Source organism: Bufo bufo, chromosome 8, assembly GCF_905171765.1.
Source record: "Bufo bufo chromosome 8, aBufBuf1.1, whole genome shotgun sequence".
NCBI lineage: Eukaryota > Metazoa > Chordata > Amphibia > Anura > Bufonidae > Bufo > Bufo bufo.
The window spans coordinates 14941835-15013923 of NC_053396.1; the positions used below are offsets into that span (position 1 = coordinate 14941835).

At 45.5% G+C, this 72089-nt stretch overlaps 1 protein-coding gene across 1 annotated transcript; it reads left to right on the forward strand.

Annotated features, from left to right (window-relative positions):
* Positions 1 to 5340: 5340 nt before the first annotated feature.
* Positions 5341 to 51405, forward strand: LOC120977662. Its single transcript, XM_040405691.1, has 2 exons — positions 5341 to 5509; positions 49621 to 51405. Exon 2 carries the CDS (start codon positions 49634 to 49636, stop codon positions 50933 to 50935), a length of 1302 nt encoding a protein of 433 aa, XP_040261625.1. The 5' UTR covers positions 5341 to 5509; positions 49621 to 49633; the 3' UTR covers positions 50936 to 51405.
* The last annotated feature ends 20684 nt before the right edge of the window (positions 51406 to 72089 follow it).

Here is a 72089-nt window from a genome sequence, read left to right on the forward strand (position 1 = left end):
TCAATATTTTCAGGTATCATACTATAAGGTAAATGAAAGTAAATCGAAATTAATAATAAATAAATAACAGAATTTTCCCTCCAAAAACCATACAGCGCTCCTTTCTTTCTGAGCCCTGCCGTGTCTCCATACAGCAGTTTACAACTATATGTGGGGTGTCTCTGCAAACTGCAGAATCATCATAATAAATACTGAGATTAGTTTTTTTGTTAACCCTTGATGTGCTACAGGAAAAAAATGGATTAAAATTGAAAATTGGAAAAAAGTGACATTTTGAAATGTCATCTCCATTTTGCTTTAATTCCTGTGGAATACTTAAAGGGTTAACAACATTTCTAAAACCAGTTTTTAATAGTTTGAGGGTGTAGTTTCTAAAATGGGGTAATTTATGGGTGGTTTCTATTATGGCAGCTCCTCAAAGAACTAAACTGGTCCTTAAAAAAGTTGATTTTGGAAATTGCTTCTAAAATTCTAAACCTTCTAACGTCCTAAACAAAATAAATTACATTACCAAAATGATGCCAACATAAAGTAGACATATGGTGAACGTATTTTATGAGGTATCACTTTGTCTTAAAAGCAGAGAGATTCAAATTTAGAAAATGGTAAATTTTTCAAAATTTTCTGTAACTTTTCGATTTTTTTTTATAAACAAAAGGTAAAACATATTGACTCAAATTTACCATTAACATGATGAACAATGTGTCACGAGAAAACAGTCTCAGAATGGCTGGGATAAGTAAAAGCATTCCAAAATTATTATCACATAAAGTGACATGTCCGATTTGCAAAATTAGGCCTGGTCAGGAAGGGGGCAAATGACCTGGTCCAGAAGTGGTTAAAAAAAATAAATAATAATAATTGGAATCTTATGTACCTCATCCATTTGATCATGAAGAGACACACCGCAGACATTTTGCTTGAAGATCCAGCGCAAAATCTCACTCGGCGCATGGTGACATCGTACCTTACAATGCACAAGATTTTGAGTGGCATCTTCAAGCAAGATGGCCGTGGCGGCCACTTCGCAATCAAAGTATGATTTATTTTTATTTTTTTAACAACATTTCAGGGAAAATCGATTTGTTACCATGAAGCACAAGGAAATTCGGCTTCACAGTGAATTTCACTTCATCAGCTTTGATTCGCTCATCACTAGAGATAATGTTTTTATGCTGCTATACCCAGGGGCGAATAGGCCATAGACCTTACAGAGAAATTTCCCAGGGGGCCGTCTGAGCCCTCCTCGCGGCGGCCAGTGGAAGATTTGGGGGATGTATTTTGTCCTGGTGGCAGTATTTTGTGATGCAATGTGGTACTTGGCTCTGTTGGGTTGGTATAATGTACCACAATATGGTATTGCTGGCCCTGCTTTCCATCAATTTGGACCCGACTACAGGACGGGGCAACTTTTAATATACACTGCTCAAAAAAATAAAGGGAACACAAAAATAACATCCTAGATCTGAATTAATTAAATATTCTTCTGAAATACTTTGTTCTTTACATAGTTGAATGTGCTGACAACAAAAATCACACAAAAATTAAAAAATGGAAATCAAATTTTTCAACCCATGGAGGTCTGGATTTGGAGTCACCCTCAAAATTAAAGTGGAAAAACACACTACAGGCTGATCCAACTTTGATCTAATGTCCTTAAAACAAGTCAAAATGAGGCTCAGTAGTGTGTGTGGCCTCCACGTGCCTGTATGACCTCCCTACAACGCCTGTGCATGCTCCTGATGAGGTGGCGGACGGTCTCCTGAGGGATCTCTTCCCAGACCTGGACTAAAGCATCTGCCAACTCCTGGACAGTCTGTGGTGCAACGTGACGTTGGTGGATAGAGCGAGACATGATGTCCCAGATGTGCTCAATTAGATTCAGGTCTGGGGAGCGGGCGGGCCAGTCCATAGCATCAATGCCTTCGTCTTGCAGGAACTGCTGACACACTGCAGCCACATGAGGTCTAGCATTGTCTTGCATTAGGAGGAACCCAGGGCCAACCACACCAGCATATGGTCTCACAAGGGGTCTGAGGATCTCATCTCGGTACCTAATGGCAGTCAGGCTACCTCTGGCGAGCACATGGAGGGCTGTGTGGCCCTGCAAAGAAATGCCACCCCACACCATTACTGACCCAATGCCAAACCGGTCATGCTGGAGGATGTTGCAGGCAGCAGAACGTTCTCCACGGCGTCTCAAGACTCTGTCATGTCTGTCACATGTGCTCAGTGTGAACCTGCTTTCATCTGTGAAGAGCACAGCGCGCCAGTGGCTAATTTGCCAATATTGGTGTTCTCTCAAAAATGACAAACGTCCTGCACGGTGTTGGGCTGTAAGCACAACCCCCACCTGTGGACGTCGGGCCCTCATATCACCCTCATGGAGTCTGTTTCTGACCGTTTGAGCAGACACATGCACATCTGTGGCCTGCTGGAGGTCATTTTGCAGGGCTCTGGCAGTGCTCCTCCTGTTCCTCCTTGCACAAAGGCGAAGGTAGCGGTCCTGCTGCTGGGTTGTTGCCCTCCTACGGCCTCCTCCACGTTTCCTGATGTACTGGCCTGTCTCCTGGTAGCGCCTCCATGCTCTGGACACTACGCTGACAGACACAGCAAACCTTCTTGCCACAGCTCACATTGATGTGCCATCCTGGATAAGCTGCACTACCTGAGCCACTTGTGTGGGTTGTAGACTCCGTTTCATGCTACCACTTGAGTGAAAGCACCGCCAGCATTCAAAAGTGACCAAAACATCAGCCAGGAAGCATAGGAACTGAGAAGTGATCTGTGGTCACCACCTGCAGAACCACTCCTTTTATTGGGGGTGTCTTGCTAATTGCCTATAATTTCCACCTGTTGTCTATCCCATTTGCACAACAGCATGTGAAATTGATTGTCACTCAGTGTTGCTTCCTAAGTGGACAGTTTGATTTCACAGAAGTGTGATTGACTTGGAGTTACATTGTGTTGTTTAAGTGTTCCCTTTATTTTTTTGAGCAGTGTATTTTCCAGGGCCACTTTAAGTTCCTAGTCCACCCCTGGCTATACTGTTGTATGGAGAATCTAAAAGAGGTTTTCTGGTTGTTGATGTCGTCACGATAGGTCATCACTATCAGATCGGAGGGGGTTCAACTCTCAGCCACCTCGCCAGTCACCTGTTTGAGGAGGTTGCGGCTCTCCGGTGAGTACAATGGCCTCCTCACAGCTTTACCAAGCACAGTGCCAACTATTGGATGGCAGCTGTGTTTGTTATTATAGCTCAGCCCAATTCATTTGAATGGGACAGATCTACGCCTAGACCATGTGCCCAAAAAAGTGACACCACAGGCCTAGAAAGAGGCCGCAGGAGGTGCGTCATATCATGAGGATAGGCTATCAATATTAAACACTTGGACAACTCCTTTAACCCCTTAGTGACCCATACGTGTTTTTACGGCAGTCACTAAGGCTGGTTGCTCCTTTTTTACTGCTTTTTCACATGAGAGCCGCGGCCCTACTCTAAGGCCTCTTTCACACGGGCATTGCGGGAAAATGTGCGGGTGCGTTGCGGAAAAATCGCGCATGTTTGGTACCCAAACCCGAACTTCTTCACAGAAGTTCAGGTTTGGGTTAGGTGTTCTGTAGATTATAAGGGAAAATAATAGCATTCTGAATACAGAATGCATAGTAAAATAGCGCTGGAGGGGTTAATAAAAAATAATTTAACTTACCTTAGTCCACTTGATCGCGCTGCCGGCATCTCCTTCTGTCTCCTTCTTTGCTGATTGTAGGAACAGGACCTGTGGTGACGTCCCTCCGGTCATCACATGATCCATCACCATGGTAAAAAATCATGTGATGGATCATGTGATGACCGGAGTGATGTCACCACAGGTCCTGTTCCTACAATCAGCAAAGAAGGAGACAGAAGGAGATGCCGGCAGCGCGATCAAGTGGACTAAGGTGAGTTAAATTATTTTTTTTAACCCCTCCAGCGCTATTTTACTATGCATTCTGTATTCAGAATGCTATTATTTTCCCTTATAACCATGTTATAAGGGGAAATAATAATGATCGGGTCTCCATCCCGATGGTCTCCTAGCAACCGCGCGTGAAAATCGCACCGCATCCGCACTTGCTTGCGGATGCTTTTGATTTTCACGCAACCCCATTCACTTCTATGGGGCCTGCGTTGCGTGAAAAACGCAGAATATAGAGCATGCTGCGATTTTCACGCAACGCACAAGTGATGCGTGAAAATCACCGCTCATGTGAACAGCCCCATAAAAATTAATGGGTCGGTATTCAGTGCGGGTGCAATGCGTTCAACTCACGCATCGCATCCGCGCGGAATACTCGCCCGTGTGAAAGGGGCCTAACAGGCCGGACAGGCAGGAGTGCCGATCCGGGCTGTTCAACACTTTACATGCTGCGGGCAATGGTGCCCGCTGCATGTAAAGTGCTGACAGAGGGAGCGGTCTCCCATCGACACCCCAAAAATGCGATTGCGGGCTGCTGATGTGTGCGAAGGCTGGCTGGGGTCTTGTGTAGGCCTCAGACCAGCTTTGAGTAATTTGCATGTCAGAAAACCATTGCCATTAAAATGTAATGAACTATAGGGATAGTGGTTTGCATTTTAAAAGCAATCAAAATACTGTCTGTTATAGAAAAAACAACAAAACAAAAACACATTCATTAAATAAAAAAAATACGCTTTTCAATGAAAAATAAAAATAAAAAATCTCCCCCATATGTTTGGTATTGCCGCGTCTAACAACCTGGACTACATAAATATCACGTAAATTAACCCCTATGGAAAACGCCGTAAAATAAAAATTAAAAAAAAAATTACAGAATTGCTAATTTATTCTTATTTACCACCAAAAAACTTAAGTGATCAAAAAGCATAATTTACTCCAAAATGAAACCAATAAAAAAATACAAGTCGTCCCGCAAAAATCAAGCCTCTATAGAAAGAAAAAAAAAAAAAAAAAAAAGTTATGGGTCTTGGGAAGCAGCGATGCAAAAAAAATTTTTTCCCCTTTTAAAAATAAAAAAGGGGTTTTTATTGCAAAAAAGTTGTAAAACATAAAAAAAAAAAAATATATATATATTTGGTATCACTATAATCATACTGACCCAGAGAATAAAGATATTATGTTATTTATACAGAAAGTTGTGTACCCCAAAATGGCGCCATTAAAAACTACAACTTTTCCCGCAAAAAAACATGCTCTCATACAGCTGTACAGACTCTCTAAGAACAAAAAGAAAAAAAAGAAAGTAAAACGCTTGGTCAGAAAGGCCAAAAACAGGCTGGTCACTAAGAGGTTAGAAAACAATAGATTCACTGGAGCTGATTAACATGACAACTCACACACCCTCTACCATCGGCTCGGTAAACAAGAAATACCAGAAGTTACTGTGAAGCTGTGACTTGCGGTGCAAGTAAGATCACCCCGGGAGCTATGGTGGTCTGAATAACTTACCTGCAATAAAGAGACAACTTGGAGAGCGGTCGTCTGAGAAGGTAACAGTCTATGGAATCTATATTATTTTTATACGTACTAATGCATGGGATTTGTTGTTCCTATAGTATATGGTTTTTGCTTTTTTTATAGACTGAACACTTATTCCCTCTACGTCTGCTTCCTTTTAACTAGTTTTTTGAGTGATTATAGTGTCATTGCTTTCTACGCTAAAGACCATGTGGGTGCCATCATATAAACAGAGGAATTTTGGAAAGATTAGAATAGGAATAAGCCATATTCCTAAATTACAGCAATAAGACGATGTTGGGATGGATAAGGCATAGTTTGGCTCCAAAAGTGTGCAAATTGTGCCCGACTGGGCTGTACCTGAGCTTTTTTTAAAAATGGTACAAGCAAATTTTTATTTTATCTCCTGCCATAGATTTCATTCTCTCCAACATGAATTATATTCTCAGATGAGACACAAGCACAAGATGACTAAAGGTTGCATTGCGAGGGCAGACCAATTTATTTTATTTTTTAAATCCTGACCTACAGCAGTTACTTACAACATATGGTTGCTCCTATGCGAGGCTGAAAAGTAGATTAAGATTGAAATCTACGATATACTTTTACGGTACAATCACATGTGGCGGAACTACCGGCCTGGATTTTCGTACGGCAGATTTGCAGCTTTGAACAGTACTGGCAGCAAAGTGGATGAGATTTTAAGCACTGTGTAAAAAATCCGTACCAAAAAAAGAAGAAAAAAAAACCTGCGGTGCGGATTTTAACTCCGCAAATCAGTACGAAGCGGAATTTTCTGCTGTATTTTACGTGTCTTGTGGACATGCAAAACACAGGATTTCTTAAAAGAAGTTTTACCTTTACATAGCCATACACATACATGTAAATTGTGTGAACACTTCAATAGGAACATAGCATCTGTCTTTTATGAAAGGGAAGGTGTCCGAATCTCACCGTCCTTAAAGGGATTGGGCACTTTCTGGCTACTTGTGCCCAATGTGTATGTAACATGACTATATGGCAATTGCTAATGTAGATACTCTGTGCTATTTGCTATATTTCATAAGCATGCCCCCTTGTTATGCAAATCTTCTGTACTTTCCACATAGAGGTTACGTCCATAAGATGGCGGCTGATGGAGGGTCATGTGACCAGGCAAATCACCTCCATGTGATGTCCCTTGCATTCAAATACACTGCACCTACAATAAATGCTCAAAAGTACTGGTGCAGAAGGCAGGTACAGTGTATCTGACCAGAGGAGACATCACATGGAGGTAATTTGCCTGGTCACATGACCCTCCATCAGCCGCCATTTTATAGACAGGACCTCTGTGTGGACAGCACAAAAGACTTGGCAATCAAGGGAGAACACCTTATGAAATATAGAAAATGGTGCAGAATTTCAACAAAGACTATATCAGTAAGTGCCAGATAATCATCTCACAAACGCATTGGTCAACAGTAACCAGAAAGTTGCCAACCCCTTAAAATAATTTAACCCCTTAGGGACGCAGCGGGCTTTGGACTTCAGGACATGGCTTCTTCATCTCTACATTTTAAAAGCCATAACTTTTCCAAAAGCCATTTATGTGTATGTTTGTTTTTTACTATGGGACAAGTTGTATTTTGTAAGAACACCATTTTGGAAATAAAAAATAAAAAAAATACAAAAAAGCAACAGCTCTCACCTGTGTTCTTATGGAGGCACGGACTCAGCCCAGACTCAGCTGTAAAATCCAAAAAAGCATAGGGTCCAGCTTCCAATATAAAAAAAAAAAACTTTATTTGTATTGCGGTAAAATGTGTGTATTGCGGTAAACACATACAGTCCATGCGTTTCGGACCATTCTATTCCGGTCCTTACTCATGACATATGTCGTGAGTAAGGATCGGAATAGAATGGTTCGAAACGCGTGGACTGTATGTGTTTACCGCAATACAAATAAAGTTACAGGTTTTTTTTTATTGGAAGCTGGACCCTATGCCTTTTTTGAACACCATTTTAGAGTACAGTTAGGGTCCATTCACACGTCCGCAAAACACAGACACCGGCCATGTACGTTCCGCATTTTTCAGACCCCACATGGCCAGCACTATAATAGAAATGCCTTTTCTTGCCCGTATCTGCGGACAAGAATAGGACATGTTCTATTTTTTTGAGGGGCTGCGGAATTTCGGAAACACCCCCCCCCCCCCGGTAATATGCTTACCCCGCTCCCAACACCTCCTAGTCCCCGCACTGCCGCTGCTACTTCTTCCTGCACACCAATGAAAACATCCGGTGTCGGGTGGGGGCGAGCAGTCAAAGGCAGGCGGGGACAAGCCTCCCTAGCGTCACCTGCGATACTAGGGAGGTTCGTCCCCGTCCCTGCCCGCTTCACCCACCCAGATGTTTTCATCGGTGTGCAGGGAGAAGCAGCAGCGACGGTGCTGGGACCAGGAGCGCTGCAGGGAGCCGGGTAAGTATATTACCTGTGAGGGGCCCGGCACATGGGGGGGTTCTGAAATCGGATAACCCCTTTAAAGCGAACCTTTCACCTGGATTTCACTTAATAAACTATCACCAGTACCTTATAGATTATCCTCATTGTGTTCCCATACATTCTTGTGTCCCATTCCTGGGATGTATATTCATGAAAAAAACGACTTATAAAGTACTCCTCTCCAGCTCCTGAAGTCACGGTAGAAGTCAAGGGGGTAGCCCTTCCCTCACTCCAGGCTGTAACGCCCCTGCCCTAACCCCGCCTCTAAGCAGTGTAACTGACACCCGGCTGAGTCGCCGGGACCGCGCTTGTACAGGCGGCGCATGCGCCGTCGGCTTCAAGCACGATCCTGTAACTGAATCACGCATGCGCCGTCCCCGATGCCTGCCTGCTCTCCCTCACGCGCGATTCAGTTACAGGATCGCGCTTGAGTCGGTCGGTGCATGCGCCGCCTGTACAAGCGCGGTCCCGGCGACTGAGCCGGGTGTCAGTTACACTGCTTAGAGGCGGGGTTAGGGCAGGGGAGTTACAGCCTGGAGTGAGGGAAGGGCTACCCCCTTGACTTCTACCGTGACTTCAGGAGCTGGAGAGGAGGACTTTATAAGTCGTTTTTTTCATGAATATACATCCCAGGAATGGGACACAAGAATGTATGGGAACACAATGAGGATAATCTATAAGGTACTGGTGATAGTTTATTAAGTGAAATCCAGGTGAAAGGTTCGCTTTAAGTGTCTGATTGGTGGGGGTCCGACTGTGTTCCCTTGTTAGAATGGAGCAACAGACACTCCATTCAACTCTCTTGGACTGTCACTGATAGCCTAGCACTGGCACTCAGCTGTCTCCAGCACTCCAATACAGCTGAATGGTGTGACAGACATGCATGCGGGTCTGCTGCTCCAAACAGGGGAAGACAACCCCCGTTCTTGTGATTGGTTGAGGACTCAGCATTTGGACCCCCACTTATCAGACACTAATTTCCTACACAGGTTATAGGGGATAAGTCGTTGTATTGGGATAACCCTTTTAACATGAGATTCATGCAAAGATGTAATTAAAAAACGCACATGCTCTATGGAAGACTTCGAAACATTATGGCCTATTTATACATGACATTCTTGAATGCCCGATCATTGCAGCCTGTAAATATGGTCAGCAAATCAGTCAATAACAGAGTAAGTTGTTCATAGTCTTTGATCATCTCTTTTTTATGGGCATAAATATCATCGTCTGGAATGTGCTGCTGAAGAGAATGAACCAACGCACTGATGATCAGTCATATTCTGTACCAATGATTGCGCTATGTAAATGGAGGTAAATAAGTTTAGATAAAGCTGCTGTGCCGATAATCAGCGCTTTTATATACGACAAATAAATCTGCCAGTGTAAACAGTCCCTTAATCTGACCGCACAAGAAGCTAATGTTTGATGATGACGGGCTACAAGGTAACTACTGTATTAAAATCATTTGCAAACACCACTTATCCTGCAGCCTTAGTCCTTGTTCTTGCAGATAAAGCCGCCCCTAAACCTCAGATTAGAAGAAAACGATAAAAGATTTAACAGACCTCGTGCAAGCCAAAAGCAGCGCTGTCACCTGTAGAAACCTGTTTCCAGCGCTCATTTTTGAGGTTCCTTTTGAAAAATAAAGTTTTTCTCTTAAACTAGTTTTGATAAATGCCCTCCTGATTCAGCAAGACGGGGGCAGAGTTATCCAAACTGGTGTAAAGGAAAACTGGTGTTGTTGCCCATAGCAATCAATCGGCTTCTACATTTCATTTTTCAGAGCTCCTTTGGAAAATGAAAAGTGAAATCTGATTGGTTTCTATAGGCAATTAAGCCAGTTTTCCTGTGCAACAGTTTTGATAAATCGGACCCTCGTTCTTTGTTTCTTTCCTAAATGGTTTATTGCCACGTAAGGGCGGGTTCACACTTGCATTAGGGAATTCCATTATAACAGAATATAATGGAATTCTCGGAGGGAATGCATAGCGAAAGCCTTTAGGAGACATTCCGTTTTGATCCATCATAATAGAAGTCTAAAAAAATAATAGAAGTCTAAAAAAAAAAAAACACATCATAGGTGTCGCGATGTGCGAAAACACCCATAGTATAAAAATATATTCCCCATACGGCAAACAGCAAAACAGAAAAAAGCGTCCAAATGGCCTATTCGCCATTTATGGTCGCTTCATTTTCTATAAAAAAAATTTTTTAAAAGTGATCAAAAGGTCATACACACCCCAGAATGGTATCAATGAAAAGTTCAGATCGCTCCGCAAAAAATAAGCCCCTATACAGCTCCGTACACATAATTACAAAAAGGTTATAGGAGTCAAAATATGGCGACCAAAAAAGTTCCCACTTTAATTTTTTTTTAATTTAAAACGCAAGAAAAACCATACATTAAAAAAGGTATCGCCGGATTCGTACTGACCTGTAGAATAAAAGTAAGGCCTCTTTCACACTTGCGTTGTCCGGATCCGGCGTGTACTCCACTTGCCGGAATTACACGCCGGATCCGGAAAAACGCAAGTGTACTGAAAGCATTTGAAGACGGAACAGTCTTCCAAATGCGTTCAGTGTTACTATGGCACCCAGGACGCTATTAAAGTCCTGGTTGCCATAGTAGGAGCGGGGAGCGGGGGAGCGGTATACTTACAGTCCGTGCGGCTCCCGGGGCGCTCCAGAGTGACGTCAGAGCGCCCCATGCGCATGGATGACGTGATCCATGTGATCACATGATCCATGCGCTTGGGGCGCCCTGACATCACTCTGAAGCGCCCGGGGAACCGCACGGACGGTAAGTACACTGCTCCCCCGCTCCCCGCTACACTTTACCATTGCTGCCAGGACTTTAGCGTCCCGGCAGCCATGGTAACCACTCTGAAAAAGCTAAATGTCGGCTCCGGCAATGCGCCGAAACGACGTTTAGCTTAAGGCCGGATCCGGATCAATGCCTTTCAATGGGCATTAATTCCGGATCCGGCCTTGCGGCAAGTGTTCCGGATTTTTGGCCGGAGCAAAAAGCGCAGCATGCTGCGGTATTTTCTCCGGCCAAAAAACGTTCCGTTCCGGAACTGAAGACATCCTGATGCATCCTGAACGGATTTCTCTCCATTCAGAATGCATTAGGATAATCCTGATCAGGATTCTTCCGGCATAGAGCCCCGACGACGGAACTCTATGCCGGAAGACAATAACGCAGGTGTGAAAGAGCCCTAACTAGTCAGTTTTATAGCACATCGAATGTCGTAAATAAAAAACCCGTAATACTGTGGTGGAATTGCTTTTTTTTTTTTTTTTTGCAATTTCACCCCATTTGGATTTTTTTTCGCGCTTCCCACTACATCATTAGTGATGAGCAGCATAGGCAATATTAGAATTTGTGATATTTTGCGAGTTTTTGGCCGAATATTCGCCATAAATTCGCTAATTCGTGCTCAACACTATACATCATATGCAATATTAAATGGTGGCGTTGGAAAGTACAACTTGTTCTGCAGAAATCAAGCCCTCATATGACTATGTGAACAGAAAAAAAAGTTATGGCTCTGGGAAGGCAGGGAGCGCAAAACGAAAATGCAAAAAAAAACCAAAAAAAAAACACCTGTATGACAATAATTTGTTGCATGGTCATTTTTTCACCATGTTCGACACTTAGGCGTGTCGGGCCAAGCAAATTTACCAACATTTATGCATGTAAACAGGGGCCCAGGGGCTGAAGTATTTTTTTTGCCAGGTGCACCAACTGCTGAAGGTGCACCTAATTAAAAACAAGGTGCACGCACCCCTCATGAATTATTTGCATGTTCCAGAAGGAAAGTCAGCACAAAAGGGGAGTAAAAGACAGTCGAAAAACACTGTCCCTAGTAAGTGATCCCCGTAGGCCTCTTTCACATGAGCGATATGAATTGGCTCAGGAAGCGTTCAGGGTGCGTTCAGTGAAACTTGCACCATTTCGCAAGCAAGTTCAGTCAGTTTTGTCTGCATTTGCGTTCAGTGTTTCAGTTGTTTCTGCGCAGATGCAATGTGTTCTTCACTGAAGCCCCATTCACTTCTATGGGGCCAGGGCTACATGAAAAACACTGAATATAGAACATGCAGAACTGATGTGTGAAAAAATAAAAAATAAAATAATCCACTCATGTACACAGACCTATTGAAATGAATGGGTCATGATTCAGTGCAGGTGCTGTGCATTCACATCACGCATGGCACCTGCGCGGAAAACGCACTTGTGTGAAAGGGGCCTTAATTTTGGTAATTTCTGGCAAAACCTTATGTACCTTTTATTTCATTATAATGTGCAGGGTAAAACACAAGCATCTATAATACTAAGGCGACGTGTCCTGAAAAGTTGTGCAAAGTTTTTGTAACAATAATCAGTTGTGTTGCACTGTGCCGTGCTGTGAAAAACAAAAAAAACAAAAACATCCAAGTTGGATTTTTGTACGACTAGTTGCAGCAGAACTATAATTGCAAGAAATGTAAAAAAAATGTGTAGCCTTAGGTTACAAAGGTAACGCCCATCACATGGTAAGGCCTCATGCACACGACCGTTGTTTTATTCCGTGTCCGTTGTTCCGTTTTTCTGCGGACCCATTGACTTTCAATGGGTCCGTTGAAAACTCGGCTAATGCACCGTTTGTCATCCGTGTCCGTGGTTCCAGTCCGTCAAAAAAATATAACCTGTCCTTTTTTTTTCACGGAAAACGGTTCGCGGACCCATTCAAGTGAATGGGACCGTGAAAAAAACGCAGAGGCACACAAGATTGTCATCCGCGTCTGTTTTTTTTTTCCTATCACTTGCATGGCAAACTTGACTTAGTTTTTTTTTTTTACTTTCCTTCATGTCTGGTGATCCTCCAAAAATAAAGGAAGACACACGGAAACGGAACACAACAACGGTCGTGTGCATGAGGCCTAAGGATGCTACAACATAACAAACTCCATTTATGTAATAAAATACTGAGGATTTGCAGATATGAGAGGATTAATACCTGGTCAGTGCAGAGCTCCATCCAGCAGTCAGGGAGGTTTTGCAGGACAACGTCATGTGATCCTTACCCCTCCCAGGTGCAGCAATATCTGCAATTACAACCAGGAGACACATTACAAGGGTGGACCTTCTGAATGTAGACTTTTTTCTGAAGCCTGGTTCTGGTAAAGCAAATGGTAATGACAATACTACTGCTCTCTGCATTGTATCTTATGCTGCATGTAAGAGATGTGCAGTGTGTGAGCCAGGCATGGTCCTGACATCACATTGCAGCACTGGTAGGAGATTTTTCTATATATACCTTTCTAAAGATCGGGCTTTTGTATGCTGATACAGTTCTTTGTATGCAGCTTTTTCTAAGCGGCACCAGAAATGGATAAAAAAAAAAAAAAACTGGTGGAAAAGATGCACCTCACTTTCAAACTGGGGCCCTAGTAATGTTGTAAAAAATGGGGGAGATTTATCAAAACTGGTGTAAAGGAAAACTGGCTTAGTTTTCCCTAACAACCAATCAGATCACACCTTTTATTTTCCAAAGGAGCTCTGAAGAGTGAAAGGCGGAATCTGATTGGTGACTATTAGGCCTGGGCTACACTGTGACATTTTGTAGCGCGACTGATTGATTTTAACTATTGAATTACAGCTGAAGTCCAAATGAATGTATTCAGTTCAATGCAATCCTGATCACTGCAGCTGTAGTTCAATAGTTAAAATCAATCAGTCGCGCTAGAAAATGTCGCAGTCTAGCCCTGGCCTTAGGGATGAGCGAATCGACTTGGAACCGAACCCGAGTTTTGTAAAAGGTTTTTTTTTACAGTAGAAATTAATTAATGAAGTTATTACCCGAATTCTCGCAAGACTTCGCAAAGTAATAACTTCGGCTCATAGGAGCCAATACATTTTAATACTGTACGGAGCGCTCGCTCCGTACAGTATTCTACCGAAGTTTTATGTGAATCGCTCATCCCTAGTGACTATGATAAATGTGTCTGTAGAAAATGACACACTGGTGTTCTGCGGTTAGATGTGAGTTTATCATTGCATTTGAAAAACAATGGGCCACGTTTACTATAGTGTTTGAACCTGTTTTTAGTCTAAAAAATGCTGTTGTAAACGGTCTTTATTTTCTACTGTCGCATTTACTACTGAAATTGCTTTGGAGGCTTTTGCGCTTCATTTATCTACTGTATTTTTAGTTCTTAGACTCATTCAGAGGTTTATTAACTTTTGCAACTTTTTTCTGACCTATTTATGTAGATGCAAATTTGTCACGAAACAGTCTGATTTCTACATCACTTCAGAGCTGGTGTATTTTCTTTGTCTGTTTTCAGTGGTGAAGTCCAAGTTTTTTTTGCATTAAAAGTCGCACTTTCCTGGAGACATGCGACTTTTCTCCACAGAGACGAGACTTTTTTTAATGTGCAAATAAATTAGACCATTCTAAGTGAATATGAACCAATCGCTGATTGGGGGTCTGATCTGAGGCTGAGTGGGGCTGGGGGTACGATCTGAGACTGATAGGGTCTGATTGGGGGTCTGATCTGAGGCTGATTGGTCCGATCTGAGTGGGGTTGGGGGTTACGATCTGAGACTGATGGGGTCTGATTGGGTGTCTGATCTGAGGCTGATGGTGCTGGGGGTCCGATCTGAGGCTGAGTGGGGCTGGGGATCTGGTCTGAGGCTGAGTGGGTCTGGGGGTGTGATCTGGGGCTGGGGAGCCCGATCTGAGGCTGATAGGGTCTAATTTGGGGTCTGATCTGAGATTGGGGGGGTGATTGATACTAATGGAGGCTGGGCAGTCTGATGGGGATCTGATTTGAGGCTGATGGAGGCTGGGAGGGTCTGATGGGGGGTCTGATTTTGCGGTCTGATCTGAGATCTGATTTGGGGGTCTGCTCTGAGGTCTGATGGAAAATATTTTTTCCTTATTTTCTTCCTCCAAATCCTAGGTGTGTCTTAGGCCTCATGCACACGACTGTTGTGTGCATCCGTGGCCGTTGTGCCGTTTTTTTTCGTGGACCCATTGACTTTCAATGGGTCCGTGGAAAAATCGGAAAATGCACCGTTTTGCAGCCGCATCAGTGATCCGTGTTTCCTGTCCGTCAAAATAATATGACCTGTCCTATTTTTTTGATGGACAACGGTTCACGGACCCATTCAAGTCAATGGGTCCGTGAAAGAACACGGATGCACACAAGATTGGCATCCGCGTCCGTGATCCGTGGCCGTAGGTTACTTTCATACAGACGGATCCGAAGATCCGTCTGCATAAAAGCTTTTTCAGAGATGAGTTTTCACTTCGTGAAAACTCAGATCCGACAGTATATTCTAACACAGAGGCGTTCCCATAGTGATGGGGACGCTTCTAGTTAGAATATACTACGAACTGTGTACATGACTGCCCCCTGCTCCCTGGCAGCACCCGATCTCTTACAGGGGGCTGTGATCCGCACAATTAACCCCTCAGGTGCTGCACCGGAGGGGTTAATTGTGCATATCATAGCCCCCTAAAAGAGATCAGGGGCTGCCAGGCAGCAGGGGGCATACCCCCCTCCCTCCCCAGTTTGAATATCATTGGTGGCCAGTGTGCGGCCCCCCCCGCCCCCCCTATTGTAATATCATTGGTGGCCAGTGTGCGGCCTCCCCCGGCCACCCCCCCTCCCCCTATTGTAATATCATTGGTGGCCAGTGTGCGGCCTCCCCCGGCCCCCCCTCCCTCTATTGTAATATCATTGGTGGCCAGTGTGCGCCCCCCCCCCCCCCCCCCCCGATCATTGGTGGCAGCGGAGATTCCGATCGGAGTCCCAGTTTAATCGCTCTGGGGCTCCGATCGGTAACCATAGCAACCAGGACGCTACTGCAGGCCTGGTTGCCATGGTTACTTGGCAATATTACAATATTAGAAGCATCATACTTACCTGCTGGCTGCTGCGCTGTCTGTGTCCGGCCGGGAGCTCCTCCTACTGGTAAGTGACAGGTCTGTGCGGCGCATTGCTTAATGATCTGTCACAGACAGAGCAGCAGCCAGCAGGTAAGTATGATGCTTCTAATATTGTAATATTGCTAAGTAACCATGGCAACCAGGCCTGCAGCAGCGTCCTGGTTGCCATGGTTACCGATCGGAACCCCAGACCGATTAAACTGGGACTCCGATCGGAATCTCCGCTGCCACCAATGATCGGGCAGGGGGGGGGGGAGAGGGGAGGCCGCACACTGGCCACCAATGAAATTACAATAGAGGGGGGGCCGGGGGGGGGGCCGCACACTGGCCACCAATGATATTCAAACTGGGGAGGGAGGGGGGTCTGCCCCTTGCTGCCTGGCAGCCCCTGATTTCTTACAGGGGGCTATGATACGCACAATTAACCCCTTCAGGTGCGGCACCTGAAGGGTTAATTGTGCTGATCACAGCCCCCTATAAAAGATCGGGTGCTGCCAGGCAGCAGGGGGCAGTCATGTACACAGTTCGTAGTATATTCTAACTAGAAGCGTCCCCATCACTATGGGAACGCCTCTGTGTTAGAATATACTGTCGGATCTGAGTTTCACGATGTAACTCAAATCCGATGGTATATTCTAACATAGAGGCGTTCCCATGGTGATGGGGATGCTTCAAGTTAAAATATACCATCAGATTGGAGAAAACTCAGATCCTATGGTATATTAACTCCTGACTTTACATTGAAAGTCAATGGGTGACGGATCCGTTTGAAATTGCACCATATTGTGTCAACGTCAAACGGATCCGTCCCTATTGACTTGCATTGTAATTCAGGACAGATCTGTTTGGCTCCGCACGGCCAGGCGGACACCAAAACGACTTTTTTTTCATGTCCGTGGATCCTCCAAAAATCAAGGAAGACCCACGGACGAAAAAACTGTCACGGAAAAACGGAACCCGTTTTTGCGGACCGCAAAAAAAAACGGTCGTATGCATGAGGCCTTATAGTCCGAAAAAAATATTGTATACAAGTTTATGACCAAAACTGATAGTTTCTTACTCTACAGGTTGACATTAATTAATTTATCAATTGTACCATGGATTCTGTTATATACGTCATATCTTGCGCTGTAAGATCAGGCCTCTCAAGAAATGTGTAGCTGAACACGTTACACATATTGCTAACCCATCCAACCGCACTCTTTCTGTAGTTTCTACCCATTTCCATCACTTACATCACGGGAATACTTATACCTTGCAGGTTATGGACTTGGAAAAGGTTGAACGGGTTTTCCAGGATTTTATTTTACTGATGACCTATCCTCTAGATAGGTCATCAGCATGGGTGGATTGGCTATAGACCTTGCAGAGAAACTGGCTGATGGCCAAGGAGCCGCCCAAGCCCTCTTCTGTGCCACAGGCCAGGTAGATATTGAGCTCTCAGTGGTAATTAGCACTGTAAGAATCAGGTACTCAAGGTAGCCACTTGTTAGGTAGTTAGCGCCCACCACACCGCAGTCGCTGATTAGCGTCATCGCTGTCGCTAATCAGCACTAGTACTATATAGTATCTGTAAGTGATCAAGACTGATCGCAATCAGATCTATATCATTACCTTAGGCTCTACAAAAAACACAGTGTTCGCCCGATCAGGCCTCATCTTGTGCGCACACTTGCGTTCAGTCCACCCCACCGCAGTGACAGAAATGTTTTTTTTCTGATCACTGCAAAAACACTGTAAAATCGCTTCGGCGCTATAAAGATCACTTTTGAGCTTTTTGGATCTTTATTAGCGATCGCAGCTTTTTTTTTTTTTGCACATTTTTGGCAGAGATTTTTTCATCCACATTGATCGATGCGAATGAAGAAATCTGTGCTGTTCATTTTTTCTTTCAGCCCAGAGGCTGAACGAAAAAAAAAACCTCATTACCCGTATGCTCAATATAAGACCTCATGCATACGACCGTGCAGTTTTTTGCGGTCCGCAAACCGCGGATGCCAGCAATATAAATGCCTATTCTTGTCCGCAAAGCGCGGACAAGAATAGGACATGTTATATTTTTTTAGCGGGGCCGCGGAACGGAGCCACGGATGCGGACAGCATACAGAGTGCTGTCCGCATTTTTTGCGGCCCTATTGAAATGAATGGGTCCACATCCGAGCCGCCAAAATGGCGGCTCGGATGCGGACCCAAACAACGGTCGTGTGCATGAGGCCTAAGGAAAATAGCAGAAACTCCTAATGCTGGCCATACATGTAATGATTGCGGAGACCCTCAAAATGCCAGGGCAGTACAAACACCCCACAAATGACCCCATTTTGGAAAGAAGACACCCCAAGGTATTCACTGAGGGGCATATTGAGTCCATGAAAGATTGAACTTTTTGTCACAAGTTAGCGGAAAGGGAGACTTTGTGAGAAAAAAAAACAAAAAAAAATCAATTTCCGCTAACTTGTGCCAAAAAAAAAAATCTTCTATGAACTCACCATGCCCCTCACGGAATACCTTGGGGTGTCTTCTTTCCAAAATGGGGTCACTTGTGGCCCTGGCATTTTAGGGGCCCTAAAGCGTGAGAAGAAGTCTGGAATCCAAATGCCTAAAAATGCCCTCCTAAAAGGTACTCGTTGGACTTTCGGCCCCTTTGCGCATCTTGGCTGCAAAAAAGTGTCACACATGTGGTATCGCCGTACTCAGAAGAAGTAGAGCAATGTGTTTTGGGGTGTCTGACACGCATTTCTAGAGCCTTAGTGCTCACTGACTGTAGTGTGTCTCGGGAATTGCACTCGGTAAAAAATGCGTCCGCCCCTTCTCTGCCCATGTTCAGACTGGGTGACTCTTCTTTAGCTGCCATCCCATGTTTTTTTTTTTCAACCAGTGTTGGCCGTGGTCCGGCGTGCTCTGCCTCCCAGTGAAAGAGTAATCAAAATGCAGTTAAACGGAGAAGTGTGAGACGGCAATGCTGGTATACCAGACACTGTCAGGTGCGGGACGTAAGACTGTGTAACCCAGTCAAATGATTGCAGTGAGTGGTGGTGCTCTGCTATCTTAGACGATACACAATATGCTATGAGACAATCCAAATGAAGAGAGAATAATGATAGCGGCACTCACCAGATTGCAGCTCCAGGATTTAACATATAACAAACCGCTGATCACTTTCAAAAAGTGTCATACGATCAAAGATAAATTTGTGAGGAGCAGGCTCAAGGAGAATAGAACCAGTAATTGGCTCACTAAACGCATACCAATAGGGAGTTATAAATGTGGGGACTGTTCTTTTTGTCAATATGCCCTACAGGGCAAATATTTTTTCTTTGCAGGTATTAGGCATAGGGTAAAACAATTCTCCACATGTAGGACTAAATATGTGGTTTACCTGGTATTATGCTCCTGTGGATCTTTCTACATAGGGAAGACTATCTGCCCTATGTATGAGAGATTCAGGGAGCATATCAACTCAGTTAGGTCAGGAAAAGGGTGTCCCAAGCTTATTGAGCATGTCCGCAATTAGCACGATTATAATTCGAAATGCCTAAAATTCACAGCCCTGGAACATGTCCCCGCCCCAGTACTAGGTAGAGATAGAGACCTGCTTTTGCAGAAGGAGGCGGAGTGGATTAACCGCACGGCTGCGATGGGTCCTCTGGGACTAAATGATCGAAACGATCGAAGTGTATGTTTACATAGATACAGTAATGTGCACGCGAATATAGAAATGGATATAGTTAATGTCAGGGAAAGTTATGTCTATTACCCCACCTAGTTTTTGAAATAAGCGAGGTATGTGTTTTTAGCGTCGACAGTTGCCAAGGCAACAGGGACGCATTTAAATGAGCGCATGGGTAGCGCCACTAGGTCAGAGGCCAGAGGAAGAGCAAGTGCGCGAAACGGCCGTCGCCAGCTGATCACTCAGCATCCGCACGCATTGGTCCGCCCCAGCGCGCTGTAACTTCTATCTTAAGTTTACAATAGAGAAGAATTTTGCTGCAATCTGGTGAGTGCCGCTATCATTATTCTCTCTTCATTTTGATCGTCTCATAGCATATTGTGGATCGTCTAAGATAGCAGAGCACCACCACTCACTGCAATCATTTGACTGGGTTACACAGTCTTACGTCCCGCACCTGACAGTGTCTGGTATACCAGGAGTGCCGTCTCACACTTCTCCATTTAACTGCATTTTGATTACTCTTTCACTGGGAGGCAGAGCACGCCGGACCACGGCCAACACTGGTTAAAAAAAAAAAAATAAAAGACGGGATGGCAGCTGAAGAAGAGTCACCCAGTCTGAACATGGGCAGAGAAGGGGCGGATGCGTTTTTTACTGAGTGTAATTCCCGAGACACACTACAGTCACTGAGCACTAAGGCTTTAGAAATGCGTGTCACAAACCTTGCTGACAAAGAGGTTAGTCTATTCTGGACGGTAAACTCACTAAAATCATATAATATGAGTGGCAGAGTTCCCAGAGGACTCAGAATTTACAAGGAACTCCTCCAATATGAGGAGGATGAAACATTTGCAGCAGAGTGGAAAAACCTACACATGAATTTCTCCTCCCAAATACTCACGTTGGTATTGAAATGGGAAGAACAGAAATATAATAAAATCAGTGAAGACCTAAAGAATGCAAAAAGCGAACTAGCATTAACATTGACAGAAAATCAATTGACTACCTTTGAAAAAAGACTTAACAAAAAACTAGTCATTACACAGTCTGATATAAAGGAAAGGAAGAAATATATTATACAGTTGGCTGTAGTAATTGCAGAACTGTTCAGCAATTAATTCTGTTTTATAGACAGCCTGTGAGTTCTGGGATTTTATATGAGAAATGTAGGATGTTATTTTTTGTTTTTTAATTTGAGACATGAGAACTTTAGTGGCTTTGTTTCCGTGCGCATAATATTTATATTGAGTGGATAGAAACAGTTTTGCAGTGTTGGCATTTAGTATATTTTTTAGTTCTGACCTGAGGGTGTCCAGGTGTGCCAAAGTATTTTCATTCAATGAGCGCCTATGTTGCGACTCCAGTTTAGAAATAGCTGAAGTAAGTTCCTCTATTTTCTTTATTTTCAGTTTTTTGACATGAGAACCTAAAGCAATTAGGTGGCCTCTTATAACAGTTTTGTGGGCATCCCACAGTACCGCTTGAGATAAGTCTGCTGAATCATTCAAGGTGAAATATTCCTCTATCAGACCTGCTAATTTAGGGATATTGGAGCTATTCAGCAACGTTTCATTTAACCTCCATCTATATTCTGTTTTGGGCATGTTGGGGATAGAACATGTGAGGAGGACTGGGGCATGATCTGACAGAAGAATATTCCCAATCCTGGACGATGCACAATATTGGAGTGCTTGAGTACTAAGGAAGATGTAATCTAACCTCTGGTAAGAGGAGTGAGCAGAAGAAAAATAGGTATAGTCCTTCTCATTGGAATGCATTGCCCTCCAGACGTCTATAAGACCCTGTTGGGAAAGTGCTTTTTTTTATTTTATAAAGCGATATTTTTGACATAGATGAGGATCCAGTGGAAGAATCAAGGCTAGGGACTAATGCGACATTAAAGTCACCTCCCAGGATTACAATGCCCTCAGCAAAAGACTCAAGATTTTTTATGTTTTCTAGAATCCATGCGGTTTGTGCAGTGTTAGGTACATATATATTACAAAAAGTGAATAGTTGGGAACCTATTAATCCTTTTACAAAGATATATCTACCATCCCTATCCACCAAAGTGTCTTGAAGAATAAACTGAGTGTTTTTATGTATGGCAATACTGACTCCTTTTGTGGCTGTGGATGGAGAAGTGCTATGAAACCATTGGTTATAAAGCAAATGAGATAGCTTTGGAACATGTTTTGTGCGAAAATGGGTTTCTTGTAATAAAGCTACCTGCACTCTCAATTTATGCAAATAATGACATACTTGGCTCCTTTTTAGAAGGTGCGTTTAAGCCTCTGATATTGTATGTACATATCTGTAAGCTAGCCATATATTTTTTCACCTAGGTCGTGAACCAACAACCATACCTGCATCCAGTACCAATAATGTGCGCAAACAATAGGAGGGGGGGGAGGAAGGGAGAAGGATAAAGGAGGGAGGACCTACAACAACAAAACAAGAAAAACAGTAGTAATAGTTAGTTACAGTATAACATTTAACGTGGTGTCTCCACATATGAGACATTTGAACTTGGGAGTGGGTCTACAGAGGGTGGACCGAGTCCCCACTTGAGCTAGCTATAAAAATAGCTGATCAGATAGACTTGAGAGGAAACATTGGTGGCAGAAAAAGGTGACTTGCTGCGAATAATTGCATTTAACTCTTTCGCCACTAGGTGTCACCATTTGCATAGAAAACTTTTACCACAACCTTTAACCAGTGAATCTCTGCACATATTGAACACATATAATCTGTTGAAGAGACAGTAAAGCTTGAGGAGAGTGAAATTGGAAGTAGCCTTCCAACTCAATAAACACATAGTTTAAGCTAGAGAAGGAGGAAAAGCAGGGATAGTTATGCAGGAACTTCAATTAGTAAAACTTGCCAGGAACATGACATGGGTTCCTGTTTTACATTTAACCACTTCCCATCTGGGCCATTTGCCCCCTTCCTGACCAGGCCTAATTTTGCAAAACTGACATATCTCACTTTATGTGGTAATAACTTTGCAGCGCCTTTATTTATCCAAGTCATTCAGAGATTGTTTTCTCGTGACACATTGTACTTCATGATAGTCATAAATTTGAGTCAAAATATTTCACCTTTATTTATGAAAAAACCCCAAATTTACCCAAAACTTTGAAAAATTCGCAATTTTCTAAATTTCAATTTCTCTGCTTTTAAAACAGAAAGTGATACCTCCATAAAATATTTATTACATAACATTCCCCATATGTCTTCTTTATGTTGGCATCATTTTGGAAATGTCATTTTATTTTTTTAGGACGTTAGAAGGCTTAGAAGTTTAGAAGCAATTCTTCAAATTTTTAAGAAAATTGCCAAAGCCCACTTTTAACCACCTCAGCCCCCATGGCTTAAACACCCTGAAAGACCAGGCCACTTTTTACAAATCGGCACTACACTACTTTCACCATTTATTGCTCGGTCATGCAACTTACCACCCAAATGAATTTTACCTCCTTTTCTTCTCACTAATAGAGCTTTCATTTGGTGGTATTTCATTGCTGCTGACATTTTTACTTTTTTTGTTATTAATCGAAATTTAACGATTTTTTTGCAAAAAAATGACATTTTTCACTTTCAGTTGTAAAATTTTGCAAAAAAAACGAGATCCATATATAAATTTTGCTCTAAATTTATTGTTCTACATGTCTTTGATAAAAAAAAAATGTTTGGGTAAAAAAAAAATGGTTTGGGTAAAAGTTATAGCGTTTACAAACTATGGTACAAAAATGTGAATTTCTGCTTTTTGAAGCAGCTCTGACTTTCTGAGCACCTGTCATGTTTCCTGAGGTTCTACAATGGCCAGACAGTACAAACACCCCACAAATGACCCCATTTCTGAAAGTACACACCCTAAGGTATTCGCTGATGGGCATAGTGAGTTCATAGAACTTTTTATTTTTTGTCACAAGTTAGTGGAAAATTATGATTTTTTTTTTTTTCTTACAAAGTCTCATATTCCACTAACTTGTGACAAAAAATAAAAAGTTCTATGAACTCACTATGCCCATCAGCGTATACCTTGGGGTCTCTTCTTTCCAAAATGGGGTCACTTGTGGGGTAGTTATACTGCCCTGGCATTCTAGGGGCCCAAATGTGTGGTAAGGAGTTTGAAATCAAATTCTGTAATAAATGACCAGTGAAATCCGAAAGGTGCTCTTTGGAATATGGGCCCCTTTGCCCACCTAGGCTGCAAAAAAGTGTCACACATTTGGTATCTCCGTACTCAGGAGAAGTTGGGGAATGTGTTTTGGGGTGTCATTTTACATATACCCATGCTGGGTGAGAGAAATATCTTGGCATAAGACAACTTTTCCCATTTTTTTATACAAAGTTGGCATTTGACCAAGATATTTATCTCACCCAGCATGGGTATATGTAAAATGACACCCCAAAACACATTCCCCAACTTCTCCTGAATACGGAGATACCACATGTGTGACACTTTTTTGCAGCCTAGGTGGGCAAAGGGGCCCAAATTCCTTTTAGGAGGGCATTTTTAGACATTTGGATACCAGACTTCTTCTCACGCTTTGGGGCCCCTAAAATGCCAGGGCAGTATAAATACCCCACATTTGACCCCATTTTGGAAAGAAGACACCCCAAGGTATTCAATGAGGGGCATGGCGAGTTCATAGAAACAAAAAATTTTTGGCACAAGTTAGCGGAAATTGATTTTTGGGATTTTTTTTCTCACAAAGTCTCCCTTTCCGCTAACTTGGGACAAAAATTTCAATCTTTCATGGACTCAATAAGCCCCTCAGCAAATACCTTGGGGTGTCTTCTTTCCAAAATGGGGTCATTTGTGGGGTGTTTGTACTGCCCTGGCATTTGAGGGTCTCCGCAATCATTACATGTATGGCCAGCATTAGGAGTTTCTGCTATTCTCCTTATATTGAGCATACGGGTAATGAGATTTTTTTTTTTCGTTCAGCCTCTGGGCTGAAAGAAAAAAATGAACGGCACAGATTTCTTCATTCGCATCGATCAATGTGGATGAAAAAATCTCTGCCAAAAAAAGAAAAAGGAGGGGAAAGGCGTCTGCCAGGACATAGGAGCTCCGCCCAACATCCATACCCACTTAGCTCGTATGCCCTGGCAAACCAGATTTCTCCATTCACATCAATCGATGTGGATGAATAAATCATTGCCGGGATTTTTTTTTTTTTTTTATATATACAAAGTGTTTGCCAAAGTATATGAACACCGCCACCTCCTCAGCTCATATGCCTCGGCAAACGTATCTTTTACTGCAGAGGAGAAATCTCGTCTTGCAGCGCCGCATACACCGACTTGCGTGTAATCTGACAGCAGCGCAATGCTTCTGTCAGAATGCACATCAGTGCTGCAGCTAGTCGATCGGTTGGTTCACCTGGAAGGTAAAAAAACAAAACAAAAAAGAAAAAACCAGGCCGCAACGCAATAAATTTATTAACTGTTGAACAGAACATAGAAACTTTTTTTTAACTGAACGTTTAACTTTTTTACTTACCGGTAATTTTTTTTTTGTTTAGTTTTTTTTACCTTTTATAGAACAAACCTCTCCTTCCCCATGGGACAATGTGCAAAGCGCAAATCGCCCAAAGATGTGGCGAAGTACGTTATGCACTTTATCCCAGGTGAAAGGAGAGGTTTGCAGCAGCTGTGAGTAAAAGGGCCCTAATAGCCCTGTGTGCCTGTCCTGTGAGATGCAATCCCTATGCTAGGTGTACCTGTGTGTGGTACTTGCGGAAACACTCACCAAAGCATAGGGCAGGGTGGTCAGGACAGTCAGGACAGAAATAGCGGGTGTCACGCCTTATTCCACTCCTGCTACAGACACAACATTTTTTTCAGGGTGGCGGTTGGGTTGAGGTACCAGCAACGACACTGGGGAAATGTCGCTCGTGTAGACGGCTAACTACACTGGTGGATGGGGCCACGGAACCTCCTGGATAAAGGAGGTTCTCGATGATCTCTTCCTGGAATTTGAGGAAGGATCCTGTTCTCCCAGCCTTACTGTAGAGAACAAAACTATTATATGCAGCCAATTGAATTAAATATACAGACACCTTCTTATACCAGCGTCTGGTTCTGCGGGAAACTAAATAGGGAGCCAACATCTGGTCATTGAAGTCCACCCCTCCCATGAGCGCATTATAGTCGTGGACTGAGAGGGGCTTTTCAATGACACGGGTTGCCCTTTCAATTTGGATTGTCGTGTCTGCGTGAATGGAGGAGAGCATGTAAACGTCACGCTTGTCTCTCCATTTCACCGCGAGCAGTTCTTCATTACACAAGGCAGCCCTCTCCCCCCTTGCAAGACGGGTGGTAACGAGCCATTGGGGGAAGCCCACGCGACTAGTTCGCGCGGTGCCACAGGCGCAAATCGGTTCTAGAAACAAATGCCTAAAGAGGGCCACACTTGTGTAAAAATTGTCCACATAAAGATGGTACCCCTTGCCGAATAAGGGTGACACCAAGTCCCAGACTGTCTTCCCACTGCTCCCCAGGTAGTCAGGGCAACCGACCGGCTCCAGGGTCTGATCTTTTCCCTCATAGATCCGAAATTTGTGGGTATAGCCTGTGGCCCTTTCACAGAGCTTATACAATTTGACCCCATACCGGGCACGCTTGCTTGGGATGTATTGTTTGAAGCCAAGGCGCCTGGTAAAATGTATTAGGGACTCGTCTACGCAGATGTTTTGCTCGGGGGTATACAAATCTGCAAATTTCTGGTTGAAATGGTCTATGAGGGGCCGAATTTTGTGGAGCCGGTCAAAAGCTGGGTGGCCTCTGGGACGGGAGGTGGTGTTGTCGCTAAAATGCAGAAAACGCAGGATGGTCTCAAATCGTGTCCTGGACATAGCAGCAGAGAACATGGGCATGTGATGAATTGGGTTCGTGGACCAATATGACCGCAATTCATGCTTTTTAGTTAGACCCATGTTGAGGAGAAGGCCCAGAAAAATTTTAAGTTCGGAAACTTGGACTGGTTTCCACCGGAAAGACTGGGCATAAGAGCTTCCCGGGTTGGCGGATATAAATTGTGTGGCATACCGATTTGTTTTTGCCACGACTAAGTCCAAGAGTTCCGCAGTCAAGAACAGCTCAAAAAATCCCAGGGCCGAACCGATATGAGCCGTCTCAACCCGAACTCCAGACTGGGCGGTGAAAGGGGGAACTACTGGTGCGGCTGAAGTTGGTGACTGCCAATCAGGGTTTGCCAGCACCTCAGGGATTCTAGGGGCTCTACGGGCCTGTCTGCGCGGTGGCTGCGATGGGGTAACTACTGCACGTGCCACCGTACCAGCTTCAACTGCCCTTCTGGTGCTCGCCACGTCACCATGTTGTACGGCAGTGCTGGTACTAGGTCCAGGAAGGGCTGCGCTGCTGGTGTATGCCTCACCACGTGATCCGGCAGCGACAGCCCCACTCTGCTGCTCTTGAAACGGATCCTGCGTAACCTGTGGTCTAGCGACACGGGGCCGGGTACGCCTGGTTCTATCAGGGACCTCCACCTCCTCGTCCGAACTTTGGGTCAGAGAGCCACTGCTTTCCACAGGTTCATATTCTGACCCGCTAGATTCGTCAGATGAGGGTTCCCATTCCTCATCCGACTGGGTCAGAATCCTGTAGGCCTCTTCAGAAGAATACCCCCTGTTTGCCATTTGGACTACTAAATTTAGGGGTATTCCCTGAGACTACCCAAGAAAAAAAGCAAACCTGTCTTACAAAGGGGAGGCTAGCGAAGTACCAGAGGCCGCTGCGGTTGATAAAAAATATCAAAACTGATTTTTTTATCGCCGCAGTGCGTGTAAAGTGAATGTGCAGTGATCAAAAAACAAAATTTTTTTTGTCACTGCGGTGGGGCGGGCGTGGGTGAACGCACGTGTGGGCGACCGATCAGGCCTGATCGGGCAAACACTGCGTTTTGGGTGGAGGGCGAACTAAAGTGACACTAATACTATTATAGATCTGACCGTGATCAGTTTTGATCACTTACAGATACTATAAAAGTACAAATGCTGATTAGCGATACGCTAATCAGCGAATAAAAGTGACTGCGGTGCGGTGGGCTGGGCGCTAACTGACGCTAACTACCTAACCAAGGGGCCTAAACTATCCCTAAAACCTAACAGCCAATACTAGTGAAAAAAAAAAAGTGACAGTTTACACTGATCACTTTTTGTCTTTCACTAAGTGATTGACAGGGGGCGATCAAGGGGTTAATTCGGGTGATCGGGGTGATGGAGGGTGATCTGGGGCTAAGGTGTAGTGTTGGTGGGTACTCACAGTGATCTCTGCTCCTCTGCTGGATCCAACCGACGAAAAGGACCAGCAGAGGAGCAGAGAAGCCATATAACAGATCATATTTACTAATATGATCTGTTATCTGGCTTCTGATTAGATTTTTTGAAAATCGCCAGCCTGCCAGCCAATAATCGTTGCTGGCAGGCCGGTGACGAAATACTTCTTTAACTTTTGCCGGCCCGCGATGCGCATGCGCGGGCCGGCAATGCACGAAATCTCGCGTCTCGCGAGAGGACGCACCGGCGCGTCCAATCAGAACAACAGGACCGCCGCAAAGATGCAATCCTGCGTACGGCGGTCCTAAGGAGGTTAAGGACCAGTTCAGGTCTAAAGTCACTTTGTGGTGCCTACATAGTGGATACCCCTATAAATGACCCCATTGTAGAAACTACACCCCTCAAGGTATTCAAAACCGATTTTACAAACTTTGTTAACCCTTTAGGCGTTCCACAAGAATTAAAGGAAAATGGAGATCAAATTTTTAAATTTCACTTTTTTGGCAGATTTTCCATTTTAATCAAATTTTTTCTTTAACACATCGATGGTTAACAGCCAAACAAAACTCAATATTTATTACCCAGATTCTGCGGTTTACAGAAACACCCCACATGTGGTCATAAACTGCTGTATGGGCACACAGCAGGGCGCAGAAGAAAAGGAACTCCACATGCTTTTTAGATGCCATGTCCCATTTGAAGCCCCCCCTGAGGCACCCTTACAGTAGAAACTCCCAAGAAGTGACCCCATTTTGGAAACTAGGGGATAAGGTGCCAGTTTTATTAGTACTATTTTTGGGTACATATGATTTTTTGATCATTCATTATAACACTTTATGGGGCAAGGACGTGGCGATACCTAATATGTATACTTTTTCTCATTTATTAAAGTTTTACACAATAATAGCCTTTTTGAAACAAAAAAAAACGAGATTTTTGTATAACTTACCAGTAAAATCTCTTTCTCGCTCTTTCCTTGGGGGACACAGAAGACCTTGGGTATAGCTCATCTCCATAGGAGGCGTGACACTAAGTGAAAACTGTTAAGCCCCTCCTCCACAGCTATACCCTCAGCCTGGAGAGAGAGACTGCCAGTTGCGTGTCCAAGTAGTGAGAAAAGGCAAAGTCCAACAAGGAACCAACAAGCCAACTACCCAACGGGTAACAAAAAACTCGGAAACCGTGTAGAGAAAAACAATGAATGGGTGGGTGCTGTGTCCCCCAAGGAAAGAGCGAGAAAGAGATTTTACTGGTAAGTTATACAAAAATCTCGTTTTCTCGCCGAGTTTCCTTGGGGGACACAGAAGACCTTGGGACGTTCAAAAGCAGTCCAAAAGGGGAGGGACCACAGCTCCAAGGCGAAGCACCCGAAGGCATCAAGGAACCGCCGCCTGCAGACCCAGGCGGGCCAAGGCAGCATCTGCCAAAGCCAGAGTATGCACCCTGTAGAACTCGGTAAGGCGTGCAAGGAAGACCTGTGGCCGCCTTGCCCAAATGCATGGCCGAAGCCCAATGCCTCCGGCCCAGGAGGCACCGATCGCTCTCGGTGACAGCAAGGCAGAATCCTGCCCTCGGTGCGGTAACCTCAGCAATAGCCAATCTGATAACGCGGAAGAAAAAAACACCCTGGAGTCCGTTAACCCTAAGCGCGGGCCTCCAGGAAACCCAAAAGACCGAACGTCGACAAGAGTCGGAGATCTCCAAGTAAAAACGGCCAGGCCCAAACAACGTCCAAATCGGTGACGTGTTGAAGCGAAAGGCAAACACCACCTTCAGAAGGAAGGAAGAAACGGGATGTAGAACAGCCCTGTCCTGGGAAAGACAGAAGGCTCGGACAAAAAAAGGACAGTACAGAGGAACCAAAGAGCCACTTCGAGTAAGAAGGTCTTGACAGGCCCAGAGGGCCGGGGAACGCTGGAAGAGGAAGAACAGCGCCGACACTTGACACCTCAAGAAAGGAATCCCAGTCCCAGGCCGGACTGGAAAAAAGACAGAACCATGGGGAGAGAAAAGTCAGAGTGGGGAATGCACAGCTTCCCACAGAACCCCAGACAAAAAAAACATAAATCTTACGACAGATCCTGGACGAAACACAGCCAGGAGCGGACAGTAGCGAACCCGCTGGAGTCGCCTGGCAAGCGGGCGAAAAACCCAATGTGATCAGGCGCAGACCAGTAACACGGGCAGAAGGGTCGACAAAACTGGTCCCGTCGGCCCCCGAGCAACGTTGTCCCGAGTGGGGGAGCAGAAGGACAGACGGAAAGGAACCAAAGGGTCCGCCCAGCATCCGCCAGATGCCAGGACAAGACAGGCTAAAGTCCATGCTGATGTAGCCATGTTCTACAGTCCCGGTGTGGGAGATCAAAGGACAATCTGGATCGAAAGGTAGTCCCCCCAAGTTACCGAGAAGGTAAGTCTACAGTAGGACCATTGACTTAGAATGGACCACGCAATCTGCTCTCAGTGGGAGGACAGAAACGCGGTAGACTCGGTATATAGGCACAGCTAATACAGCCAGTGTGAACAAGGGAGACAGTACGAGGCCAAAAGGAACACCGGAACCATCCACATGAACAACCATGCTCTCCCCAGAAGGGGAGGACAGTGAAGGAACAGCCTCTGAAGTCTGGCGGGGCAGAAGCCACATCGGAGTGATCTGTACCGAGCGGAAGCCAAACAGAGACGGCGAGATAATGGTAGTCGAGACAGAGGCCGGCATAACACCCTCCAACCGAAAAGAGGAGTGGGCAACAGGGAAATCATAGGACAGCTCAAAAGCAGAACCCTGCTACACTGTGAGATGCCCGGTTCACCGCCTCGCAGAAGGCGAATACCCTGAAGAACCCAAGGTGGAAGTCCTCCGGACCTGGGTAATCGAGCACCCAAGAGAATTTGGGTGACCTTCCCGAGAAAAGCGGCCCGCACCTGGTAGCAGATCAGACTGAAGCGTAGAGGCGCCAAGAGGAAGGACTCATACCACACTGCATCCGAAGAGGAGGAAATTGCAGCAGGCAAGGGAACCGCAGTCCTGCCAGAGCCAACGAAGAATTCGACGGGCGCTGCAGACAACAGCACTCTCGACCATGTGACCACTAGCGCAGGGAAGTAATACAGCGGAAGGACGAATGGGCACGCATCTAGGAACCACGAACACTCCCTGGGATGAAGGGCCAACTAAATGAATGAGTACCACCCAGCTCCGTGCAGCAGAGAGCAAGTAGAGCCCGTCCGGGTCAGGTGGACAGAATGAACTGATTAGAGACGAGTGCAAGGCTTGCGGCAAGCATCGTATCCCAAGAAAACAAAAGTATGCCGCAGGAAGCAGGTGAGGCATACGTACGAGCAGCCCCGTAAGCAGTGAGAAGGCCAACCCACCTACAGGAGGAGAAGGCATACACGGCCCAAACAACGGCAAGAACGCCCGCTCACTGCAAAAAGGTTACTCAGCGAAAAAAGGGGGCTCGCCACAGAGTGCCACAGCATGTACGGAATTGCAAGGTGCAACCTGAAAGGGAGTTATGCACAAGCCTAGTATAGCATGCGATGGAACGCAAGCAGTCCGCCCCGAAAGGGGGAATTGTACCTGGCAAACTGCAGTCGGCAAGAGTGCAAAGGCCGGTCCCAAAAGGGAGTGATGCCTAGGGCCGTACCTACTTCAGAGAAGCAGGACATACCCTAGAATTCAGCATGAACGCAGGAGGTCCACCTAGTGAAAGGGGAACATGCACAGGGTTATCCTAGCATTAAGCGAGTGTGCAATAATACACCCAACACTGAACTTAGCGAGAGTGCAAGTACTCTGCCAATGAAGGGGGACATGTACAAGTCCAGCACAGCCATACAAGGACAGTCGTGAATCTCATGAGCGTGTCAAAATCTGCCCATGGAATGAGGGGTGGTCACGCACAAGGCCAGCACCGTATCCAATGGGAGTGCAAGCGTTCCACCCATGTTAGAGGGCCATTCTCATGGCCAGCAATGTATCCGGTGAGAGTGTAGCATGCCGCCCAGAAAAAAGGGAGGGTAATGCATATGGCCAGCATCTCATCCAGGGAGAGTGCGAGCACCCCGCCATGTATGGGAGTCATACACATGGCCAGCAACGTACTGGTGAGAGACAAACACAGTCAGTGAGAATGTGTGTATGTCACCTGAGGAAGGAAGGAAGGCATGCCCATGGCTGGCAGCGAATCCAGCGAGAGTGCGTACACCGCCCACGGAAGAGGGGTCATGCATATGGCCGACAATGGGTCCAGCGAGAGTGCAAGCACCCCGCCATGTATGGGATACATGCACATGGCCAGCAACGTACCTGCGAAAAAACAACCACAGACAGAGGGATGTATGTATGCTGCCTGAGGGAAGGAGGCATACCCAAGGTCGGCAGCGAATCCAATGAGAGTGCAGAATACCGCCTATGGAAGGGGGTCATGCCTATGGCCGGCAGCGAAACCAGTGAGAGTGCAGCATAGTAACATAGTACATAAGTACATCATAGCACATCAGTGAGAGTGCAGCATTCCGCCTATGGAAGGGGGGTCGTGCACAAGCCAGTACCGTATCCGGTGAGAGTGCAGTATCCCGCCTAAAAAGGGGGGGTCATGCACATGATCGGCAACAGATCCAGTGAGAGTGTAGCGTTCCGCCTAGAGAAGGGGGTCACGCACATGGCCGACAGCGAATCCAGTGAGAGCGCTGCGTTCCGCCCATGGAAGGGGGTCACGCACATGGCCGGCAGTGAATCCAGTGAGAGTGCAGCGTTCCGCCTAGAAAAGGGGGTCACGCACATGGCCGGCAGTGAATCCAGTGAGAGTGCTGCGTTCCGCCCATGGAAGGGGGTCACGCACATGGCCGGCAGCAAATCCAGAGAGAGTGCAGCGTTCCGCCTAAGGAAAGGGGTCATGCACATGGCCAGCACCGTATCCGGTGAAGATGCAGTATTCCGTCTAAAAGGGGGCCATGCACATGGCCAGCCGTCAGCCAGGGAGAGTGCAGTATCCCGCCTAGGGGGGGGGGGGGGATGCACATGGCAGGCACCATAACTGGAGAGATGATGAATGCAGCCTACGGAAGGGGCGCATGCACTTGGCCAGCGCCGTATCCTGGAAGAGGGCAAGAAAACCGCCTAAAAAGGGGGAAATGCCCTAACAGCGACGCAGGCTGGGAGCGCAACACCATGCCGCGTGTGGAAAGAGGGTATGCAGACATGCCGCACCTGAGGCTGCAGCGTCCTGCGCAGCCCACAAGAAATCTGTTAATATTATATATAAATATATATATATATAGAAAAAAAAAAAAAAAAAAAAAACACTGGCAGCACCACCCTAGGAAGTATAGAAAAACGGGACGGGTGCAATGTCCAAGTACGGTAAAAGGTGCTTACCCACTTATAGAGAACAAAAATCGGACTGCACTCCAAGCAACTCTTCAGAAAATGTGTTTATTCCCCCATTTGGTGGCAAAAGCGACGTTTCGGCTCAAGCATGAGCCTTTCTCAAGCCTGAGGCTTGAGAAAGGCTCATGCTTGAGCCGAAACGTCGCTTTTGCCACCAAATGGGTGAATAAACACATTTTCTGAAGAGTTGCTTGGAGTGCAGTCCGATTTTTGTTCTATATATATATATATATATTTTTTTTTTTTTTTTTTTTTTTAAAACACAGCCTCTCTGAGGCTAAAGGGGGCCACCATATAGGGGCACAGATTATCAGGAAAAAAGGGGGGCCAACCATACAGGTCCATTGGGAGCCGGCCTGTACCCAAAGGGTTAACAGGGATCCGGCCTTGAGGGCGGCGCTGCGATCCCCTGGGGGCGGAGGAACCTCCCGGCGGGAAGAATTCGCGCCTGGAGAAGTTCCCGCCCCCTCCACCAGAGGCCGGAATTTTGCGGCCTAGCAGGCCGTGAAGCCGGGGACTAAATTTGCGGCGCCCGGCATGTACCGCCGGGACCTGTGGCGGAGTGGCGCATCAAACCGGCCGCGGGTGCCCACCCCGCGGCCCGGTCGGAATTGCGGCCCAGCAGGCCGAAGCCTGGGCCAAAATTTGCGGAGCCCCACCGACGGTCGGCCGGGGCCTGCTGGGGCATATGTCAAGCCCAAAGTCAGGGGCCCGGAATGGCGGCTTGCCGGCCGCAGGAGCCCACCCCGCCGCCGGAAGAGTCAGGGACCCGGAATGGCGGCCTAGCAGGCCGCGGAGCCTGGGATAAGATTTTTGCGGCGCCCGGCCGCACCGGAATACCAATGCCGGCCGGAGGCGAGGCCTTACTCCACAGAGTCCCCCGTCCCCCCGTCAGGATCGGACCTCAGGCCTTGGGTTCACCGCCTCTGCAACACTCCGGTAAGGAGATGATGGGGGGGGGGAATGGACCCAGAGACCAGGTGCCCGTGCTGAGGGGAGACAGCCACTGGCTGCATGTCCTATGGAGCCAGGCGGGGGGGGGAGGCAGAAGCAGATTGCCGCTCTGCGGCACCCCAGGGGCCAGCGTAGATCCGGCAGGGGACCAGAGGCCCAGTATGGGGGTCAGGCACGCAGGAGACCAGGGTGGGGGGGTGGGGGACGTAGGGCTGGAGAAGCCACTCTCTCACCATAGCCGTCTTCACCCTCGGTCCATTCCAGCAGGGTCGCCCCTTCAGCTACTGGCACCGTAGTGGCAGGACGTTGGAAGAGGGACTTGGTGTGCGGGCGACCCTTGCGCTGGCGGGATGTAGGGGAGCTGGGCTGCCCTGATCCACCTTGCCTTCTGTGGGGGAGGCAGCAGTGCGGGTGACCGCCACTGGCACAGCTCAACCCCGGGAGAACAGAGAGGTCTAGTGCGTCTCTGTTGTCCCTGATGATCTGGAACAAAAAGAAAAGAAAAAAGTAAAAATCAAAATTTAAACAAGGAGAAAACAGCCCTGCAGAGCAGGGAGTGTCTTGCCTCCTTGGACACTAAGCAAAAACTGGCAGTCTCTCTCTCCAGGCTGAGGGTATAGCTGTGGAGGAGGGGCTTAACAGTTTTCACTTAGTGTCACGCCTCCTATGGAGATGAGCTATACCCAAGGTCTTCTGTGTCCCCCAAGGAAACTGGGCGAGAAATGATGTTTTAGTGTCTCCATGTTCTAAGAGCTATAGTTTGAGAGATTTTCTTATGTAGGGGCTCATTTTTTGCGGGATGAGGTCACGGTTTTATTGGTACCATTTTGTGGGACATATGCGTTTTTGATCACTTGGTGTTGCACCTTTTGTGATGTAAGGTGACAAAAATTGCTTGTTTTGATAACATCCCTTGAGACCATTGGCTTCATGCAGGAGGTGACCTCTCCGACTCACAGGGGCGGACACATCCTGGTCTGCATTCTGACATCCGGGGTGGAGATACAGGTCCAATCCATACATGATCTGATGTGGACTGATCATAAAAATATACTTTTTACTCAAACTATCCCCCCTTTAAAAAAAAAGCACCCCATTTTCCAGTGAGAAATAAGACTCTCACCCAACAAAGAAATTAGAAAATTCTTAATTTGGAGGAATTTGGCAATAGCTTTAAGGAGAATCTGAATATAGATTTATTCCACTCCATAGAATCCACGGAAGCAAAGCTGACAGGTTTTAATGATTGTATAGAGGCTACATTAAACACCTTAGCACCTATGAAACATAAACAGCAACCTCATCCCCCTAATAAAAACCCGCCTTGGTTCACTGCTGAATTAAGACAGGATAAAAAGACTACCAGAGCCTTTGAAAAGGCCTGGAGAAAAAAATCCCATAGAAGACACCAACATTAAATACAAAATAAGTATGAGAAAGTACAGAGATAATATAAAAAATACCAAAAGAACATACTACTCAAATAAAATAGGCAATGCGGCTAACAACTCCAGAGAACTTTTCAAAGTGGCTAAAGAACTAGCCAATCCTAGATGTAAGATTGCAACGATGGAGCACTCTCAAGCACTGTGCCAGCAAATGGCCGACTACTTTGCTGAAAAAATCCAGAAACTTAAGAACAATATCCCAACGGTTCATAGGACGAACGAGACACTTTTTTCTTCACTCTCAACCTTACCCTGTTCCTTCACAGAATTTCAGCCCATCTCTGAGGAGAGAACGATTGAAATCATTGGAGCTCTTAGATTCTCCTCCTCTCCTCTAGACCCATGTCCGGCGGCCGTGGTGAAGTCCGCCGTGGTTGCAATGGCACCATACATTCGAGACATTATAAATAGTTCCTTTTCCAGCTGTCAGGTGCCGGCTATTCTGAAGCGGGCAGTGGTATAACACCCCTGCCTAAGAAACCGGCGCTACCTGTGACCAATCTGAGTAACCTTAGACCGATTTCGGGACTGCCGTTCGCTGCAAAGATAGGCGAGAGGGAGGTTCTAGCACAACTACAGGGATATCTGGAGGCCAATCACATTCTTGACGACTTCCAGTCGGGATTCCGACCCGGAAGGGGTACTGAGACCACTCTGGTCAATGTCCAGGATGATCTACTGATGGCATTAGACCAGAACGACTCTATGGTCCTAGTCCTTCTGGACCTATCATCCGCTTTTGACACTCTTGATCATCAAGTGTTACTGAACCAGTTGAAAGTGGTAGCCGGATTAGATGAAAAGACCTTGGCATGGATGGTCTCATTTCTCCAGGACAGGGTACAACGAGTGAAGCTGGGGGTATTTCACTCAGCTGATCTCCCACTGTCCTGTGGAGTACCACAAGGCTCGGCACTATCTCCAGTCTTGTTCAACCTCTATCTGAGACAATTGGCCGACATCATCAGGAGTCACAATCTTCAGTTTCATGTTTATGCAGATGATACACAACTGTACTTTAGGCTTGCCAAAGGAACAGTTGATCAAGTCGATCTGGCCAGATGTCTCTTGGAGATCGATCACTGGATGAGTGCCAATCATCTAAAGCTTAATGGCACCAAAACTGAATGTATTACATTCAGTGACCAGAAAATTACACCCTCAGCACCCCAATGGCCATTGTCTTTTGGACCTGTCCCTGAGACAGCCATCCAGGGACTTGGGAGTGGTCTTGGACTCCAGATTAACCCTGGCTCCTCAGATAAATCAGGTGGTTAGTACCTGCCACTACCAGCTGAAACTTCTGAGGAGGATCTTAAAATACATCGAATCCCCTCTCAGGAAAGCCTTGGTCGGAGCAGCGATCAGCAGTCGGTTGGACTATTGTAATGCCTTGTACATGGGACTCCCTAAGAAGAACTTGCATAGACTTCAACTTGTGCAAACTGCCGCAGCAAGGCTACTAACGGGTGTTGCCCGCCGAGAGCATATCACTCCCTCTCTTAATTCCTTGCACTTGCTCCCTGTCCAACAACGGGTGATGTTCAAGATTGGATGCTTCATGCATAGGGTATTTCATGGTGTGGGGCCCTTGTACCTGCGACAAAAATTCACCAGGTACACCCCGTTGAGGACAATGAGGTCTAGTAACTCTGCGAATTTTAACATCCCGCAAGTTAACAAGATCAGACGTGGAGGTAGATCCTTTTCGGCTCAAGGAGCCAGATTTTGGAACCACCTACCTCTGGCCTTGAAAATGATTCCCAGTCTTCTCTCATTCAGACGTGCACTGAAAACCTTACTTTTTAAACAGGCATTTGATCTTCCTTATTTTTGGTTCATATAATGTTGTTGTTTTTTCTAAATATTAGTCTATAAATTTACGGTTGGTAATGTCCCTTCTATTTTAAAGATACCTTTTCCTCACGTTTATTAATTTTGTTCTTTTCACATAGTCTATATCTCGTCCGAACCCTTTGAACCTTGAGATCCCCCTACCTTCCCTCCCTTTTTCTTGATTCTCCATTTGATAAGTGCTAGGAAATTGGTCTCTGGAATAGGTGCCTTATTCTCTAGGCCTTTGCGGCCCATGGCAAAGTGTCATGCCTTCTTCTTGAATCAGCCAGCTAAGCGCATCGAGGCCCTAAGGGTAAGACTGCGTGTACACAAGACTATACATCATCATCATCATCATCAGTGTGTTACACAGTGTAATACACTGATAGTTTGCCTATGAGACCCAGCCTGGGGACTGGGCCTCATAGGCCTCCGTACACGCTGGGCCCCAAGGCCTTGGAATGGCTTGGCGCTACCATGGCAAGCATCGGGTCCCCGCCACAGCAGCGCGGGGACCTGATGGCTAAGGTGAGGGAGCGAAAACCTCCCATATGCCGCGGTCAGCCCTGACCGCGGCATATGAGGGGCTAATCCACCGGCATCGGCGTTATCACCTGGTTGGTGGATGCAGCAGGGATCCGGATGTCAGTAACAACCAGATCTCTGCCGCTGATCACAGCACCGCACGTGGGGGAAGAGAAGGACCGCAGCAAAGTACCAGCCCTTTAGGAAGAGCATTCTCGTCCTGGGTCCTTAAGGCGTTAAATGGGGATGAACAGTAAAGAAAGAAGGAAAACAGTAAGGGTCCATTCACACGTCTGCAAAATGGGTCCGCATCCGTTTCGCAATTTTGCGTAATGGGTGCGGACCCCTTCATTTTCAATGGGGCCGGAATGTGCTATCTGCCTCCGCATTTGCGGATCCGCACTTCCGTTCCGCAAAAAAATAGAACATGTCCTATTCTTGTCTGTAATTGCGGACAAGAAAAGGCATTTTCTATGAGGGTGCCAGCGATGTGCGGAACACACATTTGCTGGTGTCCGTGTTTTGCGGATCTGCAATTTGCGGATCTGGAAAAAACACATAAGGAACGTGTGAATAGACCCTAAATATGAGTTAGAATTAGACCCTGTCTGCTGTAGTTGGAGGACTAGCTAGAATCAAGGAAGATCTATCAAACCTTAGTTTCTTGCTCCTTGTCTTAAACTCCGGTTCTTTAAACTCCACTTATTCACAAGCCCACTTAGTACAGCAAGGCCAGGTAGAGCGAGGAGTCCAACAACCAGCTTCAGTGAGCACCGTGGCCTTCTTGCAGCTTACCTATCACAGTCCTGTCCACTGGGTATCGGCTGTACTTGGTATCTCAGTTGAGCCCCGTTCACGTTCACTAGGGTGAGCTGCAAGGAGTTATTCTATAAAAATATATATATATATATATATATATATATATATATATATTAGTGCTTTTTTTTTTTTTTTTTTTTTTTAGGGACAGCCAGGTTACGGGGAGGCCCCACCTTCAGGAGTCATCCCCGGGCTGAGGACTTAGCAGGGCTACACTAGGGAAATTTTTCTGCCCCATTGTTATTTGTCCTTTGCCCTCCCTCTTTTTGACCTGTATAATTACTGGCAGCCCACTAGCTATCTGGTAAATACACTGATTATTGTTCACTTACCCTGTGAGTTGTTGTATAGTTAGCCTGCTTTTTCAGTTTTTTTTTATAGTATTTAAGTATTTAATAAATAGTAAGTTTTAAGGGGTCATTGCCTAAAAAATTTATTTTCTTTGATTTTCACTTGCACATGACCTTTAAGTATCTATATGCATCTGTTTTTTTTATAAGAATAACTAAATTTGTAAAGTATGGCAGTTTTTTTTAAACGGGACTCTGTTTACTGAAGTACTCATCAGTGAGGCAAAAGATTTCCTCTCTGACAAGGAGATTCCGGGCCTGTCCTCCTCTGTGACCTGTAAAATTGCATTTACAATTACAAAGAGAACATAAAGTCCTGGTGGGAAATAAGATCCCTGGAGAGCTTCCTTGAACACCGAATTGTACCTAAGGGTTTACGGATCCATATAGCCCCTGCTCCCCGAATTTCCTTCCCCACTTTTATTAAAAGGTGGGAGGAGGAATTGACACAGAGCTCTTTGAACCTCATGAACATCCTGTTGGAAGAAGAAAGAGGTCTCTTTGTGAGAACCTCTGATAAAACGAGATTTTTGTATAACTTACCAGTAAAATCTCTTTCTCGCTCTTCCTTGGGGGACACAGGAAACCTTGGGTATAGCTCAGCTCCCTAGGAGGCGTGACACTAAGTGAAAGACTGTTAAGCCCCTCCTCCAGCAGCTATACCCTCAGCCTGGAGAGAGAGACTACCAGTTGCGTGCCCAAGTAGTTAAAACAAAGGCAAGGATCAACCGAACAAGAACCAACAAATCAAATACCCGTCAGGGCAACCAAACCGTAATGGTAACCGAAAACAATGGGTGGGTGCTGTGTCCCCCAAGGAAGAGCGAGAAAGAGATTTTACTGGTAAGTTATACAAAAATCTCGTTTTCTCGCCCAATTCCTTGGGGGACACAGGAAACCTTGGGACGTTCAAAAGCAGTCCAAAAAAGGGGGAGGGACTACAACCCAAGATGAATTAAACCACCGTAGGCATCAAGAAACCGCCGCCTGCAAGACCAAGCGGCCCAAAGCAGCATCCTCCGATGCATAAGTGTTCACCCTGTAGAACTTGGTGAAAGTGTGCAAAGAAGACCAGGTGGCCGCCTTACGCAATTGTTCAGCCAAAGCTCGATTCCGCTGAGCCCAGGAAGCCCCGACCGCTCTGGTAGAATGAGCGGTAACACCAAAGGGCGGCTCCCTGCCCCTAGCACGGTAAGCCTCAGCAATAGCCATCTTGATGAAGCGGGCAATAACTATCTTGGATGCCGCCAGCCCCCTGCGCGGACCCTCCGGGACCACAAATAGAGAGTCCGTGCGCCAAAAGGGTCTAGTCACATCCAAGTAGATCCTCAGGGCCCTAACAACATCCAGACGGTGAAGCTCTCGTTCCCGAGGATGAGAAGGGGACGGGCACAGAGAAGGAAGGACAATGTCTTCATTAAGGTGAAAAGCGGACACCACCTTCGGAAGAAAATCCGGAACCGGGCGGAGAACTGCCTTATCCTGGTGGAAGACCAAGAGGGATTCCGCGCAAGAAAGTGCCGCCAATTCAGACACACGCCGAAGAGACGTGATGGCAACGAGGAAAAACACCTTGCAAGACAACAAGCGAAGGGAAACCTTTCGCAGAGGATCGAAGGGGGAAGACTGGAGAGCCGTCTGCACAACATTAAGATCCCAAGATGGAACGGGAGCGCGATACGGGGGAACATAGTGAGCAACCCCCTGAAGAAAGGTCTTAACCGGACCGAGTGGAGTCACAGGGCGCTGGAAGAGAATCGAAAGCGCTGAGATCTGACCCTTTAGGGTACTGAGACCCAAACCCAAGTCCAGACCATACTGCAAGAAGGACAAGACCGTGGGGAGAGAAAACCGAAGAGGATGAACATCCATGGTCTCGCAGAAAATCAAGTAGGCCCGCCAGGTTTGGTAATAAATCCTGGACGATGCCGGTTTACGCGCACGAATCATGGTACGGACCACATCAGCAGAAAAACGTAGCGACCCTAAATGCTGGTGGAAGATCGGCCCTTGAGAGAGGAGATCTTCTCTTAGAGGCAGAGGCAAAGGTGCGTCTGCTAGGAGCAGCATAAGGTCGGCGTACCAAGGATGACGAGGCCAATCCGGGGCTATCAGGATCGCAGGCGTGCCTTCCGCCGCGATCTTTCGAAGGACTCGTGGAAGAAGAGGAAGGGGCGGAAAGACGTAGAGGAGAGAGAACTCCGTCCAGGGAAGAACGAGCGCGTCCGCGCCGTAAGCCTCCGGATCCTTGGCCCTGGCCATGAAGGTGGGAAGTTTGTGGTTGAATCTGGAGGCCATGAGATCCACGTCCGGACGACCCCAAAGGAGGCAAAGAGACTCGAACACGTCGGGGTGCAGAGACCACTCGCCCGGGTCGATCGTCGTCCGGCTGAGGAAGTCCGCCGCCCAATTGTCCACCCCTGGAATGTAAATGGCCGAAAGGGCTGGAACATGAACTTCTGCCCAGCGAAGGATTTGAGAGACCTCCCTCATTGCCCCCGCGCTGCGAGTACCCCCCTGATGATTTATATATGCCACAGCCGTGGCATTGTCCGACTGGACACGAACAGGATGACCCTGAAGCAGCGAAGTCCAATGCCGGAGTGAGAGGAGAACCGCCCTCAGCTCTAGAATGTTGATCGGCAGTTTGGACTCCGATGGAGACCAAGTGCCTTGGATGGACCGAGGAGGAAACCCCCCCCCCCCCCCCAACCTAGCAGACTGGCATCGGTGGTAATCACCAACCAAGTCATCGGCAGAAAGGACTTCCCTTGAAGGGGGGTCTGCAACCACCAGAGAAGGGAGGAGCGAACCTGGGGGGGAAGGGGAAAATGCCGATCCAGATTCTCCTGGGACTTGTCCCAGGCGGACAGAATAGCCGTCTGAAAGGTGCGGGAGTGATACTGCGCGTAGGGGATTGTTTCGAAACAGGACACCATCTGTCCCAAAACCCGCATGCTGAACCGGAAGGAAGGATGGCGGTGGACAAGAAGGCTCCGAACCGACCGATGAAGGAGCTGGCGCTTTTCCGACGGAAGCCGAACCTCCGCTGCTTCTGTATCCAGAAGCATCCCCAAAAAGATCAGTTGCTTGGATGGAACAAGTGAGGATTTGGGAAGATTGATTATCCAACCGAACCGGCGTAAAGTTTGCAGCGAGAGGTCCACACTGGCGGATGTCAGTGAAAGAGAGGGCTCCTTGATAAGCAGACCGTCCAAATATGGAAGAAGAAAAACTCCCCTGGAACGAAGTAAGGCTAGGACAGGGGCAAGGACCTTTGTGAATACGCGAGGGGCCGTCGCCAGTCCGAAGGGGAGAGCGACGAACTGGTAGTGGTCGGACCCCACTGCAAAGCGCAGGAAGCACTGATGACACCGAGCGATCGGAATATGAAGGTAGGCGTCCTGGATGTCGATAGAGGCCAGGAACTCCCCTTTTTCCAGAGAGGCCACCACCGACCTGAGAGACTCCATCCGGAACCGCTGTTGACGGAGGAAACGGTTTAACCGTTTGAGATCCAAAATGGGACGCACCGAGCCTTCCTTTTTGGGGACCACAAAAAGGTTCGAATAGAACCCCCTGAATCTGTCTTCCATAGGAACCGGAGCGATGACCCCTTTGTCCAGAAGGGTGCGAATGGCAGTAAAGAAATCGGCCGCCCCCTTGGGGATCCCGGGGAACCCGGGAGCGAAAGAACCGAACTGGGGGGAGGGATGCAAACTCGAGCTTGTACCCGGAAGACACAACCTCGAGAGCCCAGGCGTCGGAGACGTGCGCCTGCCAGAAGTCCCTGAACAGGAGGAGTCGTCCCCCCACCCGGGTGGGTGGGGGCGCACCTTCAGGCAGGGTTCTGCTTGGCCGCGGGAGGGCGAGCAGGCTGTGACTTGCGCCAGGAGGGCTGGGTCTGAAAAAAAGGTTTCTTACGCCTGTCTTGGACAGGGTTAGGAGATGGACCTGAAGTGGTGCGAGGTGCGGGAGCCCTACGAGAAGCTGGAACGGCCTCGAGTGGTGCTCCTAGTCCTGGATTGGGGAAGATGAGTACTCTTCCCCCCCGTGGCTTCGGAGATGATTTCATCCAAGCGGGTCCCAAACAATCGAGAACCAGCGAAGGGAAGGCCGGTAAGAGACCGTTTTGACGTGGAGTCCGCCGTCCAAACCTTCAACCAAAGCTCTCTCCTAGCCGAAACGGCCAGGGCAGACGAACGGGCTATGAGAGCCCCCGCATCAAGGGATGCCTCGCAGACGAATTTGCCGGCTTGAACGATAAGTTGGGCTAATGCACGGAGGTCCTGAATGGGGACATCGGACTCAAGCTCCTCCTCCAGCTGAGACGCCCACTCTGAAACCGCTTTTCCAGCCCAGGCGGAAGCAAAGACCGGCCTGAGGGCGGAACCGGAGGCTGCAAAGATACCCTTGGTAATGGACTCCATACGGCAATCCTCAGCGGATTGTAAGGAGGAGCCATCCGCCACGGGAATGGCCGTGCTTTTGGACAAACGGGCCACAGGGGGGTCGACTTTAGGTGGTGACGCCCAGTTCACAATGCAATCCGCTGGAAACGGATAACAGATATCCAACTTCTTAGGCGGGGTAAAACGGGCATCAGGACGAGCCCAGGCCTTAGAAACCACCGACGAGAAGTCGGCGTGGAGAGGAAAAACCGCAGACGCCTGCTTTTGGCGGAAAAAGGAAACACTGGTTTTGTCAAAACTAGGAGGATCATCGTGAATCTTAAAGGTATCACGAATATTGGCAATAAGATGGCCCACGGCAGAAGCCAGTTTAGAAGGTAAGGCCGAGTCCATATCCCAATCCGAATCAACCAGTTCCCCTTCTGAGGGCATATCCTGTAAAGAGGAGGGGCCCGACTGAGAACGCACCCTTGGGGGTGACACAGAAGCATCCGAAGATGATACGCGCTCCGCCCTGGACCGCTTCTGGGAATGACGGGCTCTGGAGGCGTCGCCAGGAGAGAGGGACTCAGACGGGTCGGCTAAGATAGCGGACCCAGAGGGCCCAGCAGGGGACTCATCCGGCTGCGATAAAGGCAATGCATCCGCAAGGCGGCCCATAACACTAGTGAGACTGACCACAGCCTGGGAAAGGGATCTGGCCCAGTCAGGGGGATCCAAGAGGCCAGGGGGTGACGCAACAGATGGCGGACCCTGTAATGGGGCCTGGCAAGCCGGGCAATGCGGGTCAGGCTGCCCTTGAGGAAAGGGCGCCTTACATGCGGTACAGGTATGATACCATGGTCCAGCAGGCACTGAGGGGTCAGACATGTTGGCTGGAAGATTAGTAATATAAACGTCCAGGCCAGGGGGCTGCTGTACTAGAAGGGGTCAACAGTCCTACCAGGTCACAGCAGGAGCAGACGGCAACAGCAGACAGCAAACACCTGAGGTAAACGATCTGTCCCAGCAGAGCTGCAGTGAGAGCAAGCAGGCACGAAGAAAAGACTGAGGAGGCGGGACTAGCGAGGAGCGGGAAGAAAAGACCTCCGCCCCCCGACACGGAGTCTGTCATACACAAGAGAAGCGGAACAAAGCTCCGCCCCTTGCTGAATCTTTCGCGCGCGCGATTCAAAAAAATGCCGCCGAAGCCCTGCAATAAGGCCCACCAGTCCGCCTCCCTCATAAATGGAGGCGAACGCAGACACCGCCGCCACAGAGAGTGGCAGCCGGTAGCCGGAACTAGAACGGCAGCAGGTAGCCGAACTAAAGCGGCAGCCACTGCCTGCCAGACGTAGGTAAACAAAATCGGCGCACACACGGCCGCCGCAACTGTGGTAATCTCCTCCTGTACTCCGCCATTAACCCTCCCCCTGCGACCCCGTCCTGCCGGCACTACTCTACTCTTCCCCACACACAAAGGGGGGAGCCGTCAAGGCGCCTGAAGCACCCTGCAAGAAGGAAGGAACAATGAGGCCAGAAAAATAGAAAGGGAAAGCAGAGAGAAAGGAAAAAAGAAAAAAAGGGGGGGGGGGGGTGGGAGCAGGAACAGGCTGGAACAGACACTCTCACCATCTTGAAGATTTCACCCTCTGTCCATCCAGCAGGGACGCCCCTTCAGCCACTGGCACCGAAGTGGCAGGAAGCTGGAGAGGGTCTTGTAGGTGGGCGACCCTTGTGCTGGCGGGATGCAGGGGAGCTGGGCTGCCCTGGTCCTCCTTTTCTTCGGTGGTGGAGGCAGCAGTGCGGATAGCCGGCACTGGCGCAGCTCAACCCCGGGAAAACAGAGAGGTCCAGGCGTCTCTGTTGTCCCTGTTGAAAAAAATAAAATAAAAAATAAATTAAAAAATAAAAAGAAATCAATTTTAAGCAAAGACAGCTCTGCAGTGCAGAGAGTGTCTTGCCTCCTTGACACTAAGCAAAAAACTGGTAGTCTCTCTCTCCAGGCTGAGGGTATAGCTGCTGGAGGAGGGGCTTAACAGTCTTCACTTAGTGTCACGCCTCCTAGGGAGCTGAGCTATACCCAAGGTTTCCTGTGTCCCCCCAAGGATCTGTTGAGAGATTCCAGGGCCTCATTAAGGAAAAGAAACATAGACAATTTATTAGAGACCCGAGTGACTTTAAAGAAAATAAAGCATACCAGCTAGAAAGTAAAAGTAAGGCCGTTCCCTCTGCGTCAGAGGTTTTCTCTTCGGATAAAGATTTTTCCGATACAGAAATTCACCAAACCACTAATAAGGGAGGACGAAATAAGGGAACCTCTTATATAAAAAAAAGGCAGAAAATGGCGCAAAGGGGGAAGGGATATAGGCAATCACCAGGGGGGAGGGGGGGCAACAAGGTGCCTCCTCTTCTTTTCTAGCATCGTCTGATAATACAATCGTTCCGTCCCCTTTTTTAACACAAGGTCAAAATTTTAACCAAATGAGAGATCGGAACAAGGGAGGAGACAGCAGCATACCAACGATGGCCTACAAATCATAAATCTCTCCTCACGCTTTTTAGATGAGACCGAGATAAGTGTATTATTCCTTCGTCCCAACTACTGAGTTTAGACCATTTACCTGGATAAAGGATTTACATCTTTTCTGCAGGAAACTCAAGTGGCAAAAATTCTTCAATAATTCCAACAGACAATCCCTAGATAAATTAGGGAGCGAACAGAGTGAGATTTCTGATTTGGAGATCCTTATGGAATTATGGGAAGAGGGCTCACGTAACCCCGGCGAAGGCCAATTTTCCAATCTGTGCCCCAAAAGTACCAAAATGCCCCCACTCGCAAACTATGAATTCATAGACATTTTTCAACGGCTAGTGATTTTAGATCTTGAGAAAATTAGGGCCAGCCAACAGTATCGTAAAAATTTTTCCATAAAGGAACTAGAGGCCCTAAAAACCCTGGAATGGGACATATCCGTTGTTATAAAACCGGCCGATAAGGGGGGTAATTTTGGTAATAATGGATCATGAAATATACACCAAAATGTGCCTGAGCATTCTGAGGGATCCAGAAGGGTATCAACTCTTACCGGGGGAACCTACCGATTAACTTTCTGGCCGAATTAAAAACTATTCTCATATCCGGCAGAAGGAATAAAGTAATAACCGAATCTGAATAGAACTATTTACTTCCAACGGTACTCCAAATTGCAACCTTTTACGGACTGCCAAAAGTCCATAAGGGGACATCGCCCCTTAAAGGGTCGCCCAATAGTGTCTGGAGTAGGGTCACTGTCACAGAACAGTGGCATATATATATTGATAGTTGAGACAATTTGTTCTCACACTTCCCTCCTACACTAGCGACACAATGAACTTTCTTAATAAAATCGAGACGCTGGACATTGATTCCTCGTGTTTGTTTACCAGCATAGATGTGGAATCATTGTACAGCGCCATTCCACATGATAAAGGCCTGACTGCCGTAGCCGATTTACCTCCGTACTAGGGGGGACACATTACAGTAATCATAACGGATTTGTGCTCGCACTTCTTGAGTTTGTCCTGACTCCTAATTTCTTTTTGTTTAACAAGCTTTTCTACCACCAGCTCAAGGGGACGGCTATGGGCAGCCCTTGTGTGACCAGCTATGCCAATCTCTTCCTGGGCTGGTGGGAGGACAAGGTGGTATTCCCGGACCACGATACCTGGTGGAACGATAAGATATCATTCTGGACCAGATATATAGACGATATCTTTGTAATCTGGAGCGGGAATAAGGCGGAGTTTGCTAAGTTTGTCAACTCACTAAATGTAAACCAAGTTGGTCTCAGATTTACATACGAAGTACAAGATCAATCTATAACTTTTCTTGATGTAAAAGTATCTAAGCCGGGTGAAAGACTTACCACTACCCTCTTTAGGAAATCAACAGCGACCAACAGCATTCTCCATTGGGACACATCCCCCGGCCTTGAAAAGGGGCATCCCAAAAGGACAGTATCTTAGTGTCCGGAGAAACTGTTCCGATGACTTAAGTTTCCATAAGGAGGCCGGAGAACTACAGAATAGGTTAATGGAGAGGGGATACCCTCCCAAGATCCTCGGCGACGCTTTTAAACAGACACGGACACTAGAAAAGAACGTCCCTCCTTATTCCAAAAAATACAACCGTTAGAATACAGGCTCCTATCCGCCTCATCTCTACATATGACACCATTAATGCCGAGGTGAGGGCGGTCCTGAATAAGGACTGGCCCATTTTATTATTGGACCCAGACTTAACGGACTCGGTTGCCCCATATCCCAGTATTACCTATAGAAAAGGCAGAAGCCTACGGGATCGCCTTGTGCACAGCCATGATACAACGCCAACCCCGGCGGGCACTTGGCTGGACAGAAAACCTCATGGCAGTTATCGCTGCAGCACATGTAAAGTGTATGACTTTGTATCTGGATCTAAAACTATCACATGCTCAGCAACTAACAGGATGTTCACGGTCCGGGATTTTGCAAACTGAAAAACAAAGGGTGTTATCTATATATGTCAATGTCCCTGCCCCAAAGATTATATAGGGAATACTTTTAGGGAAGTAAGAAATAAGGAGAAGAATTTGTGAGCATGTCAATGATGTATATAAAAAGAAGGTCACCCCTTTAGCAGAACATGTTAATGAACATCATGGAGGGAACCCTAGAGTACTGAAATTTTCATTTCATTCATTCTCAGTTTTTATGATAAATGTGCTTTAAGTAAGGGTAACCATATTCCCTAGACTGGTCAACAATGCGGAAAGCATCGAATTTTGTCTGTGACCTATATCTTGTCATAATGACACATCCCTTTTGTGTTTAAAAGTTCATACTTAGCCCCGCAACAGCAATTAGTTCAAGATAAGTGTTGCCTTATATGTGCACCATGTGAGATATGTCGATCCTCTTTAATAAACTTTAAACAAAGGGGTTTATGAGTACCCAGTAGAGAGCCCTCTGCCTACACCTTGATATGAGGGGATTTTGGGTGGGCCTCTATCCCTCTCCCCCACTTCTTTATCTCCCGTGTCCCTCTGCTAGTGGAGGGATTTGAGGTGTGGAGGGTGGGGTTCTTTAAGGGGGCCTTTTCCATATGAGCGTACTGCCTGTCGGGTAATGGGCACGTGAGCAGTGCCTGGCATCTTATCTTTAGTAGCGCCTGAACACGCACGCACATTGATCACCGGCAGTTTGGGGGGGAAACGCATCAGGGCAGTAGGGAAACCCAATTTCTATTCGGGCTTTTTTTTAGGGACAGCCAGGTTAGGCACAGGGACGGGGAGGCCCCACCTTCAGGAGTCATCCCCGGGGTGAGGACTTAGCAGGGCTACACTGGGGAAATTTTTGTGCCCCATTGTTATTTGTCCTTTGCCCTCCCTCTTTATGACCTGTATAATTACTGGTGGCCCACTAGCTATCCGATAAATTACACTGATTATTGTTCACTTACCCTGTGAGTTGTTGTCTAGTTAGCCTGCTTTTTCAGTTTTTTTATAAAAGGATTTAATAAATGGTAAGTTTTAAGGGGTCATTCTCTAAAAAATGTATTTTCTTGAGCTGAAAGGAGGCCTTCTCAAACAGCTGATTGGCAAACGTCCCGGGTGTCGGACCCTGACCATTGAGATACTGATTAACTATTCCAAGGATACGTCATCAGTATAAAAAAAAACCTGAGAAAACCGCTTTAATAGAGGGGAGTCCCTCATTTAGGACCGACAGCTGACAGATTTTCCCGAAAACTGTTTCATACTTTATTTCTCCTGTGGTGGCGCTGCAGGAGTCTTGAACACTTTCTGATAGGGCATATTACAGCAGATTGTTGGGGGTCTGAAATCAGGGCACATTGAGATTAGATTATTGCTTGGGGACTCTTCAAACAAGTAAAAATTAGATTCCTATAATTTTGACTTGATTTCTTGTTAGAATTACTTATATTAATCCTGTGTTTTGTTTTGTTTTTTTGCTTTTTTCCTAAAGTTTCTGTTACCCTGCCGCAATGTACAAATACCCAAAGAAGCTTCTACTCTGTATGTCAGTAGCAACGACTTTCATCTTTTTACTGGGGGTTCTAAGCAAATTGCCGATCACTGCACCTGTAAAGAAGAAAATTGAGAACGCCCCTTGTAATGGCAAACTCAGCACCGATACGATTACAGCACTGGACGACAACCGGACGTTCATCATCTCGCCGTACTATGACGACAGAGATGACCATCGGTCTATGGTGCGGATTCTCAGCATTATCCACCATGAAGAGGTAAAGGAACTATACTGCTATTTCTGTTGCCCTACAGACAAGAGCGTGCAGATCTCCAAGGCGTCCATAGACATGCATAGCGATCGCTTTGACTTTCCCTATGTGACAACGGACCTTTTATGTGAGATGCCACCAGACTGCCCTGCTGAGTATTTATCTGTCCATACGTCTCTAATGCAAAAAATGACCCAATTGCCTCTATTCCGAATACAAAACCAAGATGTGAAACCATTTTCTGCAGAGTTCACGGTCTGCATTTCCACTATGTTTGGGAATTACAGCAATGTCTTACAATTCATTCAGACCATGGAGATGTACCTGATCCTGGGGGCACAACGGGTCATGATCTACCTTAACAGTTGCAGCCCCCAGATGAAAAAAACGATGCAGTATTATATTGCAAGAGGGATCCTAGAGGTGGTAGACTGGCCGATCCAGCGTTACCTCAGGCCTGGCACTTCATGGCACCATTCAGTTGACCCCAAAGATATAGGGTATTATGGTCAGTTGGCAACACTCAATGACTGCATTTATAGGAATATGTACAGGACTAGGTTTGTGCTGCTCAATGATATTGATGAGATCATTTTACCATTCTCGCACATGACGTGGGACGCCATGATGAAAAGTCTTCAACAACAGAATCCAAATGTTGGAATTTTCCTATTTGAAAATCATATTTTTCCTCAAACTGTGCCCATTGATGTCCACTTCTCTGATATTTCCTCCTGGAAAGACGTCCCGGGATATAACGTCCTCCAGTACGTCTATCGGGAACCAGACAGACCAGATTATTTCAATGCTCGGAAGATGATTGTGGATCCCAGGAAGGTCATACAGACGTCGGTTCACTCCATTTTAAAATGTTACGGAGATTACCGGCGTGTCTCAGTGGAAACAGCTCTGGTTTCCCACTGCAGAGGACCTCTACAGAAGAAATTACCAAAAACCTCATTAATAGAAGACAAGACTATCTGGAAACATAATGCCTCTCTTATCAGAAATGTTAATAAAGTTCTGGGGGAAATCTCATTCCAGTGATGAAACGCTCTACACATGCGTTGGAAGCTATAGGTGGTGCAGAAGTGCCTGGAAATGAAAGAGGTTATCCGGGAATTTATATTGATGAGTTATCCTCAGGATAGGTCATAAATATGAGATCAGTGGGGGCCGACATTCCCTGCCGATCAGCTGTTAAAAAAGGCCAGAGCCCTGTGAGCGCAGTGGCCTCTTCCTAGGCCATGTGATGTCAACATACATCGATCACGTTGCCTAGTTGCAGCTCAGCCCTATTCAAGTCAATGGGGCTGAGCTGCAACACCAAGCACGGCCACTACACAATGGACGGCGCTGTGCTTTAAAAGCTGCCAGGAGCCAACTGTGCTCATCAGAGCTCTGGTGACCGCGGTGGCTCCCATCCTGAGAATAGGTCATCATTATCAATTCCTGAATAGCCCCTTTGATAGATACAAATCTCTATGTAGAAAGACTGTGTGGCCTGTGAATATGTATATATGTATTTATTTTTTTTCCTTTTTTATAGCATATCATTTGTTACTTTTTTTTTATTTACTTTCTGTGTTCTATTTATAAGATTATTAAAGGACTTGTTTCATTGGATCAACCTCTTGTCATGTGTATTCACATGCAGTTTTCTGCATTCCAGAAAACAGTTGTATTTACGTGGTGACTATTCTTAAAGGTGGCAAATGGGGTCTCAATTTTCAAGGGTTATTTCCATTGTGACAGTTATAGCATATCTACCAGTGTCTCTTGCCTGCTGTCAATGGAGAGGTGGCGGCACATGTGCAGCTCTTTCCATTCACTTCTATGGGAGTTCTGAAAATGGACACATCTAGTAAGTATGCTCGGCTTATGCATGGCCATCTTTCTATCTACAGCATCTAGTGATGAGCGAAGCGAGATTCGGATGTTATACCCGAAGTCGATTTGTTCAAAACTTTGAATTGATGCTGTACGGAGATCTGTATAAAATGTATGGGCTCAGATGAGACGAAGTTAGTTATCCGTGAAGTCGCGCCTGACTGGTACTGAAGCTGCAAAAGAGTTTTTTTTATTTTTATTTTTATTTTTTTTGGGAAAGGTGCAGGTAATGCAGAAGTGGGACTCATTTCATAAATTTATGGCATATGTTCATCGAATGTCTGGGAATACCCCTATAAACGGGTTGTTCAGCACTGTGGACCTTTCTGACCCTGCGGAGAGAATCATACTTACCTGACACCTGCTGTTGGGTTCCCCCACTGCGACTGCAGATCTTGGGTCTCACTTCATCAACATCCAGTTTGATGCAGGACATTTTTGATCCATGCGTGATGTCATTGGGTCAAGTGACGCATAGGTGACACGTCGCCACTGAATCGGCCACAGATGTTGATGCAGGGAGACCCCAGATCTGCAGACGCAGCTGGAGAGTGAATGAGCTGGAATGCGGCACAGGTCAAACATAAATACAGCACCAGAGCCAAGCATGGTACATATATACAGAACCAAGATTAATACATAAATACAGCACCAGAACCAAGCACATTACTAGAGATTAGCGAATTTCATATCTTGAAATTCGTTCACGCTTCGTTTACTGGTAAAAGCAGAATTGCGCTATAAATTCGGACCATAACGCAATTCTATGACTGAATGCATAACGGAAAACGGAATGCCTTTAGAGGCATTCCGTTATTCATTCCGTCATAATAGAAGTCTATGGGCTGCAAAACAGATCCGTCCGTACTCTCCTGCATAACGGAAACGGGACATATCCGTTATGCAGGCCATAGACTTCTATTATGACGGAAGTAATAACGGAATGTCTCTAAAGGCATTCTGTTTTCCGTTATGCATTCCGTCGTAGAATTGCGTTATGTTCCGTGGTAACGGAATCCATAACGCAATTCACCTTTTACCAGTAAACGAAGCGTGAACGAATTTCAAAATATGAAATTCGCTCATCTCTACTCATTACATAAATACAGTGCTAGAACCAAGCTCTGTCCATAGGTTCAGCACCACAACCAAGATCAATACATAACTACAGCAACAGAACCAACTTTGCTCTTTTCTTATCCTGGCCTGCCATCTGGGGGCCAAAATAAGAATTGCAGCATGAACACGTTCAGCCCAACTACCGATGACCGAATTGGCCACACGGGGCATCGGTAGGAAGCTCGGAAGCGCGAGCTTCTGGGTTTTTGTGCATGTAGGTGCCATGATCTGATTTGATCACGGAATCTAAAGTATTTAATTACTGTACTGCGATCAGTATTATTGCCGATCACAGTAATTAGCCGTAGGTCTCTGCTGTGTGAAACAGCAGAGAACTGCCGGCCATGACGCCCGCTGCACGTGCGAGCGGGTGCCATGTTCGCACATCGCTCCAGCGCCGTACATGTACGGCGCTGGTAGCGAACGGGTTAAGTAAATACAGCACCAGAACCAAGCCCATTACATAAATACAGCACCAGAACCAAGCCCATTACATAAATACAGCACCAGTGCCAAGCATGCTACAGATATACAGTATCATAATCAAGAACATTACATAGATACAGGGCCGCCATCAGGGGGGTACAGCCGATACCCCAGTAAGGGGCCCGGACCCCAAGGGGGCCCGGCCAGTTCCAATTTAATTTTTTATTTTTATTTTTTTTTTGTCTGCAGGGGGCCGGGGCAATTGATTGTTCCTGGCCCCGTTGACCGACCCTCCCCCCGCCGCTCCTATGATTCGGCCGCAGTAAGTAGTGTACAACACACCAGATACAGCACCAGAACCAAGCCCATTACATAGATACAGCACCAGAACCAAGCCCATTACATAGATACAGCACCAGAACCAAGCACAATACAGTGTGAAACTACAGCTCTCAGTATGTCATGAAAAGTTGTAATGGTATGCTGGGAGTTGTTGTTTCACAAAAGAGAATTGTATCCCCCATCATCACGCTGTCAACCATATGAGTGACCACTAATCAGATGCTGTCAGTGGAAGAATAACGATTTACATTTAGTGACTTACTGGTGACGTCTCCTCCAGAGTTTTTCTCTTTCCTAGATATCTCCAGCTTCCTGCTTTACCAGCTCATGCAACGCGCCCTATGAAGAGAAACCCATCAGTGCCACATGCTGTGCCCTGAAGACAAGAGCAGCATACACTGTGATCATGTCACATACACCCCCCCCCTGAAAATAATGACCCACATACACAGTGCACTTATTGATAGTGCCCACTATAGATAGTGCCATACAGCCTGTGCCCCCATACTGTGCAACATGCTCTGTGCCCACATACATAGTGCCACATGCTCTTTGCCCCATACATAGTGCCACATGCTATGTGCCCACATACATAGTGCAACATGCACTGTGCCCACATACATAGTGCAACATGCACTGTGCCCACATACATAGTGCAACATGCACTGTGCCCACATACATAGTGCAACATGCTTTGTGCCCACATACATAGTGCAACATGCACTGTGCCCACATACATAGTGCAACATGCACTGTGCCCACATACATAGTGCAACATGCTTTGTGCCCACATACATAGTGCAACATGCTTTGTGCCCACATACATAGTGCAACATGCACTGTGCCCACATACATAGTGCAACATGCACTGTGCCCACATACATAGTGCAACATGCTCTGTGCCCACATACATAGTGATGCATGCTTTGTGTCCCCATTTTCTGTGCCACTTATGCTCTGTGCCCTTTTGCTCTTCCCTCATGCTCTGTGCCATCATGCTTATCTCCCTATATACTGTTCCACCATACTCTATGCCCCTTATGTCCTGCGTCCCCATGTACTGTGCCACTTATGCTCTGTCACCTCATGCTCTGTGCCCAGTGTCGGACTGGGGTGCCTTGGGCCCACCAGTAAAATTTATTTTGGGGCCCACTGTACCACTAAATTCAAATTTAATAAATCTATCAAGTTTTTTATGTGAACACAGGCTGGTGGAGGTGCTGTACATTGAATATATGTATGTAGTGCAGTAAGTCTACTGTGCTATGTGCCACTTGTGTAGCCAGTGGGAGACTAGCAGGGGATGAATGGGAACTAAAAGTGGCCCTGGAAAAAATTGTTGGGTCCAAATTGATGGAAGGCAGGGCCAGCAATACTATATTGTGGCACAATATACCGCCCTATCAGAGCCAAATACTGCAGTCCATCACAAAATACTGCCAGCAGCACAAAATTTATCCCAAAAACTTACAATGGACCGCCGTGAGGAGGGCCCAGGAGGCCCCCTGGGCATCGGCCACCAGGAAATTTCCTTGTAAGACCTATGGCCAATCCTCCCTTGGAGACTAGGGGCCCACCTTGCTCAGGAGCCCACCGGGGGATTCACCTGTACCCCTGTGGGCCAGTCCGAGCCTGTCTGTGCCCCTATGTACTGTTTGTTCCCCCATGCTCTGGGCTAACATGCTCCGTACCTTTCCCTGGTCCCAGGACATCCTCAAGCGAGGCCGACGTTAGCGGAACGTCGCAGGTGGCGCAATGACATTGGCGTCCCCTCAGAACCAATGGTTCCCTAGTCCTGCAGCGCAGAAGCGGATGCTCAATCTGCATCCAAAGGAAAAACCTGCGGTGTACTAACACAGCATGGACTTCCCACTGAGGCACATTTTAGTGTATGCATGAATAGCATTGTCTTACCATTGAAAACAATGAGAGGTGGTTTCCCCGGTTTTCGGCGTAAAATCCGCGACAAATTCCGCTGACATAAACCTCCGAGTGGACGAGGCTGTCAGTGGATTGTGGTGAACCAAAATCTGCCAGGAAAGGTTGAGGTGTGAGATCCCTGACAACTACTGTACTGCAATGACAGCTATTTGCGGTTGTCACCAAGCGTCTGCTGACTCCACCTGAGAAGTGGCTAAAGAGACCATAACCAGATGTCATATGAGAGGACATGTCTCATACTGGTCAGTGCTGGGGTCTATATTTCTGCATGTTTTCTGCAGTAATTGTGGCTGTCGGGGTCCCTCTTCAGGTTACTTATCTTCCCCTCCCATCTGCTGACACTTTTTACCTCAGAATTACCTCAGTTTTGTCTCATTTCTCTCATAACCTCCTGACATGGCCGCCCTCCCTTCTTTACCTCACAGCTGACTGACCCTTGGCCCCGCCTCTTCCCTCCTGTCACTCAGCTGGCTGGCCACGCCCCCTCCAGTGCTGAGTCTTGGGGACATTGACTGCAGCCTCCAGCTCTGCTGTGGCTAAGACCCTGTCTGCTGAGACTTGTAGTCCCCATCCTTAATGACCAAGCCTGTTTGGGCCTTTATGACCATTTTTTTTTTTTCAGGGGTTTGAGAAAGTCATACCGGGGCTGCAACGATAAACCATGCCGAGAGGTGCACAGAATAAAACTACAACATGTCGGCATGGTTTGCAGATGTTCATGCCCAGGAACAACGCCACGATCCCTTGATAGTCAATGGTGATGGAGCTGTAGTATGGGGCCACACGTACACCAGCGGCAGGACGGATCTGACAAGCTGTTCATCTGACGGAACAGCCTGGCGACCTCCATGCCGCTATTGTGAAACTAACCTAAGTGTTGGATGTATGTAATGTAATGATGGACGGGGCCTTTTACTGTAAGGCCCCTTTCACACGAGCGAGTTTTCCGCACGGGTGCAATGCGTAATGTGAACGCATAGCACCCGCACTGAATCCTGACCCATTCATTTCAATGGGTCTGTGTACATGAGCGTTGTTTTTCACGTATCAGTTCTGCGTTGCATGAAAATCGCAGCATGTTCTATATTCTGCGTTTTTCACGCAGCCCTGGCCCCATAGAACTGAATGGGGCTGCGTGAAAAACGCAAGTGCAGGTGTGATGCGTTTTTCACTGATGGTTGCTAAGAGATGTGGTTTGTAAACCTTCAGTTTTTTATAACGCGCGTGAAAACGCATCAAAACGCATTGCACCAGCGCGGAAAAAACTGAACAACTGAACGCAACCGCAGATAAAACTGACTGAACTTTCTTGCAAAATAGTGCGAGTTTCATTGAACGCACCCTGTACGTATCCGGACTTAATCCGTCCGTGTGAAAGGGGCCTAAGGCCCCTTTCACACGGGCGAGTATTCCGCGCGGGTGCAATGCGTGAGTTGAACGCATTGCACCCGCACTGAATCCTGACCCATTCATTTCTATGGGGCTGTGCACACGAGGGGTTATTTTCATGCATCACTTGTGCGTTGCGGGAAAATCGCAGCATTTTCATGCAGTTTTTCATGTAACGCAGGCCCCATAGAAATTAATGGGGTTGCGTTAAAATCGCAAGCATCCGCAAGCAAGTGCGGATGCGGTGCGATTTTCACGCACTGTTGCTAGGTGACGATCGGGATGGGGACCCGATCATTATTATTTTCCCTTATAACATGGTTATAAGGGAAGATAATAGCATTCTGAATACAGAATGCATAGTAAAATAGTGATGGAGGGGTTAACTGACCTTAATCCACTTGTTCGCGCAGCCCGGCATCCCTTCTTCTGTCTTCACCTGTCCTGTGAGCAATAGGACCTTTGATGACATCACTACGCTCATCACATGATCGATCACCATGGTGATCGATCATGTGATGGACCATGTGATAAATGCAGTGATGTCATCAAAGGTCCTATTGCTCACAGCACAGATGAAGACAGAAGAAGGGATGCTGGCTGCGCGAAACAAGTGGATTAAGGTGAGTTAAATTATTATTTATTTATTTTTAACCCCTCCATCACTATTTTACTATATATTCTGCATTCAGAATGCTATTATTTTCCCTTATAACCATGTTATAAGGGAAAATAATACAATCTACAGAACACCGATACCAAGCCCAAACTTCTGTGAAGAAGTTCGGGTTTGGGTACCAAACATGCGCGATTTTTCTCACGCGAGTGCAAAACGCATTACAATGTTTTGCCCTCGCGCGGAAAAATCGCGCATTTTCCTGCAACGCACCCGCCTCTTATCCGGGCCAAAAATATGACGCCCGTGTGAAAGAGGCCTAATATAGATTGATGATTGCTGTTTATCTAAATATACACACACACATATATTTATTATTATGTGTGTGCAAAGTACAAAATCAGCCGGTTACATCATACATCACTACCACGCTGTGTGGATAAATATATATATATATACACTCACAGCGAGGGAGAGATGTATGAGGTAAACGGATAATTTGCTATGTTTCACACCAGGTAAAAATAAGTAATAATTTGTAACTGGTGATAAAAAAAAAAGTACCAGGGCCGACTGTGACTGAGCTCAGTGACCCAGTCCGGGTGCCTCCGCTTCAGATCAGACCACTTCTTCACAATTGCCATGTCGTCGTGGCTGCGTCTGAATTTCCTCTCTAGGAGCTTCTTGACCCCCCAAGACGATCGCCTTCTTCCCGGCCTGCTTCCGGATCCTATCATATCCCTTCTTCAACATGCGCTGCAGGATAAAGATGCAAACATGTAATCCCAAATTTAGGAAATACAAAGATTATTTATAAATATCATCCAAAACACAGCAAAAAGTATTTAATTGTTAGAAGAAGGTGGAAATATTATATTTATTGTTCACAAATATAAGATCAAATAGTTTTCATGTTGTATGTGTGTGGGGTCTGAGCAATCGGATATTGGGCAGCTAATTTTTTTCCAGATCAACAAGACATAAACTCTAATATATAGACTATGTGTTTGCGTGTGGGATACAGTGTGTGGTATACAGTGTGTGGTAGGAAAATGTATATGCAATGTGCATGTGCTTGATATTTCTATGCTGTCCATACATACAGACTTGCTACAGACAAAGTGCTGTGATGTCAAAACAATACTTATTACAACAATGATGAATATCTAATCAGACATGATAAAAGATGAAGTTATATTTAGTGCGCAAATATATTCGCATATTTGCGCATTCGCGAATATTTAAATACACTATTGCTTACTAATTACTATACTATACAGATATGGTTCGAACATGCATTCAAAATGTTATCACATAAAGAGTTGTACTTACAGTTAGCATGAGTTCATCCTCTTCATCTCGGAATTTGCTGCCCACCATTTTCTCTTGTCAAATTAGCTGTCTCTTAAAATGGAACTAACGTGCTCACGACAAACCACGCCTATAATACGCGCGCACATGCGCATTACACTATTATTAACTTAGGTGGGGTAGCGAATAAGCGAATTATCGAATATGTCAAATAGGCGAATTATCGAACAGCGATGAGGCGAATATTTGAAAAATATTATTAACCCTGCCGCAGTAGTTAGAATATACCGTCGGATCTGAGTTTTCACGAACGCATGGAAAACTCAGATCCGATAGTATATTCTAACCACGAGTGAAGTGACGCTTGTCGGGGAGGAGTATGTTGAAAACTGTAAAGATAGATAACAAATAATTTGAATATTCTAAATAAATAATATATTCGCTTTGGGGCGATATTTTGGTTTTTTAGAATATTCGTAATATTCTAGAACAAGAATATATTCTAATAGAAGAAAGTTGCATTATGCGATGAAAAAATTAAGATTTATCGCATATGCGAAATAATATCGAATTCGAATATTTGAGAATATTTTACGGATATTCATTTGAATATTCGCGAAATATTGCGAATTCGAATATGGGACATGCCGCTCAACACTAGTCTTTACAGAGGAAGAGGTTCTAAGTCAGCTGTCTAAAATTAATACAAATAAGTCACAGGGGACTGATGGGATACACCCAAAGCTATTAAAAGAGCTCAGCGGTGAACTAGCAAAACCATTAACAGATTTATTTAACCAATCACTGGTAACAGGAGTCGTCCCAGAAGATTAGAAATGAGCAAATGTTGTGCCCATTCACAAGAAAGGTAGTAGGGAGGAATCAGGCAACTATAGGCCAGTAAGCCTGACATCAATAGTGGGGAAATTAATGGAAACCATACTTAAGGATAGGATTGTGGAACATCTAAAATCCCATGGATTGAAAGATGAAAAACAGCATTGGTTTACTTCAGGGAGATCATGTCAAGCTAATCTTATTGATTTTTTTTTTTTTTGATTGGGTGACTAAAATAATAGATGGCGGAGGTGCAGTAGACATCGCTTATCTAGACTTTAGTAAGGCTTTTGATACTGTCCCACACAGAAGACTTATCAATAAAGTGCAGTCATTGGGCTTGGACTCCCATATTGTTGAATGGATTAGGCAGTAGCTGAGGGACAGACAACAGAGGGTTGTAGTCAATGGAGTATATTCAGACCATGGTCTTGTTACCAGTGGGGTACCTCAGGGATCTGTTCTGGGACCCATATTGTTTAATATCTTTATCAGCAAAATTGCAGAAGGCCTCGATGATCAGGTGTGTCTTTTTGCTGATGACACAAAGATTTGTAACAGGGTTGATGTTCCTGGAGGGATACACCAAATGGAAAAGGATTTAGGAAAACTAGAGGAACGGTCAAAAATCTGGCAACTAAAATTTAATGTTGATAAGTGCAAGATAATGCACCTGGGGCGTAAAAACCCAAGGGCAGAATATAAAATCAGTGATACAGTCCTAACCTCAATATCTGAGGAAAGGGATTTAGGGGTCATTATTTCAGAAGACTTAAAGGTAGGCAGACAATGTCATAGAGCAGCAGGAGATGCTAGCAGAATGCTGGGGTGTATAGGGAGAGGCATTACCAGTAGAAAGAGGGAGGTGCTCATGCCGCTCTACAGAGCACTAGTGAGACCTCATTATGAGTATTGTGCTCAGTACTGGAGACCATATCTCCAGAAGGATATTGATACTTTGGAGAGAGTTCATAGAAGAGCTACTAAGCTGGTACATGGATTGCAGGATAAAATTTACCAGGAAAGATTAAAGGACCTTAACATGTATAGCTTGGAAGAAAGACGAGACAGAGGGGATATGATAGAAACTTTTAAATACATAAAGGGAATCAACAAGGTAAAAGAGGAGAGAATATTTACAAGAAGAAAAACTGCTACAAGAGGACATAGTGTTAAATTAGAGGGGCAAAGGTTTAAAAGTAATATCAGGAAGTATTACTTTACTGAGAGAGTAGTGGATGCATGGAATAGCCTTCCTGCAGAAGTGGTAGCTGCAAATACAGTGGAGGAGTTCAAGCATGCATGGGATAGGCATAAGGCCATCCTTCATATAAGATAGGGCCAGGGGCTATCCATAGTATTCAGTATATTGGGCAGACTAGATGGGCCAAATGGTTCTTATCTGCCGACACATTCTATGTTTCTATAAATAAATAGATAAAATAGACAGATTTAGCATGAGGGTAGTTTTCAACTATGGTATATGGCTACTGTATATAGGATATGACTGTGAACACTAAACAAGCATTGACAGTCATGCGCAGTAGAGATGGCCTTGCTTTTCCCGGCGGTCGTTTCGCGGCGAACTTTGCTCGTTCGCTATTCGCTGAACAGGCGAACATATGGCGATGTCCGCCGGCGCCATATTCTTTGCATTGTGCAGAACTTTGACCCATGACACATCCATCAGGTGGGACAGGACAGCCAATTGAGACGCTTCAGCACATGGACATACCCCTAACCTATAAATAAACCCGATCTGGCCGCCATTTTACATTCAGTTTTTTTGTCAGTGTAGGGAGAGGTTGCTGTGTGGAGCAGGGACAGGCTGTTAGGGACACCAAACGCTAGCTAATAGGGCCACAAAAGTCCTTTTAAGGACTGGTATAGGTGTGCTATCGATAGGTGTGACATACTGAGGGGTGTGATATACTTATAATATACTTTCTAACATAGAAAGTATATTATAGTGCATTTGTATTGTGCATCAGTTGTGTGCGGTTCTATTGCGATTCTGCAGCTAAATAGAGGGACAAACGCTATTGGAATAAGTAATTGCAACTGGTGTGATATATCAGTTGCCCCCAAAAAAATCTGATTGAGACAGGGGTGAGATATACCCAGAATATAATTTCTGTATAGTGCATTTGTATTGTGCAGCATTTGTGTGTGGTTCTGTTGAGATACCGCAGCTATACAGAGGGACAAACGTCATTGGAACAACTAATTGCAACTGGTGTGATATAACAGTTGTCTCCCAAAAAATCTGATTGAGGCAGAGGTGCGATATACCAAGAATATAATTTCTATATAGTGCTTTTATATTGTGCAGCATTTGTGTGCGGTTCTGCTGGGATACCGCAGCTATACAGAGTGACAAACGCCATTGGAACAGCTAATTGCAACTGGTGTGATATACCAGTTGCCCCCCAAAAAAACTGATTAAGGGGTTCTATATACCTGCTTCCACAAATACTGCTCTTCTATAGGGACTTTGTCGGAGGGGCGGAGCCTAGCAGCAGAGCCGAATGCACGCACCCGCGTGAGCTCTGCAGAAGTCGTTCAGGTTTTAGCTCACATTGCGTTCAGAGCTTATAAATTAAGTTTTCCTGTTCCAAATTTAGAAACTGGGTGCTTATCAGGGCTCCCACAAGTGGCTTTGTGTACCATGTGTACTGTTTCAATTGTTTTTAACTTATGGTGCTACTTTACTAATAAAGTTTTGTACTTTGGGTAATTTTATGAATTGGTTATTATATTAATATTTCAAGTTATTGCTGGCAATTTTGTACACACTTATCCATTGGTTTGGTTTGGTTTGGTTTCATGAGGAGACGTAGTGGAGTTTTTGTTACAAGAGTAGGCTCCCTATAGTCGCAGTACACCTTTGGCACTGACTGAAGAATGTGATATTTGGGGCTTTCAATCTGTATTTTATATCTTGATTGCCTGAGCATAGCAGATAGTGTGGGAGCTATATAATGTATTACGACGTACCATACATGCACTTACGTCAATAGATACTTATCATTGACCATTATACTGTGTGTCAACTTACTAACATATCCTCCATTTCTGCAGACTGGTAACAGTATAGATAGAACCGAAAAAGGAGAAGAGGCCTCCCTACAATACCGTAAATGAGGGCAACCAGAACCAATCATATAAACCTAAAAATGTTGCTAGAAAAACAACCATAAAATGCCCAATAAAAATATAAATATTTTATTAAATCATCAATTGATCAAAAATTATTTAAAGACATTTTCACAGAATTACTATGTAGAAAAATCAGCAAAACAACCTGGATGCAGTAGTCCCCCCCGTCGGTGCCTCAAAAACCCGCCAAATAGATGACATACATGTCCATGCAATATGCAGTAAGGTGATTCACAAGTAGAAAATATCAGGTGAATACCTGCTACAAGTGACTGTGATATTCACCTCGCTGCACAGCCCAGTGGAGAGTTAGTGTGTACTGGTAGGGCCCTAAATGGTAATACTCTAGAGCACATAATCACATACCATCCGTTAAAAAATTTCAAATGAATATGCCCCTAAACAACAGGTCATGGATAGCAGACTGCAAAATAACAAACTATTACACAAAAGTACCCACTGGGAACGTGAACATACCCATAGACATGATGAAGGGCTGAGACACCGAACACAAGGCAGGCAAGAACCCCGACTCACGTTTCGCCTCAGCTTCGTCAGGAGGTTAATGAGAGTGTGGCCATGGCTCCCCCTTTATACCCCTCATGTAGCTACACATATGTAAATAATTGATATAACTCAGCTGATACCTATTAACCGAGCGCTTGTGCCCGATGATGCACGCGGTGGACATCATGGAGGCGCCGCATTCATCAGGAGGAGGGGTGGAACGCAAACATGCGTTCCAGCCCGCCTCCCAAGGAAACACAGCGGCGTCCCCACGTGACCCGGCGCACAGCGCATCCTGGCCAAGCGCTGCATCAGCTCATCCGGCAGACTTGCCATTAGACTCAGAAAATGTCAAACCCTCTTCAAATATATGGGAAATGGTTTTAACCCTAAATAGAGTCTACATGGAGTATATAAAGTCCGAAAATGCCAGAGGACCGCTGAGTATACAAAGCTAATAGCAGAGAAGATAGAAAAGAAAGAGGGGTGAAGTAGAAGGAAAGAAAGAGCAGGAGGAATCAGGAGGAATGAACAAAAACTCCATACCATATATTTAGATTATGGATACACGTATCTATGATCACATAATCATACAAAGGATCCTTGATGTCGTACTGTATAATGGTAAATTAATACATCAACAGTAGCATGATTCTATGGACAATTGAGTGCCCAGATTTCTAACAAGAAAAACTATAGTCCTACAGTACCATGATTTCATACAAGTTTACAGCAAATTAGCATGATAGATGTCTACAAGGAGAATGCTATGATTCCACATCAATTGAATCCCATGATTTTTAACAATAAATTTACATATCCATAACACCATGATTACAACAATTTATCACCAACAAACATTATGTGCATAATTATGTGATACAATATATATTTCCTCTGAGACATGATATATGTACATCAATTATGCACATATATATATATATATATATATATAGAGGAAAGCAATAATTTTCCAAAAACAAGAGTGATATTACTCTCATACCAATATTATCAGAGACAAATTTAAGTGACCCATCCAACAATTCATTCCATAGAAGTGTAGATCCCATTAAATAAAAATCGTGTCCTATCGAGCCCATTAAAAAGACATTTACATAAATTCATAATTAGTGTGAAGCACCGCAGGGAATGATCGATGGACCCAAGTGCAACTGGGCCCACCAAAACATAGTGGGTCCAGTGCAGTCGGGCCCACCATAACACCCCAGCAACACTGGACACACACACAATTATCCCAAATCCATAATTGTGAAAAAATCAACATCTGTACTCATACAAAAAATCATAGTGATCGACAGATCTTCTAATACGAGTTGTATTACAACTTACAGTGACATATCCTATGCAACAATATTATCAGAGTAAAAACTCCAAAAACCCTAATAATAAATATATATAAAACTAATAATTCATACTCAGGGGTGATAGATGTGCCCAAGTCCAGCCGGGTACCATCAATAGTGGTTATACCAGCCCAGTCATGCACATCATCATCCAAAATGACACATAATCATAACCCTAACCACATAAATGAAAAAATACCCAAAATACTTAAATACAAAATACTTTAGAATCCCATGTGTCCCTCCTTTCGAGTGCATGTATCATGATTCACTTCATGTTGATATCTTCTTCTTAGTTTTGCATCACCAGAATTCCCAGCCTATATGGAAGTTGCTCCTCTACTCGCACACCTCCACTCCTCATACCATGACCACACGAAAACTAAATAGAATAAAAAACAGTTAAAATCACTGAAAAAATTCAGTAACAGCGCTACCCTAAATAAAGGATTTGAAACTCAAAGCCTCATTTAATCCATGAGGGGTCACCGTGTTGAGCAGAACCATCCACTTTGTCTCTTTTTGGAGGAGGCAGCGTTTAATGTTACCCCCTCTAATCCCCAAGCGTACACGATCTATCCCTTTAAAGAGAATGCCCCTAGGATTGCAGCCATGCACCTCCCTGTAATGTTTTGCCACTGGTTTTAGCTTCCTGAGCTTATCACACTCCGTGATCTCGGCAGCCGCCTTAATGTCACGAATGTGTTCAAGAACTCTCGTCCTGAGTGCCCTTGTGGTCATCCCAATATAAATCAGGCCACAAGGGCACTCAGCACGATAGATCACCGCCTCCGTTTTACAGGAGATGTGATGTACAATTTTGTACTCCCTCTCTCTGTTGGTGTTAGTAAATTTGTCTGATCGAATCATATATTTACATGCAGTGCAATCACCACAGGGGAAGAAACCCCACTGTGGACCCTTATCTCCAAATATCCCCCCCTTTGTAGGGGCTACATATTGGCTCCTGGTCACTATATCTCTCAAGTTTTTGGCTCTCTTCCAGGTAACCAGCGGTCTATCAGAAATGACCTTTTTCAGGTCTTTATCTGTGCAAAGGACCTGCCAATGTCTATGGAGAATATCCTGCATTTGTCTCCATTGGGCATTAAAGTTGGTAATAAACCTGGGAAAGCCAAAATCTTTTTCTTTTACTTTTTTGCGTGAGGATTGTTTAAGCAGACTATCCCGCGAGGAGGTTTTGGCCCTATCATAGCCCTTTTTGATAACTTTATGGCTATAACCCCTCCCTCGGAGTCTCCTAGAGAGATCCGCTGCCTCCCGCTCGAAACTTACTTCACTGGAACAAATTCTCCTCGCTCAGCAGAATTGTCCAATGGGTATGGCACGAGCGACCTGTGGATGATGCGAGGAGGAGGAGAACAATAGTGAATTTGTAGCCGTGGGCTTCCGGTGTATGTCAAAGCCCAGGAGGCCATCGCTCTCCACACTAATCGCAAGATCCAAAAAGTCGACACGTTCGCCACTATAGAGCCACGTCAGCTTAATGTTCTGATCATTGGAGTTAAGATCACCCATAAACTTCTCCAGGTGCGACGTCGAGCCCTGCCAGATGAACAGCACATCATCAATGTACCTTGACCACGAGACTACGGCGTCATGACCTTCCAGATTCGAAACAATCTCCCTCTCCCACAGCCCCAGGAAAAGATTTGCGTACGAGGGTGCACAAGTCGCCCCATCGCCGTTCCCCGGAGCTGTAGGAAATAACGATCCCCAAACGTGAATGCATTGTGTTTCAATGCAAACTCCAACAGCGTCATGATTAAATCAATCAAGTCGCTGTCTAGTTTTGTGGTATTTAGAAAAAATCGTGACGCTCGCAGCCCGTGGTCATGACAAATAGAGGTGTACAGGGACTCGACGTCGCACGTGACCAGAACCATGTTTTTATCCAAATGTACACCACTGAGTCTGTGAAGAACATCAGTGGTGTCACGTACAAAAGAGGGCAGGGTCTCTACACATTTTTGCAAATAAAAGTCCACAAAACGGCAGACGGTCTCACATAAGCTCCCAATCCCAGACACTATTGGTCTGCCTGGAGGTGTTTTGGGATCCTTATGTATTTTTGGTAATAGATAAAATGTGGGGAGTACCGGGAAATCGGTGGTCAAACCCTCCCACATTTTCGCACTAATAATGCCCTTGTCATATGCGTACCTAAGGATACCGTCCAGCTCACTCTTATATTGTGTCATAGGATTAGACTCCAATTTCTGATAACAGGATATATCCCTCAATTGTCGAAAGGCCTCTTTCTCGTACATCCGCACCGGCCAGACAACAACATTGCCCCCCTTGTCCGCAGGTTTTATAATATTTTTCATATTTTTAAGTTCTTTTAGAGCCAGCCGTAACTCTCTATTAAGATTATCATACGTTCTATTATCACGTAGTGTTTCAAGATCTTGTTTAACTAATTTTACAAATATATCAACTGCTGGACACGAGGCTGTAGGGGGCCAATGCTGCGATCGGCGGTGCAGATGCACGGGAAATCTGGACACATCAGGTTCCTGTTCGTCTAATAATGATTGTAAATCATTTAAAGTTTGTATCTCAATAGGGGAGAGGTCAGAATAATCCCCACCCCTACTAAAATATTTTTTAAAACACAATTTTCTTGCGAAGAGTTCCAAGTCCTTCACCGACAGGAAAAAATCTAATTTTCCCGTCGGTGAAAAAGTCAGACCTCTCCGCAAGACAGATAACTGAGGTTGTGTGAGGACAATATCTGACAAGTTTATTACCTTTAATATCTCTTTGCTCGTTTCCCCAGGGCATAATTATGCCTTGTCTTTCGCTTTGTAGATGGGGTTCTTAGACGGGAGGTCCAATTTTCCTCGCCGCCTCCCTCGCCGGATCCCCGGCGCTCCTCTAAAAAATGCTCTCCACATCCTTGACTATTTGTGGAAGTTGTGGATAAAGAGAGTGATGAATTTCGTGTACGGCTTCTTGTCATATGCCACCGATACACCTTGTTGTTCTGAAAATCAACCAGATCTCTCTGGAATTTTTTCACCTTAAGGCCTTGGATTTCTTTTTCCCATCTCACCAAATCCTCCTCCAGTTCACCATCAAATGCTGCACAGGCTTCAGCTGGCACCGCCCGTTGTATCTGTTCCCGTATATTATCAATTTATTTTTCCACCACTTCCAATGCTTTTCTATCTGCCCCAATCAAGAGCTCAATCAAGGTGCGGGAACACCGAGTTAAGGTGTCTTCCCACTTTCCTACAAAAGATGGATCCTCTACCTCAAAGGCAGGAAATAGCTGCAATCTTAAACCCCGTGGGATAATTTCTCTCTGGAGGTACTGCTCAAGTGAGGCCTTATTCCACCAAACTTTAATCCGTTTTTTCAACAGATCTTTAATTTTGAGTTTCAAATCCTTTATATTACTGGACTCTGCCCCAGCCGCCGCTGATTCTCCAAAGATGGACCCGAGTTGTGTTGCCCAGGTCTTATCACGTTTTCTGAAATCCATATATTTGGAGGCACTATCTGTAAAAACAGACAATATATTAACATAGAACCGAAAAAGGAGAAGAGGCCTCCCTACAATACCGTAAATGAGGGCAACCAGAACCAATCATATAAACCTAAAAATGTTGCTAGAAAAACAACCATAAAATGCCCAATAAAAATATAAATATTTTATTAAATCATCAATTGATCAAAAATTATTTAAAGACATTTTCACAGAATTACTATGGAGAAAAATCAGCAAAACAACCTGGATGCAGTAGTCCCCCCCGTCGGTGCCTCAAAAACCCGCCAAATAGATGACATACATGTCCATGCAATATGCAGTAAGGTGATTCACAAGTAGAAAATATCAGGTGAATACCTGCTACAAGTGACTGTGATATTCACCTCGCTGCACAGCCCAGTGGAGAGTTAGTGTGTACTGGTAGGGCCCTAAATGGTAATACTCTAGAGCACATAATCACATACCATCCGTTAAAAAATTTCAAATGAATATGCCCCTAAACAACAGGTCATGGATAGCAGACTGCAAAATAACAAACTATTACACAAAAGTACCCACTGGGAACGTGAACATACCCATAGACATGATGAAGGGCTGAGACACCGAACACAAGGCAGGCAAGAACCCCGACGCACGTTTCGCCTCAGCTTCGTCAGGAGGTTAATGAGAGTGTGGCCATGGCTCCCCCTTTATACCCCTCATGTAGCTACACATATGTAAATAATTGATATAACTCAGCTGTTACCTACCTGGTAACAGTATAGAGACTGCTCAACAACAACCCCTGGAACAGCTTCTGTCTTCATACGTTAGGATTTTCTAATGAGAATGTTGGCGACTTTTCTGCTTGTTATGGAAAAATAATTGACCCTCAAGTCCGTGGATATATAGAGAAGACTTCCTGCTTATCTGCTCCAAGATTCATCCAGTTCCCATGGACTTTAAAGGTGAGCGTCTCTGCACACTTTTTTCAGTGACCACCGGTTAGTCGACCTTTGAAACACATGGTGAAAAAAACGGAAGTTAAGAGTTTTCTCCACTGCTATGTTTAATGACCTATCAATAGGTAATACATTTTTGATGGGGAAGGGTTTGGTGTTTCTCACTACTCTAACCCTGACCAAACCTGAGACTGAGCTAGTTCCAGTTTTGGTCAGAATGAGAGAGCTGGCCACACCTGGTCTCTCTTCCTACAGTGCTTTACATTAAGATTTGCCCTCTCTCTCTCAACCATAGTGATTCCTTTGCACCAATTATGATAAAAAGAACCTGAAACTCATCTAACGTATGCCTATGATGGGCACCTGGGTCCTCTTCTGTTTGCCTCCTGTCCACAGCCTGATTTATTGAAGCCATCACTCTGCCTGAGGTCCTCTGCATGCTCCCAACCTCTGGTAAGCCACAGGCTGGAGCACCCTATGACTTACCAGAGTAAACAGGGCAGGGAGACAATGTGCTCTGATGGGATATATGTGACTCCATTTTGTCTCATTTAGCCACGTGTATTACATTTGGTTAGTGCACTACAAAACCTCCCTTCCCCCTATGGAATGTGAGACACTTCCTTAAACTGTTTCAGGAAAGTATGAACAGTCCAAGCCATAAAAGGACATCTGGCTCAAGTGTCTGCTAGCTTATGTGTATATACCTGATTGGTCAAATGCTGTTACTATGAGTCAGCTATTATGTTAATGCAGAGCTTATGTGTGACCATACTATTGGTCAAATACTAATGCTAACATATGATTGGATGTAAAGGAAGCTCAACCCCCTCTATTAAAACTGTTTGCCAGCTGTGAATAAACCAGAATGGATTGGAAATAGACATGTGTTCATGTGGTCTATCTTCTTCATTCTCCCGGTACCGGTAAGACTTAATTCAAGCTGACCACTGAAATCATGTGTCAGGGACACACGTTAGCCGAGAGAGTAAATTAGGCCTAACAGTTCTGGGGACTCAGTCCGGGATTGGGAGGGTCCTCTTCAGGTCTACAGTGAAAGACATCAATTTTTGTCCAACTCTTGGACCTGGAGCACTGACCAAAATCTCATCCAAGTAAGTCGAACCATCTATTTATGATTTCAGTAATGCGATGTCTGGGACACGCAAATGTTGATTTTAAGCGGCTCATATCATTGAGTCCATATCGTTAGGTATAAAATGTTGATTGTAAGAGGCTCATTTGGGTCCGTATCGTTAGATAGTGCACTATATAAGGATATCTGTTCCGGGAACAGAAGGATACAAGCTTGAATTAACTCTTATGTATATATAGTATAAGTATTTTAGAAGTATTAAGATTATCTGTCTGTGTGAGATGTTGGCCGGGTGGTAAGTTTACGGTCGCATCCCGCTTTGAAATCATTCTGTTTCTTTCACTGCCAACATGTAAACTTTGTTGCACGGTCTAGTCCCACAAATTATTTCCTAGTTAACACATGAGTAGACAATTGGGCAAGATGTGAGAATTGACAGTTAAAATGTGAAACAGAATGTTATGCCCGGCTGGCAACAAGGATGAAAATCTGTAAAAATCTGTTAGAAGCTTACAGACTGGTTACATCAGAGCTCCTGTGATTGTGAAGGGGGGTTAGGGTGAGTGACAAGACATAGCAGAGTCAGGAAGTTAATTCATGGCAAGGAAAAAAGTGTCTCAGTGTTTGCAATTAGAAAGGGCTTGTGTTAAACGTTCAGAAATGAACTGGTTAAGTTTTGTTGCCCTAATGATCTGTGTGTGTTTAAATAGTGACGATTTATAGTCCTAGAATTAGAGATTACAGCACTAAAAGATGGACAGTTAATGCATAAGTGTATTGATAGTTGAAGAGAGAAGTTGTTGAAGGATAATAATAGCCTGGTGCAAGCTGAGTTATGGTGAAAAAGTGTATATGGAAGTGACTGAGAGAACTTGAAGTTAGAGAAATGAAATGAGCAGCATTTCTTATTTCAAGATGGAGGATTTTGAATCCTATAGAGAACAAAGAAGTTGCCATGAGGCATCCCTCCCCCCCCCCCACCACATCTGCAGTAAACTCCAAAATGTCACTTGTAGTCCCACAAAAAAAAATAAAAAAAAAATTTCTTCCTGTTCTGTCTGAGATGTGTTTTCAGAGGGAGCCCCCTCCCATCTCACCCCCCTCCTCTGCTCAGGAATTTCATATGGGGGTTGAGGGGGGAGGGGGGCTGCTAATTGGTAAATGCATCAGCAGAATGTGAAGATACTAACCTGTGTTATCTATAAGATATTCCAGACAGGGCTCCAGTATTGATTGTATCTTTCCAAATTGTATGTTCCGATGGTTTAAAATGTGCCTGCAGTGATGATGCTAATTGGAAGTGTCCACTCCTATCAATCTAAGGTTGCACCCATTTTAAGTCCTTATTCAGATATGAGTAAAAGTTTGAGGAACATGTGGTACAGCTGAATGTCCTTGATGTATTGCTTTACTTCCCCTGTTTGAACACTCCTGAAATAGGAGACGCAAGGCAGAGGAAATGGGGGAAGGGTTAGTTATATAGAATAAGTAACGATGGGTATAACACTAAACCAAAAAAACTACATGGCATATAAGATGATTTGTTAATTTTAACAAAATGACTGTATGATTAACATGTATATTGTTTTACAGCGACAGACCATCAGCAATTCTGGGTGGGGTGTGAATATCTGTGTCCCGGAAAGCTGTGTTTGTCTGTGCTGCAAGTTTTGGGATGTAACAAAGAGATTGTGTGATTGGGTGAAAGATACATGATTCAGTGGAATGTGAATGGGTGTGGCTCTG

Coding starts and splice junctions, on each gene's coding strand:
- LOC120977662 (XM_040405691.1), top strand. CDS start 49,634: ATGTACAAATACCCAAAGAAGCTTCTACTCTGTATGTCAGTAGCAACG.